Genomic DNA, 60,948 nt, shown 5'->3' on the forward strand with positions numbered 1-60,948 from the left:
CGAGGCCTTTCTGTCGCCCTGGGTCCATTTGGCGCCACTCTGTTCGGATTTATTATAAAGGAAGGATTGGTTCCCCGGAACTGGGGGTCTAGTTTGTCAGATGCTTCACCTCTGTAATCCTAAAATCTCACTGAAATGGGTCTCTGGCCCAGCCAGTGTGGCTCAGTGGTTGAGCATTGACCTATGAACCAGGAGGTCACAATTTGGTTCCCAGTCAGGGCACGTGCCTGTGTTGCGGGTGTGCAGGAGGCAGCTGATCAATGATTCTCATCATGTTTCTGTCTTTCCCTTCCTCTCTGAAATCAATAAAAATATATTTGAAAAAGACAGAATGGGTCTCTGTTTGGATGTGGACATTGGGACTCTCAGTCCCACAGCTAGTGCCTCGGAAGTCGGTGCTCCCCTGGCTCCCGGGGCATCTGGGGTGCGGGAGATGGCAGTGGGGCAGCTGCAGGGCTGACATTCAGATCTGGAGAAATCTGTCACCCTTCCTCCCCCTGGACCTGCCAGCGCTGTCACAGCAGCTGTGGCCAGAGCAGCTCTCACCTGACTGGCTGGCTTCCAGGAATGTCTGCCAAGAGGCCACGGTGATGCTTCAGTGCCTCCACGACTCAGCTCTGCGCAGGCACACGCGCACAAACACATGCACCTTCCTGCCGCTGTACCTTTTCTCGCTGCTGCACTGCATTCATCTTGGGTGGACAGGCCGAGTTTCCAGCTGCTGGTCCAGTTCCTGGATCGGGACCAGCCACCTCCGCCCCTGGCATCATGTGCCCAGGATGGGGGAGCATTATAGCCGACCTCCTGCTACACTTCAGTGGATGAAATGAACTTCACAGGCCCTTCTGCCCCCTAATTCCTTCACTTCTTTCTCTCTGAAATTCATTTACATTGGAAAGATGGGATCATATATGTTTGGATTTTGCCAAGTGAAATGGCCCTCAGTTGTGCCCTGGGTTTTCCGTTAGCGCATGCCCACCCTGACCTCATCCCCAGCAGACTCATTTGCCCACAAGCACCTGCTCTAAGCCAGCGGGGGCCTTTTAACATCTAAGCTTTCTCCACGTTCCCGCAGTCACTGTGACGAGCAGTATGGCTCCTGTGCTGTGGCCATGAAGGAACTTCGAGAATTAAACCTCTGCTGGGGAGGTGGGGACAGATTTGGGCGGATTTCCTTCCTTCCCAGCTCCCATGAGCCTGCCTGCCCCTGGGGAAGTGGCAGAGACCCGAGAATAAGTGATGGTGCTGCTGGGCCCAACAGAAGGAATGGGTGAGGGGGGCCGGGCAGGGCAGTCCAGGGGCAGCACGGTGAGGCGTCGGGACGCGTGGTGGCTGGGCAGCAGCACGGGCGGGGAGGGGCAGAGGCCCACTCACAGTGGCCTCAGGTGATCCCCCATTAAAATGTCAACTTCAGTCCCGAGCCTGGAAGGTTCTAGGCAGGCGTCTGGCGTAATCAGAGCTGAAGTTACTAATTCTCACCCGTTAATTAAACTTCTATGTGCCGGACACTGGTTGCTGGTGAGGACCGGCAGGCGTAGGCAAGACTTGGGGCAGGGAGGCCGGGCAGAAGGGCTGGTGCCTCCCTTAAGGAAGAGCAGGGCGGGGTATCAAGGAGGGAAAGAATTATTGTGGGGCAACAAGGACGGGACAGGGTGCTGCTGAGGGCGTGGGGTCAGAGGAGGCACTGCAGGGAGGTGGTCATGCCATCCCCAGCGCCCAGGGCCACATGAGGAGGTGGGAAGAGTCATCTTGAGACCTATTGGCTGGAAATGTGGACTAGAGGACTTAGAAGCTAAAACTGATCAATGGATGGGCTGTGGTGGTTCAGAGGTCAGGAGAGGGTGGACCCTGCGCAGGGAGGGCCAGGCATCCTTCATTCACCGGTGCGCACAGCCCCTGCTGTGTGCGGGCGCCGGTCTGAGCGCCCTCCTGACCTTCCTTGGGGACGGGAGGGCAGGAGAAGGGCTGGTGCAGCGGTTCTCAACCTGTGGGTCGCGACCCCTTTGGCGGTCAAATGACCCTTTCACAGGGGTCGCCTAAGACCATCCTGCATATCAGATATTTACATTACGATTCATAACAGTAGCAACATGACAGGAAGTAGAACGAAAATGATTTTATGGTTGGGTCCAACATGAGGAACTGTATTTAAAGGGCCAGAGGGCTGAGAACCACTGGGCGGGTGGGCACTGCCTCAGTCCCTTCACAGCCCTGGGCAGGAGCGGGTGGGGGGGCCCCAGCAGCACAGACACGGGCAGGGAAAGGTCACTTATTAGACATTTATTTCGTGGAGGTTCACAGGCGTTGGTAGCGGAAGAGTTCCCGCCGGCACACGGGACACGTGTGACTCACGTCCATTAAACTGTCCACGCAGAAGGGGAAGAGACAGCAGCCCAGGACACACCTGCAGCCTCGGGAGCAGTGGGCCGTGGGCCAGGGCCAGGCTGGGTGCGCCCGGCCAGGCCTGCACTCCCCCCCCCCCCCCCCCATGCTTGGCCCTGCCCTGCCGCCTCTGCCCGGCCAGCCCTCCCCAGCCAGCAGACCCTCGCCCACCGCTGGCCGGGGTGCCTACTCACCCAAACATGAAGAGGCCTGTACACAGCAACCAGGTGAGGATCCCCGGGATCGGGGTGGTCACCGTGACGATGTAGTTCCCGCAGTACGGACACAGGTAGCTTACGGGCATGGGAGTCGTCAGCATAGGCCCACCGCGGAACACAGCTTGGGGGCGGGAAGGGGGAGGGTCAGGCCTCACACCCCTCTCCTCAGCGTCCACCGCTGGGTGGACCCTCGCATGGCCTGTGCCCTTTGCAGGTTCTCGTGCTCCCCGAGCAGCCCAGATCGTCCACATGGGCCCCAAGCCCCCAGCAGTCCCTTCCCTCCAACCACCAGCCTCAGGGCTCAGGGGCCTCCTCAGTCCAGACACCCTGCTTCTCTGACCGGGGGACCCAGGGAGCTGGGAGCCTTTCTGGGTTTAAACTCGATTCAACATCAATCCAGTGTGTTCCCAGGACATCCCGCCCACACAGTGCCTCTCGGGCTTTGGTTTAACTCGGCCAGAGCTGCTTGCTCACCCTGCCGACAGAAAGCTCCCACCGACACGGGAAAGCAGTTGCATTGCAAACACACACACACCCAACACAACAGGAAACCCAAAAGCTTTCTTCTTGTCTCTTCCTCTTGCATTTGTACACAGGGACCAAAAAGTGTGCGCAGCCCTTGTAAACCCTGCAGCCCGGTGGGCAGCGAAGGCCGCGGTGCCGGCTGCGTCTCCTGTCAGGAGCCTGGCCCCAGGGCTTCTGGTGTCTGACCCAGGGCGCAGGGCCTGGTCTGGTGGACAGTTCAGAGCCATGAGGACTTGGGTTTTTCTGGGGCCCAGGGATCAGGGGTGCTGGGTTTGGACCCCTGAAGCCTGATGTAGCTGCCCCGTTTGGCAGAGAACTCGGGAAAGAACTGGCTGGAAGGGGTGACCCACAGGCTCTATGGTCTTGACGACAGTGAGGATGCCGCCTTCGCTCTGGCCCCCAGGAATTCACAACCGAATCCAGCAGCTCTCAGCCTTCCCAGTGTTCCCAAATTCCCTGGCAAGTGTTTAACAATCCCCAAGCCCAGGCCCCACCTGGGGGTCTGCACCCCCTTACCTGTGGTTGGGGTAGCGCCTTGGCAGAGTAGGTAACAGGATTCTACTTCACACGCATTTCCTGAGCACCTACTGTGTGCCAAACCTTCCCCTCTCCCCGCACTGGGGATTTCACATTGGAGGGAAATGTGCATGGCTTTGGGCAAAGTGGCCACTGGTGGCTGAGCGGGCAGGGAAGGAGGGCTTCCCAGAGGAGGCGCTGGGGGGCAGAGTCTTGGGGAATGGCCAGGGCAAGGAGAGGAGGCCGGAACACTCACCTGTGTGAATGACTCGGGGGCCTTGGAAGTACGATTGAGGAGGCGTATGAGGTGGAGGAGGTGATCTAGGAGGTGGTGGGTAAGGAGGAGGGGGAGGAGGAGGAGGAGGAGGAGGAGGAGGAGGAGGAGGAGGAGGAGGAGGAGGAGGCAGCGGTGATGGCTCTTTGGGAGAGAGGAAGGAAAACACACTTAGATATGAAGGCCCACTATGTGCCAGTCACTGAGCTAAAAACTTGGTCAGCCTGAGGGAGATACCCATTTTACAGGACAGAAAGCTGAGGAATGAATCAAGTTGGTTGTATCACTAATAGATGGAGGAGCTGAAAGGTGAACCCAGGCATTTCTGACTCCAGTGTGCCCTCACTGTCCCAGGATGTAAGACCTCCCTAGAGGCGGCGCCCGGGAGCTGAGGATGGGGAACTGCACAGGGCCCTGTAATTCCTTTCTTTTTAATCCTCACCTGAGGATATTTTTCCATTGATGTTTAGAGAGAGTAGAAGGGAGGGAGAGAGACAGAAGCATGGGTATGAAAGAGACACATCGATTGGCTGCCTTCTACATGCGCCCCGATGGGGGCCGGCCATCGAGCCTGCAACCAAGGTATGTGCCCTTGACCAGAATCAAACCCGCCACCCTTCAGTCAGTGGGTTGGTGCTCTAACCACTGAGCAACTGGCTAGGGCACCTTTTTTTTTTTTTAATCTTATCTGAAGCATTTGTTATGTGTCCATCTCTGTACTAAACACTTTACACCCCTCACTCCACTTATTCTTGCCAAAACACCAGGGAGGTAGCTGTGTGGTGTGCCAATTTTGCAGATGTGGAGACTGGGCTCAGAGAGGTTAACATGCCCCCGGTAAATAAGTACCAGAGTCAAGGACGGAACTTAAGCAGCCTCCAGAGCACATGCTACTCCGGGCCGCGCCCTGGCCTCTGGTCAGGACGGCTCCAGAAGCGGCGACATTGCCCCTGCTCCTTCTGGGAGGGGCTTTTTGGGTCTCCTCCATTCTTCCCATCTTGGGTCCCTCCTGCCCTGAAAGGGGCCTCTCGGAGTGCGGACACCCAGCTCTGTCCCTCGGCACCCCTAGCAGTCAGCTCTTGGCCAGCCCTGGGGACCAGCACACAGGTGGAGGGCTGTTTGGACAAGAAATTCTGGGACCCTGGGTCCCCAGAGTGTCTGGAGAGGGGGTGCAATGGGAGCCCCATAATTTTAATGACAATGTGCGTGATGGTTGGGGATCCCCTGTATTTCATTGGGAGCCACATAAGGGCTTTGCATGGGAACCTGACCCTCCCAGGAAAAGAGCTTCATGATTTGGGGGGAAGGGAGTCCCTGGGTTTCCCCTCCAATGCCTTTACCCAGAGTAGGAGCAAGAAAACAGTTCCCCCGCACTTCCTGCCACACAGTCTAGACTCTTGGGGACAGGAAGAGGTTTCATACCCATCCGCTGACTCCAGCAGTTCCACTTCATTTTTGTACCCATTTTACAGATGACAAAACTGAAGGTCAGAAATTCAGTACCTGGCCCAGGGCTGCCAACTAGAGACTCCCAATCTCCACTGAGTTAGCACCTGCCCAGCCCTACCTCATCTCTTAATCCTCCCAGCCAGCTCTGATGTGAGATTCAAAGGGATTCTGTGACTTACCCACACTCACATCGGCATGGCCAGAACCCTAACTGTAACTGTAACCCTAACCTACCCCACCCCATCTGTCCTGGCGTCTGGGCACACACTGGGGGCTGGGAGAGAAGGGCAGGCCATACCTGACTTTGGGGAGGCCTTGGCTTTGTTCTGCGGCTTCCTGGTGGTACTTTAGGGGAGGGCACAGGGTGTGAAGGCCCACTGTGTCCCCCTGGGAAACACAGTCCCAGGTGGGGGAGAGCAGGACTTGGGGGGTGAGGACTGGAGTGAGCGACCAGCTCAGCAAGGGGACGCATAATCTCCGCTCCCCGAGCCCCGCCCTCCGCCCGTTCCTGGCCTCCCCCAGACACTGAAGGGCACTCTCACCCATGGGAGGGTTCCATCTTGGGACCCCGGAGGCCCTTTGTTCTAGCAATGGAATCCGAGCAGGATCGGGTTCCGAGTTCTGAGCAGCCGAGCGCTTGTCCCCAGGAGCCCTCATGGCGGCTGGCGGCCCGCGGACAGGAGTGCAGGCCTCCGGGGCCCCTTGCTGGGCCTGGCTCCGGTGGAACAGCCATTGTGATGTGTGTCCTCACAATGACCGAGAGCAGCTTCAGCTCGGCCCTGCCGGAAGGCAGCCTGCCAGGCGCCAGCTGGGGACCCTCTGAAGATGGCCCTTTGCCGTGTCCGCTGCCCACTGTGGACAGAGTGCGCGCCGGCCCCTGATCACAGGCAGGGTGGGCGCCCCGATCCCGGGCCTCGCAGACGTGAATCTGCTGGGAGCTGGCGACGCTGCTCTGAGGGATTGATCCTGCGCTCAGAGATCTAGCTGTGAGGACGCTCATGTCTCTTGGAAGTAGGTGTATGTACATGCACATGTGTATGTAGGTATACGCATACAGTAAATATGCATGCACACGGGTCTGTCTAGGTATAGATGTGTGAACACAGATCTATGTGTCCACACATGTATATACATGTACACATATGTACACCTGTACTACAGTGTATAATGTGTGTGTGTATCACAACCTCAACTGCCTCTCCTGCGGGTTTAGCTGTGAGCTTGTGCAAGACCCTCACTTTCTCTGACCTCCATCCCCTGGCTGACCATCTGTAAAATGGGGGTGATAACAGCTACCTTATAGGGTTCAGCCAGGTGCAGCGCACGAAGCCAGCGTGGTCACTGTGAAATGACCAGTGGCCTGAGAAGCCCAGAACATATGCTCCCACCGTGTGCGCGCTGGCTCGGTGCCTTAGCCGGGGTCGGCCAGGGAGAGCGCGGGCAGGATCTGTGCGCACAGGCATGCGCCTGGACAGTGTTTTCTGTGGCTGCTCAGGCGCCGCGCTGTCCTGGGGAGCATCCGGGGTAGCCTGCAGGGCTATCAAGCCGGCAGCAACCAAGAGCTAGGGCAGTGATGGTGAACCTCTTGAGCTCGGCGTGTCAGCATTTTGAAAAACCCTAACTTAACTCTGGTGCCGTGTCACATATAGAAATTTTTTGATATTTGCAACCATAGTAAAACAAAGATTTATATTTTTGATATTTATTTTATATATATATATATTATATATTTTATTGATTTTTTTACAGAGAGGAAGGGAGATAGAGAGTTAGAAACATCGATGAGCGAGAAACATCGATCAGCTGCCTCCTGCACATCTCCTACTGGGGATGTGCCCGCAACCAACGTACATGCCCTTGACCGGAATCGAACCTGGGACCTTTCAGTCCGCAGGCCGACGCTCTATCCACTGAGCCAAACCGGTTTCGGCTATTTTATATATTTAAATGCCATTTAACAAAGAAAAATCAACCAAAAAAATGAGTTTGCGTGTCACCTCTGACACGCGTGTCATAGGTTTGCCATCATTGAGCTAGGGCGAGTCTCTAGCAGAGTTGCAGGTGTGGGACCTGTTGACCTAGTAGTACTTTCTAGAAATCCATCCCCAAGGTAGACCAGCAAAAATGTCAAATGATGCAAACACAAGTTTCTTCAAGGCAGCAGCAAAAACTAGACAAAAACTAAAAATGTCTCTATGTATAGCAACTCTTCAGCTATGGAAAATACAGGGAGAGAGGGGAGTGAAGAAAGGAGAGAGAGATTGGAGGGAGGGGGTAGGGAGAGGAAAGAGGAAAAAAGAAAAAGGAAAATCCTCATTTATTACTATGACGTAGTTTCTCCAGGATAGAGTGCTAAGAACAACAAACAAGATATATGTGTGTGTGTGTGTATATATATATATATATATATATATATATATATATATATATAACCTCCATAGATAGATAGAGATAGAGAGAGAGATAGAGATAGAGATAGAGAGATAGAGATAGAGAGATAGGGATAGAGATAGAGAGATAGAGATAGAGATAGAGATAGAGATACAGTACTACTGTATGTGTAAGGAAACAGGGAGGGAGGCCTATAATTTCCAAGAAGAAATAAAGGAAAGATTAATAAAACTAAAGTGGTTAATGTTGAGGGAGACAGGAGTGAAAGCAGGCCCTCTCTAAATACACTTTGCTATATTGAGTTGACTTTGGAACCATCTCATATTTTTTCTAATTACTAAGAAAGTATGTAAAAAAGAGCAAAGCAACACTGAAAAACTGAAAGCAACCCAAAACAAACAAATGTGATTATCGGTATTTCTTATAGGGGCCCAGCCAGTGTGGCTCAGCGGTTGAGTGTTGACCTATGACCCACGAGGTCACAGTTGGATTCCCGGTCAGGGCACATGCCCAGGTTGCAGCTCGATTCCCAGTGTGGGGTGTGCAGGAGGCAGCCGATAGATGTTTCTCTTTCATCACTGATGTTTCTGTCTCTCCCTCCCACTCCCTTCCTCTCTGAAATCAATAAAAACAAATTAATAATAATAAAAAGATCTCTTACAGGGGACACAGAGCATAGGCCATAAAAGAAAAACCTGAAAAAATGACTTCATCAGAGCAGAGAGCCACCTCTTTAAGACACCACAGAGAAAACAGAAGGCAAGCCATGGCTGGAAGAAGATATTTTCAGTCCATATGTGTGACAAAAAGCACAGGTATCCAGAGTATAAAACATCTCCTTCCACCCAGAAATAGTTATTTAAAAAATGCAATATTAAAAGTGGGCAAAAGATCAGAACAGACTCTTCACAGAAGAAAACGTAGGAAGGGCAATATACAAAAAAGAAAGAAATCAAGAAAGCCATAGGGAGCAGTTCCACTCCCAGATTTTTACCAGGAGAAATAAAAACGTGTTCAAAAAGAGACCCACATGAGAAAATTCAGAATACCCCAAATTTAGAAACAACCCAAATATTTGTCAACAGGTGAGTGAATAAACAGATTGTGCATATTTCTACCAAGGATTACTGTGCAGCAATAAAGACAATGAATCATTGATGTACTCAGCAAGATGAGGATATCTCAGAAAATGATCTTGAGCAAAAGAAACCTGACCTGCCCAGCTGGTGTGGCTCAGTGGTTGAGGGCCAACTGACGAACCAGGAGGTTACAGTTTAATTCTCCATCAGGGCACATGCCTGGGATGTGGGCTGGATCCCCAGGGTGGGGCGTGCAGGAGGCAGCTGATCGGTGATTCTCTCTCATCATTGATGTTGCTGTCTCTCCTTCTCCCCTCCTCTCTGAAATCAATAAAATATTTAAGAAGAAGAAACCTGACCTAAAAGAGTCCGTCTCCTGTGATTCTATTTATGTGAAGGTCTAGCACAGGCTAAGCTGTGCAGTCTGATCAAGGTGAAGGTGCCACCTGGGAAGGGAGGGGTCAGGTGCAGGCAGGTGTGCCCGGCGCAGCCAGTGCCGCTTCTCTCCGGGCGCCGTAGATCTGTGCACCCTTACACCGTTTTTCAGCTGAAGAGGGGAAAGTGTCTTGAGGAAGCCCTTTCCTGATTCCCACAAAGGCGCCGTCTTCCTGGGAAAAGGAATGCCTGGCTCCAGCTGACCCTCTCCCAGCCGACCCCTGCCCTCCCCTCCAACTCCTTACCAATACCCACGGCGTCCACACCCCGGAATGTATTGGTGTCTGAGGTGTGGTGTACTGCTTCCCCCGGCACCGGCATGGAGGAGGTGCTCAATTAACACAGGTTCAATGTGTGAACGAATGAACTAGTGAATGAACGAACAAATGAATGAGCTGCATGATGCACTCATCACAGCCCAGCCCCATTTAGCTTCAAACGCCCTGGATATCACACCCCAGGACCCGCGGTCCTGGTATAGACTTGCAGTTACACATTCTGGGATGGGGTGGAGACTGCCTTCTTTGGGGATTTTGAGGGTGACAGTCCTCCTAACCCAGGATTGGGATCCTGGCTGCAGTGCCTGAATGGGACACTCTGAGGGTGAATGAATGGCTGATGGACGATGTTCTTGGGCGCCCCACCATCCCGATATGGCCACCAGGGGGCAGCACCAGGCTGCGGGAGTCAGCCTCACCTTATCCCTTTGGGGTCTGCAGGGCTGAGCGGTCCCCATATCGGCAGGGACCCAGGCAGCAGGGCCGCCCCTGCTACCTCCTTTGAAGGGTGTCCCCATCCTGTCCTGGGGCTGCGGACTCCTGTCCCACGCTGCCTCCTTCAGGCCAGGCTGGAAGGAATGAGGAGTCAAGAGAGGGCTTGAGGCCAGTACAAGGTCGCACCGCAGGGCGGCGGGGAGCCAGGTTAGAACCCAGTCTCTCTGCACCCAGACACAGGGTCGTGGGGGGAGCCATGAGACCTGGCTGGGCTCTTCCTGGGCCTCTTCTGTGAGGATCAGTTCTCTGCAGGGCTCAGGGCTCCTGGAGGACGTTGTTAATTGTTTGTTTTAAACCTTTGCATCCCCCACATAAGGCCTGGCATAGAGGAGAAAGAAGGTGGTCAGAGCATGGGCCGTCACTCCCAGCTGCGTGACCCCTTGCAGGCCTCAGGTTCCTCCTCAGCTAAATAGATCTGATGCTAACAATCCTCCCTGCTGAGTGTTATGAAAACACGGTGAGACAGGTTGACCTTGCTGGCTGATCCTTCACACATGCCTACTTTCTGTTTGCTCCATCCTGCCCCCGGGCATTTGCACTTGCTGTCCCTGTGCCAGGAGTGCTCTTTCCCAAGATATCACGTGGTTCACTTTCATCGTCAAACTCTTAGCTCTCTGGCCACTCCTCCTGGAGGGTGGCCAGAGACCCTTGGCAAGAGGAGCCACCCACAGTCTCCCATAACTACCAGGCTCAATTTTGACACATTACCTCTGGCTGGAATTAACTGGTTCATGTACTAGTTTACTTGAGTATCATCCATTACCCTTAAAATGTCAGCTCCAGGAGGAGAGGATCCTTGCCGACTTTGTTCACAGCTCTCTCCCCAGTACCTAGTGCAGTGCCTGGGACATAGTAGATGCTCACTAAAGATGAGTTGAGTGAGTGACGAATGAAAGGAATCCATAGGAAACACTGACCCCTGTGCCTGGCATGTAGAAAGCTTGCAATTAGTAATAGTAATAACCAGGACAATAATAGAGTAAGTAAGCAGAGTCATGACAGCCAGAGCAGGGGACAGGCCATCCTGGGAGGGGAAATGAGATGGGACATTTTTTCCTTCCTTTTCATCCTCTCTTCCCAGAGGGCCTAGCTCCCAGGGAGGCGATGTGATGAGGAAGGAATCCAGAGGAATGAGTTGTAACTGTAATTACTGGACAAGTGTGTGGGGAGGAGGAATGGGTGGCTGAGGGGCCTGGGCTTTACCTGGATCCCATCCTCCCTTCTCCTCCTGCCCATCAGTGAGTTTCCACCTGTTCTAGGTGCGTGGGGAGCCGGGAGCCCTGGGTGGGGAACTGCTGGGTCCCCTAACCTCTCTGGGTGGAATTTCCAGCTCTGCCAACCACTCTGTCTGCTTTCTCTTCCTCCCAGCTGGTGAGCTGGGGGAGGTGTGTGAGCCTCAGGCTTACTCAGGGGAAGGGTGTGAAGGGAGGAGCCCTCCTTGCCTGGGCACCAATGGCGGCCCTCTCCCTGGAGAGCAGGCACCCAGTGGAGGAGGGTGACAGAGTTACCTCTTCCTGTGGCCATCCATCCCTGCCCCCAGAACTGACACCCCCACCCCGACGCCTGCCTGTTTCTCGACTGAGAAAGCTCTTGGGGTCTGGTCTGACCCAGGAGCTGTGTGATGGAGGGTGTAGGTGTGCATGTGGTGTTTGCATGGGGGTGGGCAGGTGTGGGGGGAGATGTGTGTGCCCATGAATAGCTGTGTGGGCTGTTCATTTGGACGCAGGTATGTATGTGGAGGCGTGTGTGTGTGTGTGTGTGTGTGTGTCTGTGTCCATGTAGGATGTGTGGGAGGGGTGTGTGGGTATGGGGAGTGCTCATACGGGGGGCTCCTGGGTCCATCTTCCCCCCCCTCCCGCCAGCCACCCCTGGATCTCACCCCGAGCAGGTTCCAGCTGCCCACATGGGGTCAGCCCGGGCGGACCAGGCAGAGGCAGGACCCCCTCCCTCCCAGGGTGAAGTTTTCAGCTCCTCTGCCCTGGAGGCTCTCCCAGCACAGTGTTACAAGGGAAACCTGAGTCTTATGCCGGGTTCCCCATCAGCGCTGACTCTTGTTTCTTTAACACGACCACCTGCTATGTGTCAGCCTAGGAAGCCAAGCCAGGCCGACGAGGTGCCTGGCCTGGGAGCTCATATTTCAGTGGGGGAAGCAGATGCCAGACACAACCATGTGAGGAGAAGAGTGAAACGATGGCGAAGACGGGGATGGATGGGACGGGCTGATCGGAGTGGCACTGCCCTTGGCTTCGGGTGAGCAGAGGACCCCCTAATTGGGTGTAACGACCAGAAAGAGGCATCCTCGGAAGAGTGCCCCCAGATCTGGATGTCGGCAGAGTCTAGTCACTCGCCACCCGTCCCCAGCGCCTGCACGCCCAGCTCAACACAGCTGGATGGGGCCCTGCTCCCCCTTCACCAGAATGTGTTCCAGAAACATACAGTGGCTTCTCCACACATGGGAGAGCGAGGAGGAAACAGGAAGTGACACAGAATATTTGTCCGACCTGCGCAGCAGGAACTGGGCAGAGCAGGCGGCCTGCCTGTGGGCGCCCGGACCATGGGTAGGTTCCTCCGTGGAAACACGTGCCAGGCTGTGGGGATGTTGGTTGTGAGGGAGCCTGTGCTTGCGTGGGGCTGGGGGACAGTTCTAGAACAGTGATGGCGAACCTATGACACGCGTGTCAGAGGTGACACGCGAACTCATTTTTTTGGTTGATTTTTCTTTGTTAAATGGCATTTAAATATATAAAATAAATACCAGAAATATATCTTTGTTTTACGATGGTTGCAAATATCAAAAAATTTCTATATGTGACACGGCACCAGAGTTAAGTTAGGGTTTTTCAAAATGCTGTCACGCCGAGCTCAAAAGGTTCGCCATCACTGCTCTAGGAGGTGAGCTGGGGGAGGTGTGTGAGCCCCAGGCTTACTCAGGGGGAGGGCATGAAGGGAGGAGCCCTCCTTGCCTGGGCACCAGTGAGGCCCTCTCCCTGGAGGGCAGGCATGGGTGGGGGTGGCGGGAGCTGGAAGTTGTTTCTCTGTGGGTGATTCTTCCCTGAGACCGCACTGCTTCACCTCCGCAACCACGGCCCTGCTCTCCATGCCAGGAGTGCCCGTGTCATGTGGATGATTGTGGAGGCCCTACCACATGCCCAGAGCACCCCCTGGGCGGTGGCAGCACCTCCTGAGCTGGGAGGGGAGGGGAGGGGAGGGGGCCTTCAGTTATGCTGATCCTCTGCCTACAATGCTCTTGCCACCTGTCGAGACTCCATTTGGCGTCTCCTACAGGAAGCTCTCCGGGGAGCCTTGGACGATTCACTCCAGTTCCCGGGTCAGCATTTCTGTGTTTGGGGAGGATGAGGGGCGCTGCGGGACATGGCTTCATGCACGCATTCATTGCACCCACTCGCGCATTCCGTCACGATTCAGCCTGCTCACAGGGACCTGTGCAGGGCTGGGCAGAGGAGGCCTGCTGAGCCCAACAGGTGATGTTCTGTGTTCCCAGAGCTGTGGCCACTGGGAGACAGAAACGAACTGGTAGGCAAAGGAATGAGAGGTTTAGAGGAGACCTCTCAGGGGAGCCCAGAGAGTGGTGGGGCTCGTCTAGACAAGGGTGTTGAGACGAAGACGCTCCTTTGCCTCCCCCCACCCTCTCCCGTGCTGCTGTGTGGCGGCTGGAGCTCAGGCAGCTGCTCTGGCCCCGAGACAACCAGAGGCCCATGTTAAAGGATGACGGAGCGAGAACGCAGGAGACAGCCAAGTCTGAGGGCCGCAGACTGCGGTATCGCCGAGGCTCAGCAGCTCCAGGCTCCTTTCACACGGCACCGCACCGATAGCAGCCTCCAGCTCGCAGAGCTTCTTACTGGAGCTGTCTTACATTCAGCGAAGTCAGATCTGAAGTGTTACAGCAGGAGAGCTGGGATTTATGTACAGAGCAATACGGAGTCACGGAAGGGTTTTGAGCACAGGAGGGACATGGAGACTATCGATACACATATAAATCTCTCTCTCTTTTGTTAATCCTTACCTGATAATACCCCCCCTTTTTTTAGAGAGAGTGGAAGGGAGGGTGGGGGGAGGGAGAGAGAGAGAGAGAGAGAGAGAGAGAGAGAGAGGAGAGAGAGAGAGAAACTTTGATGTGAGAGAAACGCATTGATTGGTTGCATCCTGCACACACTCTGACCAGAGCTGGGGATGGAGCCTGCAACCCAGGTATGGTGCCCTTGACCGGGAATTGAACCTGAGATGCTTCAGTGCGGGTGGGGGGGGGGGGCCGGGGGGAGGGAGAGGGGCTGTCACTCTAACCATTGTGCTAACCAGCCAGGGCTAAAGAGTCTCTTCTTGACCAAACTTTAGGCAGGCTCCTTTGAGCCCTCTGCTTGGCCTTGGGCTCCTGTCTTTGTCCGTGTAGAGTCCAGTTTTAGCAAGATTCCTATCAAGTTGGTTTGGCCAGAATCCCTCACCCTCAATACCTGATCACCCTTGATATTTGACCAAGTTCCTCATCTGCCACCAACCTCCAGGTGACATCTGAGCACCCTGGCCTGCCTTCTGCAAGAACCCTGTTAGGCCCATTTAGCCAGATGTTTCCCCTCAGTAACCCCCTCTCCCCTGCTCCTTGGGGATAAACTCCCACTTTTCCTTATTGTATTTGGAGTTGAGGGCAATCTCTCTCCCTTACTGCAAAACCCCATGCAGTGCTCCCCATACCTATCGTGATAGTCCCGAAAAAAGTCTGCCTTACCGAGTAGCATGATTATTCTTTTCTTTTAAAATGGTTGGACTTTGAAAGATGGTTCTGGCTGCTGCACAGAAAATTGGAGTGTGGGCATGAAATTGGGGGGAGGCAGAAGGGATGGGTGGAGGCCACTGGTCCTGGTGAGAGAGTACAGGCCCAAGTCACAGTGAGAAGGAGTGGGGGCAGGAGGTTGATGGGACTTGCACTTTGGAGGGAGGAGTCTCCATTTCTTCCCTGCAGTAAGCCCTTACCTGGCTGCCATCACTCTTATAGATGAAGCTCCCTGAGACCTATTTGGCCCATTCTGGCAACCGCCATCTCATCCCACATGTCCTGTCACTTCAGGGCCTTTGCACATGCTCTGGTAGCCTCTCTTGGGGAATGTCCTTTTCTTTGTTCAATTCCTGATCTTCTGGAAGATCTCAGGTCAATTAGCACTTTCCAGAGAAGCCTCTCCGGCTCCCCCAGCATGGTGACTGTCCCTGCTGTGGGTACAGTGGGCTTTTTTTTTTTTTTTTATATATATATTTTATTGATTTTTAACAGAGAGGAAGGGAGAGAGATAGAGTTAGAAACATCGATGAGAGAGAAACATCGATCAGCCGCCTCCTGCACATCTCCTACTGGGGATGTGCCCGCAACCCAGGTACATGCCCTTGACCGGAATCGAACCTGGGACCTTTCAGTCCGCAGGCTGACGCTCTATCCACTGAGCCAAACCGGTTTCGGCGGGTACAGTGGGCTTTTATACCAGAGTGTGGTTACCGGTTAACGTCTGCCTCCCCTAAGAGTATAATGTGAGTTTTTCAGTGCAGGGCTTGGAACAGAGTGCATATTCAATAAATATTTGTCAGATGGCTGGCTGATTGGTGGGTTGGTCCTTATTGGGCAGATATAGGCCAGATCTCTTCATTAGCTATTGGCTCAAAGTCTCGCACGAGGCCAGTAGTATGAGCCAGGGCCAGCATGTGGACTGAGGCCACTGGCTGCAGGAGGCTTACACCATGGCAACTTGGGAGAGAACTCCTCCCTCAGAGCAAGTCTGGTCTGATGGGCCTGAGGGTGGGACACTCGCTGGGCTTTCAGGCTTATCCAGGCTACCACACGACATCCTGGCGATGGTTAGCGGTTATCGACCTGTCTGCCACCTCACCAGGCTGCAGCTCCTCTGGGGTGGGGACTGGGTGGGCACTTTTTAATTCTGGGTGCGCAGTGCCCGACCCAGAGCCTGGCATGGACAACACTCCGTGAGTGACTGCACACTGGAACTGCACCAAACTAGGCTGTGAAGGCCAGAGAGGCTTCAGTTGACCGAGAAGTTGAGAAGGGATCTGGGCAGAGAAGGAAGAAAAGGGGACAGCCTTAGTCCCTTCTGGCCGCCATAACGAAAGACCACGGACTGGGAAGCTTAAACAACAGAAGTGTATTTCTCACAGCTCTCGGGGCTGAGAAGTCCAAGATCAAGGTGCCCGCCAACCTGGCTCCTGGTGGAGGCCCGCTTCCTGGCTGCAGATAGCTGTCTTCTCACTTTGTCTTCAATGGTCTGCGTGCTCCTGACGGGGAAGGAGAGAGATGAGTGGCAGGCGGAGCTGGTGGGCTCCTGCAGAGACCCCAGTGCCACCTCACTCCTGGGCCCTGTGGCCCCAGGACAGTTGCAGGCTACCCCCCCCCCCCCACACACACACTTCCCTGCCCTTCATCTACCAACCCCCCCCCCCCCCCCCCACACACACACACACACTTCCCTGCCCTTCATCTACCAACCCCAGTCAGAGCTCAGGGGCTGTTTCAAACTTGCTGTGACTTGGGGTAGGTCACTCCCCTCTCTCTGCTTCAGTTTCCTCTCTGGTAAAATGAGAATAACACCTTTTACCGACAGAGTCAAGGAGGGAGGGAAATTAAGAAAAAATGAGCTCCAGCTGGTTTGGCTCAGTGGCTAGAGCATCGGCCTGCAGACTGAAGGGTCCTGGGTTCAGTTCCAGCCAAGGGCACATGCCCAGGTTGCGGCTCAATCTCCGGTGTGGGCGTGCAGGAGGCAGCGGATCAATGATTCATGTTCCTATCTCTCCCTCTTCCTTCCTCTGGGGGGGGGGGGGGGGAGAATACAATGAATCAAAAACAAAACAAAACAAAACAAAACAAAACAAAATCAACAGCTTTCCCTCGTTTTCTTTCTTTGCATTTTCTGTGTTCCTTTCTCCCCTCTGTCTCTCCACTCCGGTCATTCCTCCATCTCTTTCCTAGAGCGCTCCAGGCCCATCCGGATTCCGGAGCGAAGGTCAGATGGAGGCCGGGCCGGACCCGCTGGGTTAGGAGACGGACCTGCACGGCGCGAAGATCGGATTCTCCCACTTTTTAGGGGAGCTTTCTGACCGTGGGGCCAGCACAGGCAGGCACTGCCCTCCGCCCCCGCGCGGGGGTAGGGGCGGTGGAGTCCTCCGCGTGCGTCCCGCGCTGCCGCCAGTCCGGCGCGGGGACACAAAGGTCCGTCGGAGCTGTCCCCGCCCGTCCCGCCCCCGCCGGCCCCGGCTCCGGCGCCGCTCCATTGGCTGGCAGCTCCTGGGGGCGGGGCCTCGGCGGGCCCGCCCTCCGGACCACGCCCCCTCCCAGCCCAGCTCTTGCAGACGGAGCCCAGCCGCTGGCGGAGAGGAGCGGGTCGCCAGGTAGGGACCTTCTCCGGGGACCCCAGGAGGGTGTGGCGGTGCCCCCGCCCGGAGGCCCGGAAGCTGCCGGGATGGGACCTCGGCTCCTTGGCGCCAATGCTCCCTTCTCCCCCCGCCGGTGCAGGGTCTCCGAGCTCGCCGGCAGGGGGCTCCGGGCTGGGACTCCGGGCTCCTAGGAAACCTCGGGTCGCCGAGGCCTGTTTTGGGCGAGCGAGTTACTCCTCCCGGGGGAAGGGTGGGTGTGGCAGCGGCTGGAGGGACGGGGAGCCGACGGCGGGCAGCACTTCCCGCCTGGCCACCTGTTTTCTGCGATTAGGGAGCCTCCCGTCGCTTGCGAGCGCGCGCTGGAGCGCGGATGAGCTGCGGGGTGGGGCGGTGGGGCGAGGCGCGGGGGGCGCCACTCCGGGAGGTGGGGCGGGCCGCGCCAGTTGCGGGTTCGGCGGCGGGACCGCGGCCAGGCCCGGCGGGGGAGCGGCCTGGCGCCGCGCGATTGGCTGCCTCTCGGGGGAGGAATCGCCGGGCTGTCGCCGAGTGTGTTTGCGCCCGGATGGGGGGCCCCTAGGCGGAGCCGAAAACTTCACCCGCGTCCGCAGCTTCCCTCCCCGCTGGCCTCGCTGGCAGCCGGTTTGCAGGCCGGAAATGAACTGTTCTTTTTTGATTTTAAGAAAGGAAACCCCTGCTCCCCCCCGCCCCCGCCCCCAGCCTTTCTGGTGTTGAACTGTGTGTGTTTATGGGGGGGCGGTGGGGGGAGCGCAGATCAGCCCGCTCCAGGCAGGGCCTCCGTTCTCATAGACGGGGGTGTCTCATTGCAAACTGGGGCCTCGGGGAGCCTCAGTTTCCCCTTCCATAGACTGGGGATGTAATTTTTTCTACCTTAAGGCAATGTGTGGGAATAAAAGGAGATGCTAACCCAGTGCCCGGAGAAAGGTTAGCGACTGTTACGGTTTTTATTTGCTATGTTGATATTTCTTAGTCTCTTAGCCCCCATTCTTGCCCCTCCAATCCGTTTACCAGGAGAAACTTGTGAGAATAATTGGTTTAAATCAACCCCAGGCTTAAAATGGTCCCCTGCTGTGCCCACTGGCACCTGGTGCCCAACTTCTCAGCAGAGCTGCCTGCTGTCTTCCACCTGGAGCCTCCCCACGTCCCTCCTGCCCGCACCCCTCCCTGTGGGCCTTTGCCCCTGCAGATCCCTGTGCCGGGACTGACTGCCCCACTCCTGCAGTGATCCTGCCGCTCCTCCAGGCCAGGGCCTCCCCACCCCTGCTGCTCCCCTCTCCCCCGAGCCCCTGGTGACTTCCGGTTCTCAGTGCTGGCCTGTCTGCACCCCCTCCCCCGCCCCCAGCAAATCCTGAGGGGACCCTGGGGTCTGGGGGTGGTGTTGAAGGAGGGTTCCCTTGGGAGGGGACAGGTTTTCTTTGTCCCACCGATGGCAAAGTCAGAGCACTTGGTTTGTGTCGGGCCAGCAGGGACCGGAATGGGAGGGATCCTTCCAGATGGCCCCGAGCCTGACAGTTCCACCAGGAGCAGCTGGGCTCTGGTTGGCCCAGCCCATTGTAGTTGTCCTGCCCCAGGTCCTAGGCCTGGGCGGCTCCACTGTTACTGTCCCATTCGACAGATGATGAAGCTGAGGCGTGGAGCCGTGAGGTCACTTGCAGGGTCACAGGGCATGAGAGCAGAGCGGGCGAAGCAGGTCTGCTGCCAGGGCCCAGCGGCAAGGATGGGGCTCCCCAGTGCGTGCAGCGGGTGTGGGGTGCGGAGGGGCTTCAGTTACCAGCAAGGGCTTGGGCTCTCCCAGAAGGGCTGTCGGGGTTGAGCTGGGCTGGGCCGGGTCCTAGGTGCTCAGGGCTCTGGGTGACCATCTCTGGGAAGGGTGGGGTGGGAGCGCTACGGGGGTCAGGCGGCAGTGCTGGAGGGCCGGCCTGCCTCTGGTTCCCAGCACACTGGTCCCGGGATGTGAGACCTCTTCCCAGCACTCGGGCCCCAGGGGGCAGGCGCAGGCCAGCTGGGCTCAGCCTGGGATGGGGCTCAGCTGTTCTCATCCAGCCCCTGACACTGGGGCTGGGGCTACACCCTCCTCCACTGTTTGTATTTTCCTCTAGTTGCCACATCCTCTTGACTCTCCCTTCATTCCCCCCCCCCCCCCTCGCCGTCCCCTGTCCCCCTGCTCCCCCATCCTTCAGCTTGAGACTTTCCCTCTACCATTCACTCCCTACCCACTGCTCCCTTTTCCTCCCCTCACCTCCTCCCCCTCCCCTTGCCCTTCCCCCATCCCTCCCCCAGAACCAGGCTGTCTTTGGAACAATGAAGGGGAATAGGGCTCATTGTGGGCCCTCTGGCTTCCTGGGCCCCTCTGTCCTGCCTCAGCTGACCCACCCTGCTAGGCCTGCAGGCCCTCAGTTCTGCCAGGCTGGGGCTCAGCTGGGGTGGAGGTGGGGAGGAGAGGGGAGAGAAGGGAGGGTGTCTTTGCCTCAGTTTACCAGGATCCCCCGGTACACTGAGCCTCAACAGCCCCCACCCACCACCCTGTTTCCCTTAACCACCAGCTCTGTGGGCTCCGTCTTCCGTGGTCCAGCAGCAGCTGCCTCCCTGGGTGCACCTTAGAAATGCAGACTCTCAGGCCTCAGCCCCCAGCCTTCAGAATCAGAATGAGCACTTTCACACCATCCCTGCGACTCATGAGTTGACTCAAGTGTGAGGAGAGCTGGCTTAAACCTCTCTGTGCCTTAGTTTCCTTATCTGTAAAATGGGGATGATAAAAGCACCTGCCCTGTGGGGCTGATGTGGGGGTGAATCTAGTTAATGTATATAAATGCTGGCACAGAGCCTGACATAGAAGTCAGTGAACAGTGGACATCACACCTTCACTGCCTCCATGCCCCATGCCTCATGCCTGGTTCTCCAGTGCCCTATCCCTTGCCCTTTGTGTGGGCTAGTACTCATCCTCACCTGCCAGCAGTGGCTTGGCCCTGGGGCTGGGCTGAGCCACTGCTTGATGTGGTTGGTGGCTTTTAGGCTGAGAGTGCAGGAGGGGGTGGGGGGTTAAGAGGAGACCTGCAGGGTTGGATCTCCAGCCTCCAGATCTGTGGGCTGAGGAGGAGCCTGGTGCCCAGTGGGATTCTCAGAACCTTCCAGGAGGACTTGCATGGCCTATGGAAAATTCCCAAGCTATTTTGGGATGAGGCCCCCTTCTCCGCCCTTTCCCAGGGTAAAGGCCTGGTGACACACCTTTCCCTGGGGACCCACAGGGTGGGAGTGGCTTCCTGGTTTCGCTACCTTTAGGTCCTGGGTTCCCTCTCCTGGCTGGACACTCTTCACAACCCAGGGGTGCTGTCTGGGGAAGGGGGAGTATGGCCAGCTGCTCACCTGGGACCACCGGCTTTAAAAATACAGCCCCTCACCCACACTCCGCCTCTGCTTGCTTTTTCTTCATAGCTTTTCCACTGTTGGGTGTACTGTGTGTTTCACCAGTTTATTTATTAGATGTGGAGCTTGGGCAAGGCAGTTGATACTTTGGCCTCAGTTTTGCCTTCCGTGAAATGGGGATGAAATGAGCTGAGATGTGCGAAGTGCTGAGAGCCCTGCTGGCCCCAGTTCTCTGTTCTTGTTTCCTGGTGGTTGTCGAGGGCAGGAATTTTGCTGTCTTGAGCTTCATTCCTGTACATGGCGGGTGCCCAGTAACTTAGCTGACTAGGAGGCAACATTCGTCAAGGTCCTCTGGTGCCAGTGTAGCACCCGGTGTGTGGGGGGCAGGCTGAGGCCCACCTGGCCCACTGGTGTGCACACACTGGCAGTGACAAGCCTGGGCCATAAGCCAGAGCAGGCACACGTGTATGCCTGTGTTCAGAGGCACAGATGGCTCCAGAGTCATGTGTGAGCACACATACCTGTGCACACACGTATACACACACGTCAGATACAGACACATGTGTGCACAGAGCAGCAACTGTGACATGCCTTGGGTATATTTGGCCTGAGTTTGCTGCAGGCCGGAGGCCCACCCCAGGTGTGGCCTAGAGCCTCTTGCCAGCCTGAGCATCTGTTTGCAAACTCCTCCCAGCTGCAGGGAGCTGGGGGAGGGCGCTAGTCACACCGAGTGGGGCTGCCTCCTTCAGGGATGCTCCAAGGCCACCCCTGGGACCACAGTTGCCCAGCGGGAAGCCTGGACTATGCTAGTTGGGGGGCTGGGGTTGCTGCATGCACACGCGAGCACGTGTGTGTGTGTGTGTGTGTGTGTGTGTGTGTGTTGGGGGAGGGGGGCAGCAACAGGGCCCCAGAGCTGGCTCTTGGGTGACTGGCAACTCCCTCCCACAGCTGTTTTCCTTACAGCTGGACTTTGACCTAAACTGAGGCTTCCCCCACACAGAGGCCATTCTCTCCTCCTCCTCCTCCCTACCAGGCCCTTGGCCAGGCCTGCTCCAGCTGCCCAGCTGCTCTCCAGCGCAGATGGGCCATGCGAGGCCGGCAGGGTGGTGGTGATTAAGGCTCCTGGGTCTCCCAGGCCGGCACTTCCCTTCCCCCTCCCCGGTCACTCCTGCTTTCAGTGCCTGAGTTTCTTCCTCTGCCAGGTGAGCATGAACGTGGCCACCTTCTGCGGGCTGTGCACGGGGCTGAGCACACCGAGGGCACAGTCAGCGCCAGCCAGGGCTTCGGGTCTGGTGCTGGGTAAGGAGTCCTTGGGCCATTCCCTGGACTGTCTCCAAACCCTGATCTGTGGCAGCCCCGGTGCTGGGCCCCAGAGACCTAGAGGGGCCCGTGCTGCCCTCAGGTTGCTTACCCACCAGGTCATGGGCTTCTGATGGCCCCTCTGAGGGACTGAGTGTACTGGGGGAGCTGAGGAGGTGGGGGTGGAGTGAAAAGGGGGCCCAATGTGGCCTGCTTCATTAACCCAGGTGGAGATGGGCTTGGCAAGGGGAATGGAGACAGACAGTCAGACAAATAGGTGTGAAGAAAGGAAGACACATGTGGTGATGCTGATGGTGCCCAACGCTTCCTGCGCTGGCCCTGCCCTCCCTCCCACCCCACCTCCTGCCTCTTACCTTCTCCATCCCCAGCAGCCACCTCATAGCCTCTTTGCTGGCTGGCCTCAGTCATACCTGGGCCCCTGTCAACCTCAGGACCTTTGCACAGGCATCTCCCTCCGCCCCCTGCCTCCTCCTGCTTTTCAGATGGCTGACTCGTATTGTTCAGGATTCAGCTTGTAAGCTCGTTAGGGAAGCACCCCCACCCTGTTCTTTTTATCTCTGTGTATTTTTTACCAGCCCTTTTGGAAATCTGTAATGATCTTGTTCATATATTGATTTACCTGTTTATTCTCTGGCTCCAAATTTAGCCCTGTGTCTCCAGTGCCATGAATAGGGCCTGGCACGGGGCACACATTTGTTGAATAATCTTATGATGACAATTATACAACAATTATAGCTGACACTTATTGCTCACTTGTTGGGGGCAGACGGTGTGCCAAGCGCTCAGCGTGTGTTATTTCATTTCATCTTCATGATCCTGTTGGGAAGTCAGGACTGTTATCATCTCCATCTCCCGGGCTTGGAAACGGGAGGTCCAGAGAGGTTCAGTAGCTTGCCCAAGATCGCACAGCTGGCAGGTGGCGGGGTCTGGAGTGAGATGTGCCTGACCCAGAGGGAAGGAGGGGGATTAGAGGTGGAAGTGGGGAGGGCATTCTGCACCGCACTCTGGTGTCACTGAGCTACTGTGGTCCCACCTGCTGCCCTGGGCGGCCTGCGTGTGGGCGGGGTGGGGCCCTCCCTTCTCTGGGCTGGCCCCTTCCCAGAACCCCGTGCGATGGAACATTCCAGGACTCTATGACCTGTGCTGGTGGGTCACGCTGGAGCCCTGACCCCCAGCCTCGCAGCCGGGGCCTTTTTGAGGTGGGGGCTCCCCGGACTCCCGGTCCTCCCTGGCCGTGGCTGCAGCTGAGAGAAGGGTCAGGAGGTAGCTATGCCAGGCCCTCCAGAGGCCAGCTGGCCCCCCTTCTCAGCCAGCTAGAGCCCGGAGCTGCCGGGGGAGGGGTGGTGGGCGGTGGTGGGGTACCGGGCCGGCTGGGGTGGTGGTAGGGAGTGTGGGGGCAGAGATTTTGTTTTTTGGGGAGAGGAATCAGGCCGGGTGCTTGGCGGTTTGGTTGGGGACAGAGGGGCCATTGCTGGGTGACTTTGAAACCTTGGTGCCCTGGGGCCACATAGTTACGAGAAATAAGGGAAGCAGATTGTCAGCGCTGCTGGTTTTTCTCACGAGTGGCTGGAAACCTGGAATTTGAGGCAAACTCCTGGATGTTTAAAAGATAGCTCACGCCGTAACCGGTTTGGCTCAGTGGATAGAGCGTCGGCCTATCCACTGAGGGGTCCCGGGTTCGATTCTGGTCAAGGGCATGTGCCTGGGTTGCGGGCACATCTCCAGTGGGGGGTGTGCAGGAGGCAGCTGATCGATGTTTCTCTCTCATCGATGTTTCTGACTCTCTATCTCTCTCCCTTCCTCTCTGTAGAAAATCAATGAAATATATTTAAAAATAAAAAAAAAATAAAATAAAAGCTCACGTTTTAAATTTGAAAACCCCGTGTGAGGCCCTTATGCCCGTTGGGCCGCTCCTGTCCGCCCTCTGCGTGAACTTGGGCGAGTCTGGGCTCAGGCTCCTGGCCTCCCTCGTGGCCTTCCCGAAGTCGAAGCCGGAGCAGGCGCTCCCCCCGCAGATGGGAAATTCATCCCCGAGCGGGGAAGGGACTCACCCAGGCCCCCTGGCTCCTGGCCTGGGCTCTTTGTTCTTGACCTTGAGCCAAGGCCGCGATAGAGAGGGCGCCTCTGTAGTCACCGTGTGGTGTTCCTTGGGTGCAGCGGGCCACCTCCGGATCTTGGCAAAAGGTCCCGAGCAAGGCAGCCCTGTGGAGTGCACGCCCCCAGCCCTCCGGCGCTGGTCCCACCCCTGATGCATGTTGGGAGATCACCGAGGTAATCAGTGATCCCAGCAGCCTGGCGATCCAGACGGGGCGGGAATTCACTTGGAGCGGCTGGGTCTTCGTAAGGGGCTGGTGGACGTGCTGCCTTCGAGATGGCCCTCGATGCCGGCTTGCCATAGCCCCGGGGATCCAGACTTGGTGTCTGAGCCTGTCTTTGGTTTGTGTCCCAGAGTTTCCTGGATGAACACTGTGCGATTTCTTTTGCCTCCTCCTCCCCTCCCCCTCCCCCCTCTCAGAGCCCTTTTCTCCCCTTGGCGCTTAGCAGGGTCCAGAAAATGTTTCTCAGCCTGGAGTCCTGATCTAGGGGTTGGCATAAAGCAAGGCCTGCCTGCCTGTCTCCAAACCCCGCTCCCCCCCTGGCTCCTCCCCTCCCTTCCTGTCACAGTATTTACTAACTTCCCCAGGTCTGTGCTGGGCACTGAGGACACACAGGGGACCAACGCCGTCCTCGTCATGGGTACCAGCTGGCCTTTCTGAGCAGCGCTGTGATGGAGGGAGGCCAGGCTGCTGCAGACCCTGGGGGGCGCCTGACCCGCTGGGCCCGCCAGCGCCAGCGTGTTTGTGGACACTGTTTGTGAGACCTGGCTGTGAGCTGCATGCTCAGGGAGCTGGCACCTGCATTCCACAGCGAGAGGAATGGGTCTCCGATGGCAGACTCCCCAAGGTGGGGGTGGGGATGCATCTGGGGCCTCCCTGTGGGGGGTGAGCCCCTGAGAGCCCCCCTCTCTCTCCAGGTCAGCCATGTCATCTGAACCTCCTGCGCCACCACAGCCCCCCACCCACCAGGCTTCGGCCGGGCTGCTCGACACCCAGCGGGCCCGCAACCGCTCACCATCCCCGCTCCGCAGCAATGCGGTCCCCAGCCCACTGCCCACTCGCCGGACCAGGACCTTCTCCGCGTGAGTCTCGGGCTGGCTGGGGGAGGCTTCCAGAGACGGGTGGCCATCTCTGTGCCTCAGTGACCCTGTTTGTCACCGGGGGAGACGTGGGGTTGGGGTCAGGGCGAGAACTGGAGAGTGCCTTGCGAACTCTGGAGGGCGCGGCCCCAGGCCCACTGGAGCCTGTGGCGAGCTGGGGCGAGACCGCTGGGGTCTTAAATCGCTGGCCTTTAACCACACAGAGCCTCTTCCCTTGTCAGACCTCAACTTCCTCAGCTGCAAAATGGGGACAGGAGCAGGGTTGCCACGGTGCTGCCGAGGATGCACACGGTGCCTGGCAGATGCAGACCTCAGGCCCAGTGAGTGGAGGCTGCTGCTCGGATTGATTACTGATTTGCTGTCAGCTTTTAGAATAATACCCTCTTTTCAATGGGGGACTGAGTCCTGAGAACAGTTGCCAGGGTCATCAGGGAGTCACCCGTACTGGGTTCTGTGTGAATGGCCCCCAGAGTTGTGCCAGGACCTCCGGGGGCACAGCTGTGGGCAGGGCTGGGATGAGCTGGGTGGGCCCCAGGAGAGTGGGTGTCTGAAGGGCTGGTGGGGCCCCTCACACTCCCCCCCCCCCCCCCCGTCAGGACGGTGAGGGCCTCGCAGGGCCCCATCTACAAAGGAGTGTGCAAATGCTTCTGTCGCTCCAAGGGCCACGGCTTCATCACCCCGGCTGACGGCGGCCCCGACATCTTCCTGCACATCTCCGAGTGAGTCCGCGGGGCTGGGCGGGCTGGGCGGGCCCTCCTGTCTTGGTTCCTCAGTGGCAGGGAGAGTATGTGACCATGATGGGTGCAGGGGTGAGGGCTGAGGCCAGGCATGTGGGACCCGGGTGACTGTTCAGGGGTGGGGTTGTGAGACGGCACGTGGTGCTGGTGTACGTGATGCTGCAGGTGACAGTCTGTGTGCGTGCGCGTGCAGACGCATTGGGCTGGGATGGGGCCGAGTGCCCAGTGTATCTGGTGGATGGGGAGGGGCGCCCCTGTATTTGGATGGGGAGGGGCGCCCCTGTGTTTGGCCTCAGGGTGGTTTCCTGCCCGGCCCCTCTGATCCGGGAAGTTGGAGCTGGATCCTTTCTCTAGTCACTTGCTCACTGGCGACATCCTTCCTTCCTGAGTGTCTGGAAGGCCTTGGCGGGCCCAGGGCGGGGCCCACGCATGCAGGCCCCGGCGGCCTGCGGCCTGCGTTCCACTTCCGGCCTTCAGCTATGTGGGGACCTCACCTGGCACCCTTACCCCACCCCACCCTGTGGCCTCAGCATCCCCTGATGTTTCATTTCAGTTTGTGGGAAAGTTGTGTTCTGCACAGGCTGGGGCCAAAGTAGGTTTACAGTGGTGAGTGCGCAAAGCACAGTTTACTCTTGTATGATTATTTATTAATTATTGTGTCATTTTCCACATGAAGAGTTATAAACCTACTTTTGCCTCACCCTGTATATAGAAACCATGTTTTTGAAAATAGGAACCGATTGCAGATGTCGGCCGTGGTGGGAGAATTACCCTTTCTTTATCCTCTCCCACTACTCATGCGTCAGGTCTTACTAGTAAGTAGGGCCCCTGTACAGCGTAGACCTAGGACGCTAAAGCATCGCATCACGTATGTGAGTGCACACGTGGGTGTGCATTGCCTCTTTCCAGAAAGGACTTGCGCTGGTTTACAAGGATATGCTCAGGGCATCAGGAAAGATAAGTTAGTAGGGAACACGGGGTGGGGGCAGGTGAGAGAGCAGAGGGCCCGCGGTGCCTGGTGCTGCTGCGACAAGTGCTGCCCCTGTATCCTGAGCTCCCTGGTCGCCAGGTCCAAGAGGGAAGCTCCATTTGCTCTGTGATTCTTTAATCGAGGCAGACCAGTTCTGGGGGAGCTGGCCCTGGCGCTTAGGACCTCGAGGGGATTTGTGGGGTCTCATCAAGGGGGCAGCAAGATGGGCACATCACCCCCATGGGCGGGATGGTGACTCACGTCCCGTAGAAAGTGAAGGAATCTTCAGGGAATGGCCCCAGGGGAGAGAACCCTCCTCGAACTGGCTTTAAGCACAAAGGATCTTTCTGGAAGGCTCACCATTTCTGGGGAGTGGAAGAGCAGGTGCAGCCTGGGTTCTGGGACTCCTGGACCAGTGGACGTGAGGCCGGTGGCTGGGAATCACTCCACCAGGCATCACTCATCTCCTGTAGGGCCACCTCGTTCCTCTCTCTGGTTCAGACTGGCTCCCCTGCTCTTCTGTCCAAGAGGCCCCGGGTCGCCCACGCTTACCGTAAAGTGTGAGCACCTCCAGGCTGAGCTCCTCTGTCTCAGCGTCAGAGGTCCCAGGCAGCAGCTGATTGGGTGCGGGCTCTGCAGCAGCACAGAGGGAGAGGGGAGAGGCTGGGGCAGTGGGGGGCTGGGGCTGCGTGGCACCACTGAGGCATGGTGGCTCCCTCTGACGGCAGGGCGCAGGGCGGGAGGGGCAGTTCCCCTAGAAGCCCAGGGTGGCCTTCTGACTGGCAGGGGCTGTGTCCTGGGCGTGGCATCCCACGGCTTGGCTCAGCTCAGCTCGGCTCGGCTCAGCTCGGCTGAGTATGGGCGCTGAGTGCTTCTCCCCACCCCGCAGCGTGGAAGGGGAGTATGTGCCGGTGGAAGGCGACGAGGTCACCTACAAGATGTGTTCCATCCCGCCCAAGCACGAGAAGCTGCAGGCCGTGGAGGTGGTCATCACCCACCTGGCGCCGGGCACCAAGCACGAGACCTGGTCCGGCCACGTCGTCAGCTCCTAGGAGAGGCCAGGAGCACCCCTTCTCCTGGGCTTGTGGGAGTCCGCGGGGAGGAGGAGGCAGGACCGGACTGGAGATGACATTCCCCTGCCCGAGATGCGGCTTCAGAGCGGGGAGCATGGTCCCTTTCAAGTATCTCCTGGTGGAAGGGGGTCGGGGGCAGGCACGGGGTGCCTGGGCCACCAGCATAGCCTCTGACCATCACAACAACTGCACCATCTGAAAAGTATTAAAAGCATTGAACAAGGAGAGGCCCTGGCTGGTGGCTGAGTAGAGGGTGCGGCCCTCGCCCAGGGGGTGGGTCAGGTGGTATTTCTCCAGCCCACGGAGTCCCTCATCCCTATCCCCCTGGGGTGGGAGGCTCAGAACTCCGTGGGTGGTGACATACTTGGATCCCGTGTGTTTCCCCAGCATGAATTCCCACCCTAGCGCCCCCTTCTTGTGTCTCCCTGGCCCTGGGCAGAGCAGGCTTTTTGATTCTAGGCTTGGTTGGTTCCAGGGGAGCTGGCTTCAGGGGGCAGGGGTGGGAGGGTCTTAGGTGCCTTTGCAGCAGGAGGTGTCACAGCTGGGGGTCGGGAAAAGTTTTCCCAGGAGCCCTTAGCCCTCCACCTGGGAAAGCCGTGCTGAGAGCTGAATCCTCACCCTTGGAAGCCTGGTCTTCTCCAGCTGCCTTCAAGCTGAGTGATTAGGTCCCAGCAGCCATTGCACATCCCCTCCCTGTTGTTTAGGTGGCGGATGGGGAGGGAGGAGGGAGCGTAGAGGGGAGGGTGTTTGTTTTAAAACAGGCCTTTCTCCCGATCCTTCCAGAAAAGAGTAAGTAGCTTGCTTTCTGACAGCCTGGGAAAGTCAGACGCTGGAGAAATACACGTTGAGCGAAGGGGTTGTCTTGAAAACAGGCCTGAAGAAGTGTGAGTTTTTCTTTTTAAGTAACTGCCGCTCTCACCGGAGCCAGCTCTGTTTGCGCTTTCTGCCGACATGGCGAGCCTTTGTAGCTAGTTCCAGTAAACAGATCTTCTCTAGGATTGTATTTGCTGTGCTTTGGTTTGGCTGTCGTTGGGATTTTTAAGTAGAACTAGCTGGGTAATGCGTTTGAAATATGTGGCTGATGTGGAGTCAGGAATCCATTTGTCAGCGTGGAAAGTGAACCGTTTAAAGCTGGCTTTGGGCAGACAGGGTGTTCCAGACCGAAGACCGAAGACGGGGCTTTGGGGGCGGGAAGCAGTCCTGGCCCCCAGCTGTCTGTGTTCTGGGACGGCCTCATCGGAGGGGTGGGAGGCTGGAACTGCTTGGCCGCTGGCTGGTGCAGTTGTTTTAACACGAAGTGTGTGTGGTGACGTGTGTGCAGTGAAACACCGCGCTTAGTGACTCCATCTGCCTTTTCCTGACCCATCGTGCCCCTCGCACGGCTCTCTGCCTCCTGCCTTCGCTTTCTGCTGGGTCCAAGGTGGCCTTTTACCCCCGTGAGCCTTGGGTGTGCCCAGGTGGCCCCTGGAGGCTGCCTGTTGGGTACAGACCACACTTTTGGAGCCACTTCTGCCAGGAGCCCCGTCTTTTGTGTGACCCCACAGACTCCCGCCTGCCAGTGGTTGGGATCGGATCTGCTGTTCGGAGGTGACCTGTGTGTGGAATCCTTTGCAAATTGCTCCTGCAGTCCTTCCTGTGTGAACAGCTCTTCAGTGGGTCTTCCAGAGCCACACGATGCCCCCAGAGCTGGAAGGGACGCTCTCCCACTCAGTCCCAACATATAGAACCTGCTCTGGGCTCTGGAGGACTGGGGTGTTGGTGACTGAGATGGGAGCTGCACCCGGGATTCTTAAATCCGAATCTTTCCTCCCACCTTCCTGTCAATAAAGGTTGTTTTGTGCACGGCTGTGTGTTGTTTGTTAACGAGGAGCTGGCTGTGAGGAAGCTCGTCCTGTCCTCCGAGCCAGAGGGTAAGGGCGGCTCCCCACGCCAGGCTGAGTCATTGTGCTTCGCAGCTGGTTGTTTTGGGGTTGAGTCAGAAAATGGGATCATACCTTTTCCCTGAACTGTCAGGCTCAATGTAGGAAGCTTAGCAGTAGAACGTGACTTTGTGACAACAGAAAATGCTACTTGGTCACTTGTGGATAGATTCCCTGTGGATGCCTTTATAGTTCGGTTGTGTGAGGCTGAGTTTTTGGCTTCCAGGAGGGCGGGAGGAGGTGAGGGGCTGGGCTGGACGACAGGCAGGGCCGCTCCGGGAGGGTCTATCACATGTGTCGGGCTGGGAAGGTCGCCCTGGGACAGTCTTTCTCAGGAGAGGTGGATAACGATCTTGGTTGGTGCAGAGGTGAACATTTTTATTTTAAGGCTACATTTTTTTTTCAGAGTGTATTAGGAAAGGCCCTGGCCGCGTGGCTCAGTTGGTGAGAGCGTCATCCCGATACACCAAGGTTTTGGGTTCAATCTTGGGTCAGGCACATATACACAACCAATGAATGCATCAGTAAGTGGAACAACAAATTGATGTTTCTCTCTCGCTAAAAACAAAGTGTATTAGGAAAAATTAGGACCAGCCCATTGAACCTGTTTAGGGAGAGGCCAAAGTAGGCATTTAGCTCAAAACCATGAGATTGTAGGCACTAAGAGGATGTTACCCAGGTGGCAAGAGGGAGGCCTTGGCACAAAGCTGCAGGTGATACTGGGAACCAGCTGCAAGTGGGGGGTGGAGTGAGCTCCAGAACCTGAGTGGCTGCTGCAGAGGGCAGACAGGTGGAGGGGCCTGGAGGCCCAGCCCTGGTGCCTGCAGGGCTGAGATCAAGGAGCACTTCTTGGGGGAAGAGGAAGAGGAAGCAGTTCTTGGAAAGGAAGTGATTCAAAGCCACCTACGCCCTGCCCTTCCTGAATCCACATCTGCTCCCCACCAAGCTGTCGCAGATCGGCAGATCGCTGCCTCCAGTTCCTCCCGCAGGGTCAGGCTGAGGCTCCTCAGGAGGCTCAGAAGGCCTTCCTGGAGGCCTGACTCCCGCAGCCACCTGCTGGGCCCTGCACCCCCGCCCTGCACATAGGCCTTTCCCTGAGCGACCTGAGTGCAGGGCTGAATACCGGCCTCGGCTGCGGTGCTGGCACGGGACCTGCTTTCTGACCAGCCACAGGCTGCTCAGGGTGCAACCTCAGTGCTTCCCTCTTGCTCAACACTTCGCACACGTTTAGGGTTCTGGTGATGGTCTTTATCCTGCGAACTCTGCGAGGCTGAGGGATGGTTTCACTCATCCTCATCTATACAGTCGGGCTAAGTCCTGCTTACCGGGTTGCCTGAGTTAGTGATAGCTCACACCCACCATTCAATGGGCTTTACTGAAATTAAGTTACCTATGTGGTAGGGACTGTATCCCATCTGACTGAAGAGCAAACAGGTTGACATAAAAAATAATCAGAGAAATAGGAAACAATACAATCACTTTAATTTGCTATTCGTCACCTTGAAAGGTCATTACAGTACATTTGCAAAACACTTCGACAAGATGCCACCGATGGCATGTCCTGGGAACCGCTAAAAACGTCAGCTGTGTGGTGGGGGGGCAGACTGTCCAGAGCTGAGAAGCCTGGGGACAGCTCTGGGGGGAAGCCAGGCCCTTCTGTGATGAAAGCACCTGGTGGGGGTGGGAAGGTGGGGGGTGCAAAGCGCATGGATTCAGGTTGGTGGGGCCCCAGCAGAGGTCACGCTGTGGACTGAAGCCGGCTTAGGGCCCTTGTACCAATCTGTGGAGGGCTGTGGGTCCCTACGTTTCCAGAGGCTGGGAATCGATGTTAACCGTTGCCTGGGCAAGCCGTCTCCACCCTGTTTTGGACCAGGGCCTGGAGGGGCCTTCCAGTTCCATGAGGAACCTGCAGAACCTGGGAGGGAGGGGGTGAGGGCCCAGGCCCAACCAAGGCTGTCCCAGCCCCGAGGCTGGAATCAGGGTGAGGGCCAGGGTTCCCGTGCTTATTTATTCAAAGGTTTGCAGAGAAACAGGGCAGCTTCTGCCCTGTTAATTATCGTGGCTTTCACCTGATGCCTGAGAAACCAGGCAAATCAGGCCCCTGGGAGGCGAGGCAGAAGGTTCTTTGGTGAAGGGTGACACCCGTTAGTCTCTCTGAACCTGGGCTCAGAGCTGGCCCCTGGGGAAGGGCTGCTGGGACAACTGTCTCCCAAGTCGATGGTTAGAGAACCCAGCCCCTCACTATAGGGGATCTGAGCTAACCTGTGAACCAGGCCAGCGGAGTGCAAACTCCGTCGGGTCAGCTGTCACTTGCCCGGCCAGTCGTCCACAGGCCACGCTGAGGTCTGTGGCCCTCAACCAGGAAGTGAGGTGGGAACACAAGAGTTCAGAGGTCACTTAGCTTAGTACCGCTGATGACCACAGTGCCCTGGTCTCAAGGCTCCTACCAAGCCGGCACTAGCAGGTGCTTCATTTCAGGAAGTGTTTTTACGTGTCTGTCCTGGGCTGGACGGTTGTAAATGTCCGTGGGCATGGGAGGGAGGGACCTGGGGTTGGCCATAGGGAGATCCTCTCGGGCTTGTAGCTGGGCCTTCCTGCCCTCCCACGGGGCGTTAGGAGAAGAGCTCTTCACAGATCCTGCGCGTGTCCTCGGGGGCCACCACGGTGTAGCCCACAGTCCTCTGGTCCGTGAAGATCTCATGGTCGTTCCCACCCTGCGGAGACAGAAGCGGACACAGCCATTGCCTGGGGCCAGGGCTAGCAGAGGAAGGAGGAACCTGCCATTGGACGGGCAGGGAGGGTTTCCTCGGTTACCTCGTTCCTCTGGAAACAGAGACAGTCACGCTGAGAAAGGGTGTCACCTTCTCCTGAACTGTGACTCAGCGGGAACGGTAATTATGCCGGTGAGCTCGTGGTGTTCTTGTGAAGACCGAAGGCTTATTCTATAAACAAGCAGGCTCGGCAGGTGACAGGATGCTCAGTGCCATCGACCTGTTCCCCCCGCACCTGGGCCTAACGAGCCACAGAAGCGGGGCAGCCACAGCCAGAGCCCCTGCTCTCAGGTTTCTTGTGATGGACACGCCTGTCTCCGAGCTGACGGAAGCCATGTGCCACACGTGACTATGGAGCACTCGCCATATGGCTAGCGGACAGAGGAACAGAATTTGATTCATTTAACTGGAAACAGCCCCATGTGGCTGTCTGAGCCACATGGCCTGGATTAGATCCTGGTTCTACCACTGATGAGGGGGGTTCTTTGGGCAACTCCCCACCTGGAAAGTGGGGAGTGGTGGCATCTCCCGCAGCGCTGGGGGGTAGCTGATGAGACCATGGGATCTGGGTAAGGCGCCGGAAAGCAATCTCTGTGGCAGAACCAGCAGCAGCCCCTGTCCGGCTGTCTGGGTGTTCACAGTGTTTTATCTGGGGCACTACACTCCAGAGTTGAGGGCCCGGACCTGGGAGGACCTGACACGCTGCTGCGGGGGAGGAGGGCGGGGCGCTGTGACTGTGGGTCCCAGTCCCGCTGTCTCAGGTGAATGAATCGGGCATCCTGCCCAGCGCTGTGGGGGGACAGCTCTCCTCATAAAACTGGATAAGCAATCTAACTCCAAATCTTGAGAAAAATCAATTAGTTTTCATACAACGAAAATAGCGGCTGAGAACATGGGTTTTTCTCATAAAGAGTCTGTCGGAAAACCTGACATTGAAAGGGCTGACTGACCCATGAAATCACTCCTGCTCTCTCACCTGAAGATTAACCAGCCCCAAGCAGACACTTTCCCAGGGGAAGTGAGTTCACGATTTCTGGAGGGGCCGCGGCCGGGCCCAAGGTGTGCTGGGTGGAGGGGCCATGTCAGGAGGCCCTGACCTTGTGCCATGAATGCCCTTTCCCAGTGCAACCGGGAGCCTGCGGGCGTCTGGTCACCCAGAGGCCCTTTATCCGCTGCCTAAACAAGTAGCTGTGGAACCACTTCTGGTAATTCCTCTGACTTTAGAAAAGCCAGATTTCTCTCAGAAGTGGCCTGGCAGGTACACACCACCACAGAGGACTACGTTCAAAGGGGAAACAAACTCCCGCAGCGTCCGGAAGAAGCCAGTGCCACAGACTCAGGAGGGGGCAGTCAGTAGTCACCTCTCACCCAGCTGCTCCCTGCCTGGATGTTTTCAGCAACTGGAGATACAGGGTGACAACAAACCCACAAAACGACACAAGGGCTGCCTCCCAGCTCCTGGACATGGGAAGGAGCTGCAAAGAACAGAGGAGAAGGGAACCTGGAGTGACCAGGGAGGGGCCGTTGAGTAGAGGCCTGGAGGGAGGGAAGGGACAAGCGCGTGACCGGCTCCCTACGGGGAAGGCAGCTCATCTCTCAGAACCTGCCAGGCAGGGCCAGGCCCCGGAGGGTCTGAAGACCATGGTCAGGACCTGAGACCTGGGAAGCCACCAGAAAGCGGCACTCCAGGCCACAATGAGGCTCGCCTACAGCAAGATCTTTCTGGGAATGGGGTAAGGACGGAAGCAGAGTGGAGCCAGGAGCTCCCAGCCGCCAGCCAGGGTGACCGCTGAAGGAAGGAGGGCTCACCGCTGTGCCTGCCCCTCCCTGGAGAGGATGTCACATTTGGGGACAGATGTGTGCCTGGCAGATGCCTAATTTGCATGAGTCTCCCCTGGTCCTGCCGGGATGGGGCTGGGAGCTACTGTGTAATTCACCCACGGAAGCCGGGTCTCGAGAATCAAAACCTCCCTCAGCTGGGCCGGGCTGCTGGATCCCTTTTAGCTCCGCTTGCTTTCAGAGGGCAGCGAAGCATCTGCACCACAAACCCCACCAACCTCTACCATCCTCCCTCCAGCCAGGGGCCGGCCTCCTCTGCGCGGTGGCTACACAGAGCTTGCAAACCAGAGTCGAGGGAGGCAGCAGCAGAGCCAAAGCACTGAGCTGCGAGGGCCCCTCTGGAGCAGTGAGGCCTCAGACAGAGTGGCTCGGGCTGTGGAAGCTCAGCTTCCAGGATCCAAACAAAACCGGTTCCTGAGAGAAGATAAAGGGAGTGAAGGGGCAAAGGGATGAATAACGGCAGCGATCACCTTGTTAGAGTGAATGACGGGCCCCAAGGAGAGGCCTTCGCTCAGAGAAACCGTCCATGAATATTTAAATCCCCACCTGGCCGGGCCAGGCGGTGAAGCCTAAGGCGGTGTCTGCAGGGTTCAGACAGCGGGGGGAGGGGCTGAGCAGGCTCAGTCCCCATCGCACCCCAGTTCTGCACACACTGTTGCAGAAGTGAACCCCGATTATCCTGACACTGGAGGCCAAGAGGAAACCGTGTTAAGAGGAAGCGACACTCCTGCGGGCGGACAGACTCCGTCGCCTGCAGGTCACACTCCTGCTGCCCGTGGACGCCGACCTCAGGTCAGTTTAACTAGCATCTGTCAAACGTCTAGTTGTCGTGGGCACAGAGCGGAGCGCTGAGGGGGCAGTCACTGCAGGGGCTGTACAAGCACCTCAATAAGGAATAAAAGCTACGGGCTCTCGAGGCCCAGGATGTCCTAAGAGCTGAGCTGCCAGTAAGTGCTGGAAGGTGCCCGGTGTCCTGGGACCACTGCTGGGCGGCCCACCAGGGCACGCGGAGGAAAGGGGAATTCGAGGGCGTGCTGCCTGCCGGCAGCATGTGGCTGCTTCGCAGTGTGTGCCGGTGAGCTGCAGCCCTGGAACGCCAGGCAGAGCAGTTCGGGGCGCATCTTTCGTGCCTGGCCATCTCCTTCCTGAGGCAAACCAGGTCTCCCCCGGCCGAAAGCGGAACTCAGAGCTGGGTTTTCAGATCCTGGTCTGTGACTGGTGGGAAGGGTGAGGGGTTTCATAGCTGACAGGTACTCAGAAAAGCAAGGCCCAGGCCTCCTCCTTTACTCTGCTCTCTGGAGGTGCTGAAAGCAGCGGCACGCTTGGTGCAGCACCGGTCCGTCAGAGGCTGTCTCGGGAGAGGACTCGCAGGCAGGTCTGAGCCTGGGGTGCTCGGCAGGGAAATGGCTTCTTAGCTCAGGTGCCACTTCCCTGGAAGCTGCAAAAACATCTGCCTTGATACACAGAGAGAAAACAGCTTTCAAAGTGTCTATCCCCGAATGTGAACAGCATTTAAAGCTAGTATTTGACAGCTCTGTGCCCAAAGTCTTAAGAATCGACATGTTGTTAAAAGGCTGAGATGCTGGACTGTTCACTCCCATTTCCAGGAAACCACTGACAAGAGGAACAGAGCTGACGGCAAAGAATGATGTGGGAGCACTGACCAGTGTTGGTTACAACAGCAAGAAGCCGCCTCTCCTAGGGAAACGGGTGAATGAACTACGCTCATGACAGAATGTTATATGGCCACTAACATCTTGTTTGCAGAGCTGACTCACTAACGTGGGGGGAATAAAATATGGTTTGAGAACAAAAGCAGGAAGTAAACAATGAACATGCAGGAGTCCCACATGTGCGATCATGTCTGTGCAGAGAGGAAAGCCCGGGAGGCACATCAGCTGTGACGACAGGTGACTTATTCTTTCTTCTCCATACTTTCCTCATTTTCTACAATGAATGCATATGACTTAAGAAGGAGGGTGGGGGGCCCTCTATGGAATAATATCCATTTTTACCCTGGCCTGTGTGGCTCAGTGGTTGAGCATCAACCCATGAACCAGGAGGTCACCATTCGATTCCTGGTCAGGGCACACGCCCGGGTTTGCGGGCTTGATCCCCTGTAGGGGGCATGCAGGAGGCAGCTGATGATGATTCTCTCTTATCATTGATGTTTCTATCTTTCCCTCTCCCTTCCTCTCTCTGAAATCAATAAAAACATTAAAAATAGTATCATTTCTTAAAAGCAGGCAAGATTTAGAAAAACAGAATTGATGTGTGACAATGTAGTGGTTAAAAAGACTAGGAAACGAATTCACAAATGAAGAATTCCCAAGGGAAGTCACTTTCTGACTTGCTCAAGAACCAGGCTGCATTGTGCAAAGTCCCAGCTGAGGAACCTGGAGCGCACAGAACCCCTCCTCACAGAAAGGTGTTCTCTCCTGTCCGATAGCTGCCCTCAGCCGGCAGCAGACGGCGCCCGTGGGAGGACTGAAGAAGCTCCTAGCCGTTCCGAGGCCTCGGGGTCACTGCATCAGCTACCTTCTCCCAAAGCGGTCCTGAAAGCACCGCTGCGTCCGGAGTGCTGGGTGCGGGATGTGACTAGAAACTGGTTCTGTCAGTAGGGAAAGGCTGGCTGATACGCCTCCTGAAAAGAAGGGCGTTCCTTTGGGAACTAGAACCTTTCTCACTCGCTGGAGAGGGTTTGCTGACGGGAAAGCACGCTCTTGAAAGAGCAGGGAGTTTGTTCTGGTGCTCCCAGCTCGGGCAAGTTACTTACCCTTTCTGAATCTCCATTTCATAATTCAGAAAGGACACGAAACTCTGTATCCAGAAGTGCCTTTCATGTTGAAAGGCAGGGCCACCTGGGATAGATCTTAGCTGAATGAAGCAAGAATTCTGGAGGGGACCAGAGAGTGAAGGGCTAAAAAACTCCCTATGCAGCATTTATGATGCACCTGCTGAGTGCAGTACGGCCCAGGACGCCCGATGGCAAGGTAACCACGGAAGGGCACAAAGGGCAGGAGGAATTTAAAGGGAGACGCTGAGCCTGAGACTGGGCAGGAACCCCTGGCGCTGAGCCTCCCTCGGGCCTCACGGTGACAATGTCCTGGCACCCGCCTGTCCTGAGGAGAGCCTTGCTCGGCTGCCAGAGGGCTCCAGGGAAATGCCCGCCAGGGACTCCTCCTCCTGGCGCTGCCCTTCAACACCGGGCTCTGCTCCCAGTTCCAGCTTAGAGTCAGTCCACCCCTGGGGGGTGGGGGCTCCTGTACCCTGTGTGTGATGCTCAGGACTGCACCCCCCCCCCCAAATTCCAGACTCAAGAGACTCCTTGTCTCCTATCATTTGGAACTAAATGAATGCCTCTGGGAAACAAAAAGCGGAGGAAAAAGAATGACAAGGGCTCTGCAATGCAAAGAGGATTTGACAGCAGCCCTGGGTCAGGTGTTCTGGGAGGCACTGGAGGGCAATATTTAATTCAAAAGCCAAACCGTAGGCTCACTGGCTTCTTACCTCCACTGAGGTGTCAGGTGTACGAGCAGGGAGGGGAGGGGGCCTTAACCACCCTAATCACACCCTTCTGGAGGACAGAAGCTTCCCTCAGCTTGAGCTGGGCCGGTGGGGAATGTGTGGGTGAAGGGAAAAAGCCCATTTGTCCATTTCTTCCCTTCAAGCCCAAACCAAACAATGAAACCGCAAAAACACTTCCATACTCACTGGCATGGTTTTGTCTCCAAAGAAATAAATGGTCTTATAGCCGTCCTTTTCCACGTGTCCCAGGCAGTACCTCTTGTCCCATCCATGAGGAAAGACATCGATGCTGATCTGGCCTCCTGCCAAGTGGGGAGGGGACACACAAGCTGAGGGTGAAAGGGAGGCTAACGACGTGTCACTGGAAGGAGTGTGCAATGGACTGGATCCTCGAGCCTGCTGCTTACACTCCTTTAGAGCTAGGTTCTAGAGGTTCATTCCACCTTATGTGTTTTTCCCACATTATCCCACCTAAAACCTGAAAGTGGGACCCAGAGGACCCCTCAGAGCGAGGGGGCACTGCATTTAGCTGCTCTGTCAGCGAGTGAAGCATGCTGGGGGAGATCTGGTAAGAGCCCCATTCAGTGGTGCTGACCTCCAGCTCCCACTCGCTCAGCTCCTCAGCTCCTCGTGGAGAATGCCTGGACGCGGCTGCATCCTGCTCGTCTTGCAGGACAATGAAAATCACAGGGGAGGGGATTTACAGGCAGCTTTCACCGCAACAAAAACCCTTTCAAAGCTGTATCAGAACAGTGTTCATCTCACAGTTCGGCAATGCTTAAAAGCCCACGCACTCATCTATTACGCATACTCCCCCTGCAGTCCGTCTCCCCACAACCCGCACATTCATTAGCGCTAGTAAATGAGAGGGCTTTGAGTAATGACTCATCGGCACTGACAGGAGAGATCGGCACTGACGGGGGAGATCGGCTTGCCTGAAGCATTTGACAGGCTTATTCTACCAAAAAAACAAGCCTGAGACATGAGCGTGGGAAGGAGTGCATCAGCCACCAGAAACGGCCGTGTGCTTGGTCCATCGTCGTGAATAAAGCCTTTCCTTTCTGGGCCTCAGTTTCTTCATTTACAGAACCAACCGAGCTGACGTCTAATTCAGTCTAATGTACCGAAGAGGCTCCCATCCCTTCTCTGCTGTGGAGCTCACTAACGTGCCTGGCTGCCCGAAGGTGTGAGGGCAAGTTCTTTCTCTTCATTAATATGCAAGATGCTCTTATCTCTGACCAGGAGGAGAAATGCAGGGAGGAGGGCGCCTGCTGGGTAAGAACTTAGAGCCCAGCCCAGCAGCTGGAGGCCATTACCTAGCAGGGCAAGTCTCTGCCCGGCCCATCACACAGGGGGTGGGTTTCTCCTACAGATGGACTGCTCCTGAAGTCCTGCCCCCCTGCAGACGGCACAGTCCAACTTCAGGCACGCACCTGCCCACCACACACTCCCGGCAAAGCCTGAACATACAATACCTATGGAAAACGTGAGGCCTTTTCCTGCAAACTCTTTCTGCAGATCTGCTACAAATTTCTGTCGTATGTTTTCTTTCTGGGAAAAACAAAAAGACACCGGCTGTCTACTATGTTGCACACTGTAAGTGTGGCCAGAACGTGGCACCTCTTACCTTCCCAGACCCAGGACGCTCCAGAAACACTCACTTTATCAAGCTCGTAGAATTCAATGCGTTCCTCTTGGCTGCAGTTTCGTCCAATAGGAGACACATTTAACATCCCGTTCCGGAATTCGATGAAAGTGCCCCTGGAGAGGAAGGGGACAGAGATACATTACCCATTCGGGCAACATTCTAGATCAGGGGTGGGCAAACTTTTTGACCCGAGGGCCACAATGGGTTCTTAAACTGGACTGGAGGGCCGGAACAAAAGCATGGATGGAGTGTTTGTGTGAACTAATATAAATTCAAAGTAAACATCATTACATAAAAGGGTACGGTCCTTTTTTTTTTTAGTTTTATTCATTTCAAACGGGCCGGATGCGGCCCGCGGGCCGTAGTTTGCCCACGGCTGTTCTAGATGGACAGACGGGCTGAAAAGCTGGGCGATTCCAAAAGGCAGAGGCTGGTGTGATCCAACTCCGCTGGGCGGGGCCTCCTGGCAGCCACAAGCCACGTGCGGCTATCAGCCTGGAAATTCCGCTCATCTGAACTGAGATTCGATTTCAAAGTTTTAGTAAGAAAAGGAGTGTAATCATCAATAATAATGATTTATGTTCTCTAGTTAAAATAAGTGTAGTTTGAATATATGGGACTAAATGAAACACAAATTAATTTCACCTGTTCCTTTGTTTTTTCTATTTTGATGTGGCTACAGAAATCCTAAACTCCCATTTTCTTCTGTTCAGTAGGGCTGGCATTGGGCAGAGAGTCTAAAAGTCAATACAAATGATGACCAGCTCTCCAAGTTCCCTGAGGAGTTTGAAAATGTATGTTCCAGACAACTCGGCCAGGGACCTCCTGAAGTCACTGCTTTACCAAGCAACGTGGCCCAGGAAAAGGCTCTGAGGGTCACCCACGAGCTCCCAGGAACTGAGGAAACTCGTCACCCACTGGTGGGCTGTTTCTGACAGGTTGACCTGACAGAAAATGAGAACAGCCTGACCCTTTTTAAGTTACCTCAAATGAAGGGGTTTCTTAGAAAAGCACTTTTCCCCACCATGTTTCCAGTTTGAATTTCAAAAAGAGTTTCTTAAAAACTCAAGTAACCTGTAAGCTATTTATTCTGACAAATGAGACCGAAGTGTTTTGTTTACAGACGGTGTTCTCTGAAGTGTTTTCCGGTTCTAGCAGGGACGCCTGTGAGGCCGACTCCTTCTCCCTGGACCTTCTGCTATCCCCGCCCCACAGCCCCGATGTCCAGCCAGCACCACCTGTAAATGCTGAGGACACAGGCCGCATGCAGAGCGAGGACCCTGTGCAAGGCCAAGGCCCCTCTTACTGGGCTGGGCGACTCTGGGCCCTCTCTAGCCTCAGAAAGGGGCTACTGGCACCCACTCTGGTTACCTCTGAAGGGTCTTGTGAAAACCACATGTTCCTGTTTATGCAGAAGTCATCTGCATACTGGGAAGCAGTGAGTACTCACAGTACACTGCGACCCCAGCTCCTTTCCCCGGCTGTGCCTACCTTGCAGTGCACCTGGGATACTTTAACCCTCCCCCCATGCCCTCCCCCGGGGGTCCCGGAGTTGGTGCAGACCAGCCGTGTCCCCTACACCTTCCACATGTACACCGGGGGGTGGGGGCCTGGGGACCATTCCCAGGGCGACCCTAGGGCTGCGGGTACTAAACTGTCAGAAAAAGAGCTCAATTAATTTTCCCCAACTCAGGGACAGTATTGCTCTCATTCCCATGGCACGAAGGGAAGCCGATACATCTTAGAAAGCCTTCTGTCCTAAATATCAGGATTTAGGCGGTTTGCCTAGCATTCAACTCCGCACCGAAGTCTTACTGCGACAGCTAGTACTGCTGAGAAATGTGGGCAAAGGCCGATCAAGCTGGGTCTCAGTTCTGCCTCTTGAACTCAGCAACCATGTCACGCTAATTCAGAACTGCTGCTCCGCACACGGACCTCCCTCCTGAGGTGACACCTGTCAGGACAGGATTCTGCTTGCCTTTTTTATCCTTCCTTAATGCTTAACGGAAAGACTGAGCTGGCCTGTGATGTAAGATGCAGTTTTACTTTTTACTATGGAGAATTTCTAATATACACAAAAGTAGACAGAGCAGGATAATGGATGCCCATGTGCCCTTACCCAGCTGCAAGCTGGGTCCAGCCTGTCTCATCCTATGAGACTCTTGTGGAAAGGGAAGCCCCTTCTCTCTCAGTGGAGGTGCTGAGCAGGGGCACCTGTCCCATCAATTCTGCTAGTCTTCAAAGTGCAGCATTGCTGCCCGAGCCAGTTTGGCTCAGTGGATAGAGAAATGGCCTGCAGACTGAAGGGTCTCGGATTCAATTCCGGTCAAGGGCACGTACCTTGGTTGCAGGCTTCAGCCCCAGCCCAGGTGGAGGTCTGTGCGGGAGGCAGGCAATCAATGTGTCTCTCTCCTATTGATGTTTCTCTCCCTCTGTCTCACCCCTCCCTTCCACTCTCTTTAAAAATCAATGGAAAAAATATCCTCAGGTGAGGAGAAACCAAACTGCAGTATTGCTCTGAAGTTTAAATGCCATTTAAAAATGTTTCTCCCTCTGATCATTAAGGTGTCACATATAAAGTGCTGAACACGGAAAAGAAAATGAAAAGTCTTTCAAAGAAATCACCGGTACCTTCACCACCACGATACAGCCACTGTGAACAAGTGTCCATTTCCTGTCAATCTTTTAACTGTAGGCATGTATGTACATGATTGTTATTTGCCCAGCTGGTGTGGCTCAGTGGTTGAGCGTCGACCTATGAACCAGAAGGTCACAATTCAATTCCCAGTCAGGGCACATGCCTTGGTTGCCGGCTCGATCTCCAGTGTGGGGAGTGTGATCCCCAGTGTGGGGTGCTCAGAGGCAGCTGATCAATGATTCTCTCTCATCATTGATGTTTCCATCTCTCTCCCCCTCTCCCTTCCTCTCTGAAAACAATAAATATTTAAAAGTTAAAATAAATAAAAATGGGAATTGAGATAACAGAATCCAAGAGGTAGGTCCCTAAACCCAATGCCTGCAGAAGTCAGAAAGATGGGAGAAGTGGCCTGTGAAAGACTGGCGGCGGGGGCAGGGGAGTGCTGCTATGTGGGCATCCAGTTGTCGGGTCTCCAGGTGCAGCAAAAGCCTGAAATCCAGACATTCCAACATGTGAAATCAGAGTTTTAGATGCTCGCAGCTAATTCAGGTATGGTTGAACCGTGGGCCAAGCAAACTTGGCTGTGTGGGCTTTGCTCTGCGGGCCTCCAGTTTGAGACTTCCCGGCCTGGGGTTTATGTTGCTTTTCCACATTGCTGACTCACAGGCATTTCCCCTACCCGGTCACCTCTGAAAGCATGTTCTTTCAATTTCCATCAAGTGGACGTGCCATTATTTGCATACTCATTCTTCTACCCCTGGCTTTACAGAAGCGTTTCAGGGATTCTTAAAAGAGCACCAACCCACCCAATGCCGTCCCTCCACATTCCTGGCAGCCTCTGCGAAAAGCAAACTCACCTCTTCTTCGGGAGCTGAATTTTTGCAATGTAGCTGAGACAGTAGTTGATTAAGTCTTGGATTAGGGCCTCACCCAAGTGACCTTGAATACTCTACGATAAAGAAGACACTGGAGTTACTTGACCAGTGGGAGGCACTTTTAAAATGATCGTCAGCCACTGTCAGTCAGGGTCACCCGGGCAGCGAGGATGACGCCTCCACCACCTTTCCCCTTCTTTCCCTTTGTTCTCTGGTTGAGACCCTAGGGCAGTGATGGCGAACCTATGACACCCGTGTCAGAGGTGACACGCGAACTCATTTTTTTGGTTGATTTTTCTTTGTTAAATGGCATTTAAATATATAAAATAAATATCAAAAATATAAATCTTTGTTTTACTATGGTTGCAAATATCAAAAAATTTCTATATGTGACACGGCACCAGAGTTAAGTTAGGGTTTTTCAAAATGCTGACACACCGAGCTCAAAAGGTTCGCCATCACTGCCTTCAGGCAAACCGGAAAGGGCTCAGTCAAAAGCATGTTTTGCTTCCTTAGTCAAGATTTCTGTATTCATTATCTTTCAAATGCTTCATGGAAGGCTCATAGAGTTTATTGGTGCTGCTTTTATTCAATCAAAATACACAAAATATATTTGTTCCACTGTGGCTTTCTCAGATATTGTATTTGAACAGAATGATCTTAATACTGACAAGAATATTAAGTACATAGTACTTCTTAATACGCTTGTAGTGACGCCATTTGACCCAGCCTCTGCTATCACAACAGAAATATTAGATTAAGTGTCCTTAAAAAACAATTCTAAAAATATAGATAACAATTTAGAATATGTAACAGTTCCATGATTCAACATTCCAAATGTAAAAATATACAGGGCGAAGATTCATTCCCACCCTGTTCCTCATCCCCAGAGGTGGCATGTCAAATACCTTTTTGGAAAACATTTCACTAGTAGTAGACAGCGGTTCAGTAGTTGGATACTCAAGAACCCACCTGTTTACACAAGAATTTCCCATCTTTGTACGCCACCAAGCCATTTTCTGGAAACACATAATCATACTTTTCAACCACTGCAACCAAAACAAAAGAAAACTCAGAATGCAATGAATGGGAACTTGTGTTTCTATGTCTTGACTAACACGTATCACCAATAAAACTGCTGAACTCCAGTGTGGGCTCTGAAAGAACACCTCATCTCCACAGACTGGGAGAGTGAGAAAAAGCTCCATTAAGTTTATTTTTTTAAGGCTCTTCATTACATATTTAAAATATGATCACTAGGCTGGAGATGGGAGACTCGGTGATGGGCCATGTCATGCCTCTGCCGTCAGCCTGTCTGTAAAGGAAGATGGGAGCCAACGGCGGCTCCCAAACCTCCTGGGAATTAGCATCACCAACACGATGCAACTGTGCAGACTTCTAGGCTCTGCTTTCTGAGTCAGACTCTGCCGGGGCCAGGCTAAAAATCGGATTAAAAAAGAAAGCTCTTTAGGTGGTTCTTATATGTAGTCAGATTTGGAGACTCTACACACCCAAATCGAAATGAATTCTCAAACGTTAAGTGCTGTTAAAATGCGGATTCCTAGGCCCAGGGCTGGGGTATTTTAATGAACTCCCCAGGTGATTCTGACACAGGTGGGCCCTAACTTCCTTTTGGCTTGTGAATGTTTTGATTCTGTTGTTTTGACTCACTGAAAAGTACGGACGCTGTCCTACACTGACACAACACCCCTGAGCCTGTGGGTAAATATATGACTAGAGGCAGAAAGGGCAATCGGGACCAGGTAGCACAGTTTCCAGGCTTAATGTGCTTACTATGTTGTTTAGTGTTTCTAAGCAGAGCACCTAGGAGGAAAATTAAGGTACAGGGAACAGAGAGTTTAAAAGGAATACAGAGATTGCTCTCTATTGGTCCAGGAAACACAGCCTGCTCAGGTTTGGACGGTAGGTATTACATCTAGAACAGTGGTTCTCAGCTGGAGGTGACTTTGTCTCTAGGGGACATTTGGGAATGTCTGGGGACATTTAGATTGTTACACTGGGGGTGAGGGTGCTACCGGCATCAAGTGGGCAGAGCCAGGGATTCTGCTAAACATCTGCAGTGCACAGGACAGCCCCACGACAGAGAATTGTCTGGGCCAAATCATAGCAGATTAGATATATTAGAATGTAGCTTTAGTTAGTTATGAAATCAGCTCTTCTTAAGAGTCATAGCTGCACTGGAATGTATTCATGTCCTAGGGCCTGTAGCCTGCCTGTAAAGCAAGTTGCAAAATGTATATATGTCTGCTTAAGATAACAGAGAAGGGCCCTGGCTGGGAGGCTCAGTTAGTTGGAATGTCATCCCGTAAACCGAAAGATTGCGGGTTCAATTCCTGGTCAGGACACATGCCTAGGTTTTGAGTCTGATCCCAGTCAGGGCATGTACGGGAGGCAACCAATCGATGTTTCTCACATCCCTGTTTCTCTCTCTCTCTTTCTCCGTTCATCGCTCTAAAATCAATTAAATAAAAGATAACAGAAGAATATAACCTGTTAAGCATGAAATGTACAGCTCTGTTCTTTTCTTTCTGCTCTTAAGATCATGTCACTGACTCACAACCCCAAGATGTCTTACAGACCTCCCCTGTTCAAGACCCAGACAGGATGCCACCAGGAGCTTAATAAGTCAGAGTGCTGAAGCTTGCGTAAGAACTGACCATCGACACAGCCAACCACCCTGGACTCTTTACTCACGATTACTCATGATTTCTGCTCTATAAAACCTCTTGTCTGTAAACCATCGGGAATTCAGATTTTCCAGCACAAGCTGCCTGGTCCCCCTGTGTAGTGCTATACAATAAACACCAATTTCTTTCCCTGCACCCGTGTCAGAGCAATTGGGTATATCTGCAGCGATGAGTGGATGGAACTCCGCTTGGTTATAAAAACGTCAACAGTGATGAAAAGAATGATCAATTCATCTACCTTTCCACCCACTCTTTCTTATAGGCCAGGCACCGGGAGGCCTTGGGGCTACGAGATGAATAATCCACAGCCCTAGTCTTCAAGACAAATTTATAACCAGACAGTTTCCAATAATCAGGGAGTGCTACAGCAGCAGGCTGGGCATTAGAAGCTCTTGGGTAGCTGCTAAAATACTTCTCCCCAGACTGCAGACCTACTGAGTCACTGGAAGTGAAAGCCCATAAGAATCGCCAGCTTCCTGGGGTCCTGTGCTGGGGATTGTGGTTCAGTAGGTGGGGGAGGAGTCTGGCTGACTCATGACTAAGGGAACTCTGGGGAACCCTGAGTTAGGGCAACAGAGAGGAAGCCCCTAGACCCAGAGGGCACCTCACAGCTGGGTGAGGACAGTCAGGAGACAGGGCCTGAGCTGAGGCTACAGGGCAGTGGATGGGACAAGAAGTATGACAGGCAAAGACTCAGATGAATCTACCCATGAATTTGCATACCAAGTGCTCCATCAGCAACTCCAGAAATTTATTTACAGGATGAAAAACGGGAAAACAAAGACAGAGAGCATGTTCCCCCAACAAGGAATCAGGGATGAGGGTTCAGGGTTCGTTATGATACTCCATGGCTACGGGTTTCAATATTGTCATAAGAAGTTACTCTTTTATCAAAAATGTAATTAGCAATGTATAACTCACCATCATTTCCCAGCTGCTCCTGCACTTTCTCAAAGTCTGAGCCGCCTACCACTCCGATTTTGACCTTCTGCCTCAATTTTTGTAGAAAGTCATCCATTTCTTTGGTAATTTTCTGCATTTCACAAAGGAAAATACAATTTATGAGCCATAAAGTAATCAAGAGACTAAAATTGAAAGGATAATAGAACCTTTACTTGCATACATGCCAATTTCATTTCTAGGTCCGTAGACAAGTCCAAATATTTCATCTATAATTTGGAGACATCAACTTTTTACCAGAAAAAAACTTGTTAAATTTTACTCATTTTTACCTCATTTAAAACACACAATATATTAACAGCTGTGTGTACTGTTCAGTTATTTTCTACGCATTTATATACTTGGCTACATGCATATACATATATAAGTAGGTCTCATTTTTTGAAACACAAGTGGACTCAATCTAAGGCTTTTGCAGTGACGTGTTTTCATGTGGTGCTCATTCCATGCCACACACAGATCCAGTACTTCCTTTCAAATGCTATATTTATGGATTTAAGTTGTTGACTTTAAAACAAAATAACATAATCAGATTACAGAGGAAGTTTGGATTTGGTTTATTATAATTATACAAAAAAAAAACACCCCTAAAAGATAACTAGATTTTTTTAGTCTTTCCTACAAGAAATGCTCATATCTATAAACAGTGGTTTCAATGGTAATAGTTTATACTTGTTAAATCCCAAACTGTGCTAGTTCAAGAGAAATTATAAACTACGATGAAAAGATATCCCTGTATGAACACAAATCATAATGAATTTTTAAAAGTCTGATATCACCTGGCCAGTGTGGCTAAGTGGTTGAGTGTCGACCTATGAACCAGGAAATCACAGTTCAATATTCGGTTAGGGTATGTGCACGGAGTGCAGGCTCAATCTCCAGGAAGGGGTGTGCAGGAGGCAGCCTATTAATGATTCTCTCTCATCCCTGCTGTTTCTCTCTCTCTCCCTCTCTGAAATCAATAAAAACACATTTTTTTAAAAGTCTTACATCATTACTTTTAGTAATCTTAATGGTACATGTATGAGGCAGGATAGTAAGAAGCTAGGGAAATTCCTTGCCAGGTGGAATAAGGGGAACTGAGACAAAATAATTAAACAAGGCCAACTGATTTGAGCAATGAATCACAGGGTTTTATCTTCTCTAACCAAGGATACTTAAGAACAAATGGTTTACACATTCCAGACTGTCCTGGGGGGCAGACTGGTCTCAGTCCTGGCCCCTCTTCTATGACATTTTTAAAAAATGAACATAACCTGGAAATAACCTTGACCCCTTTATACCACATTTTGATGAATCAACATATTGAAGGACACACCTGGGAAACTAATGAATATTCTGTTAAGACCCTCCCCTAAAGATTCCAGCAAAAGAAAGATAAAAAGTCTCAAGACAAGGGACCCACGCCTTTCTCCCTTAGGCATGTATCTCTGCTCTCTTTCTTCTAAACTCTAAGGGTGCCCACAAGACTGCAACTAGGGGAGCAGTGGGCAGCAGCAGCTCATCCAGGCTTACCCCCTGAACCTGTGTCCAAGGCCCCATTTTCTCTGACTTCCCAGTGAGCTAGCAGCCCCACCTTGACTCCCTTCTGTTGCTGTGACTTTTACTTCTTAGTGAGTTCCTGCAGCCCAGCGTGGCCCACTTCTTTCCTAGAACATTTCTAAAAGCCAAAGCAGCACTCTCTTCTGTTGCCTCTTCTATCCTAAGCCCTTCCTGTTTCACTGTCCCAGCTTTAATAAACATACTCTCAAAATCACTTGGATGTGTTTGCTAAATCTTTCCTGCATGAAGTCAAGAAACCACACACTACTGGCCACCCCAGGCAGACCCACTCCAGGCCCAGTCCCGTCCAGTAACACTTACATGGAATATCTTTCAAACATAGTTATAAGAAATTAAAAACAAACCACTTAAGTCAACTTCAGTATATAAACATTTAGAGCTAAATCCTCTTTTTCTTAAAACAATTTTTTTATAATACATACATATGATTAATCAAACAGAATTGTACAGAAGGGCTTAAATGAATTGCAATCTTTTTTCCATCTTCCAGTGGAATCTTGACCTAGCAGACAAAAATCTAGAACTGCAATAGCAGCATCAATGAGTCAATGACCATGAAAGGAGTCCCTGAGGCCCTCAAGTGGATTGCTCAGTTTTGACGTCAGAATGGGAGGAAGTGGGGAAGACTTTGATTGCAAAATATTAAACATGCAATATTAATAATGACAGCAGCATCAATACTTCCATCTTCAAACAGAAGCCTTGTACACATTGATGAGCTAAATGGTATTGTGGTCAGCCATAAGACCTGTTCTGCAATGTGAATGGGTTGTAAAAGGTGCCTTTTCACTTCCAAGTGGCAGCCAATATTTTTTACCAGGAAATAAGATAAAGCTGCTTGTGACCACAACAGAGCATCTAAACCACATCCCGCTGCAGGACAGATCTTTAAAAAACTGTGTGTGTATATATATCTCTTATCTAATAAAGAGGAAATATGCTAATTGACCCTTGCACCATTGCAAAGATGGTGGCACCCACAGCCAATAAAAAGGAAATATGCTAATTGACTGCCCCACCCTAAAAAATGGCAGCACCTACAGCCAATAAGGTGGGAATATGCTAATTGACTGCCCTGCCCTCAAAGATGGCAGTGCCCACAGCCAATAAGGAGGGATATGCACGCCCTCAAATATGGCGGCACCCAGTCCCCTCAGCCCTGCTGGAGCAGCAGGTGTGGCAAGGCCCCACCCACCCCCAGGCGGACCCGGCCACTCCATGCGCCTGCCTCTGGAGTCCCCCAGTCCCCTCAGCCCCCCAGCCACCCGGGGCCGGCCCAAGGCACAGGCAAGCCTCGGATGTTGGCTGCCCAGGCACCCAGGGCCGTCGCCTCCCACCCGTAAGGGCTCCTGGACTGTGAGAGGGGGCAGGCTGGGCTGAGGGACCCCCTCCACTCATTTTCATGCACTGGGCCTCTAGTCTTATATAATAAAAGGCTAATATGCAAACTGACTGAATGGCGGAACGACCAGTTGCTATGATGCACACTGAGCACCAGGGGGCAGACACTCAACGCAGGAGCTGCACCCTGGTGGTCAGTGCGCTCCCACAGGGGGAGCACCACTCAGCCAGAAGCAGGGCTCACGGCTGGTGAGCGCAGTGGTGGTGGTGGGAGCCTCTCCCGCCTCTGCAGCAGCACTAAGAGCCCCTCGGGGGATGTCCGACTGCCAGCTTAGTCCCGCTTCCTGTGAGGAGCGGGCCTACGCTGGCAGTTGGCCATCCCTTGAGGGGTCCTGAACTGTGAGAGGGTGCAGGCCGGGCTGAGGGATGCCCTACTCCCAGTGCATGAATGTTGTGCACCTGGGCCTCTAGAGTGTGTGTGTGTGTGTGTGTGTGTGTGTGTGTATTTAAATATATTTTTATTGATTTCAGAGAGGAAAGAAATATCAATGATGAGAGAGGGTCATTGATTGGCTGCCTCCTGCACACCACTGGGGATCGAGCCCGCAACCAGGCATGTGCCCCTTACTGGAATTGAACCCAGGACCCTTCAGTCCTCAGGCCAACACTCTATCCACTGAGCCAAACCATGTAGGGCAGGACAGATCTTTAGAGCAAAATTATTGTGATGTTACCAAATAATGCTGTGTTGCTAATTACGAGGAACTCTTTATCCATCACCCTAGACAAAATAAAACATAGAACAAGATCCAAAAGCTTGAAATTAAGGTGGAAAAATGTTAAAAACTCACCTTCTGGGGAAAAAAGACTCTTTTGGGACAATTAAGGAAAAGTGAATGGAACGGAAGTGTTGACAAAATGGGAACCATGGGCCACAATGAGCCATTGCCTGTTTTTCTGGAAGGTCTGACTGGAACAGCTATGTCAGCGTCTACCCATTTATGTAGTGTCTGTGGCAACAACAAGAGTTGAGTAGTTGTGACAGAGACCACATGGCCTGCACAAAGCCTCAACTATTTATGTATGTATGTATGTATGTATGTATGTATTAAGCCGCAACTATTTACTACCTGGCCTTTTACAAAAAAAGTTTGCCAACCCTTGGACTAGGGCAGGGGTGGGGAACGTCTGGCCCTCGAACCATATAAGGCCCTTGAAATCATTTGGTCTGGCCCTGCCAAGGCATTAGGGGTGAGTTAATCAAATGTTTGATCAAATATAGCAGGCTAATTTTTAAGTTGATAATTTTGTATGGTCCGCAAATGATGTTATAAATATCCAAATGGCCCTTAGCAGACAAAAGGTTCCCCACCCCTGGACTAAGCACTACTAGGGAATTGGTGAGTTTTCTTAGGTGTGATTTCTTACTGTGGTTACGATAGATGTTCTGTCCTCTAGAGATGCAAGCTCAAATTTTAGGGGTGAAGTACTATGATTACTGCAGCCTAGGAAATGGTGCAGCAAAAATTAAAAAATAAAAGAAAATGAAGGTAATGTCAATTACTGTTGAAATTAAGTGGTGGGGATTTGGCTGTTCTATGTACTACTTTTCCAGTGGTTCAGTATATTTTAAATTTCTCATGACAGAAAGTTGGAAAACAATTCACCCAAATTTAAGCCCCCCTTCTTTTGCAGGCTTTTGTTCTAAGTCTCAACTGTTTTTATTTTTTAATTAAACATATTTTTATTGATTTCAGAGAGGAAGGGAGAGGGAGATAAAAACATCAATGATGAAAGAATCATTGATCAGTTGCTTCCTGCATGCCCTATACTGGGAATCCAGCCTGTAATCCAGGAATATGCCCTGACCAGGAATCAAACCTTGACTTCCTGGTTCATAGGTTGATGCTCAACCCTGGCCGGGCAAATCTCAACTGTTTTTAGATGAAATGGCATTTCTTAGGAAAGTACTCAGAACAACAAAATTCTACTAAAACAGTGAAATGTGCAAAGCTCTGGACTCCATTCTAACTAGAGTTTACCTGTTTAAATCATATCCTGTTTCAGCAGCTCCAAGAAAAGATAACCCATTCTTCTACTTCCTTGTGCTTATCAACGTGTGAATGCATTTATTGAGGAAGGAAAAAGTTGGATAATGAATAGATCTGTTACTAAAATTTTCTTATTTTTTACCTAGAGTACCCAGCACATAGAAACAATTATTTTTTAAATTACAATTTTTTTGAGTATTAAACTGATTTATGGTCACTGCAAGGAATATCATGCTTCCAATGTGGGTTGCCTGGTTGCCATTTCATACTTTATGCTTATATAACCTGATTCCTTCTGAGATAATCAAAAGCACTTTCCTGAATGGCACGTCGGTTCTACCTTAGAAAAATGGCGGAAAATGGTAAATTTAGCAAATACAAAGCTCTGAAGCTCAGAGACTGGTACCAGATCTGCTGTGTGAAATCAAGACAATCTCTTTTTTTGTATTAAAATTTTTATTTTTCAATTACAATTCACATTCAATATTGTATATATATTAGTTCCAGGTGCCCAGCACAGTGCTTAGTCATTTATATAATTTATGAGGTGATTCCTCCAACAAGTTTCATTCAATCATATGGTACCAGTCATAGTTATTACAATATTATTAACTATTATTCCTGAAGCTGTACTTTACATTTCTGTGACTACCCTGTAACTATAATCACTTCACCGTTTTCACCATCAAGATGATCTTGAGTCTCGGTTTCCTTATATTTAAAAGGACAGTAGCCCTGGCCAGTGTGGCTCCATTGGCTGAGTGTTGTCTCGTGTACTGAAAGGATGCTGTTCGAGTCCCAGTCGGGGCACATGCCCAGGTTGTGGGCTTGATCCAATGTCGGGGGTTTATGTAGAAGGCAGCTGATTGATGTTTCTCTCTCTCCCCTCATCCCTTCCTCTCTCTCTCAAAAAAAAAAATGTTTTTATTAAAAAAAGCATAGTAACAACTATTCTATTTAGGATAAAGGTTGAGAGCATGCAAACATAGTGTGTAAAAAGGCTTAGGATGTAAATCCTAGACCCGTGATCGGCAAACCGAGGTTCGCGAGCCACGTGTGGCTCTTTGGCCCCTTGAGTGTGGCTCTTCCACAAAATATCAGGTGCGGGCTGCATGTACAGTGCAATTGAAACTTCGTGGCCCATGTGCAGAAGTCGATATTTTGTGGAAGAGCCACACTCAAGGGTCCAAAGAGCCGCATGTGGCTCGCGATCCGCGGTTTGCCGAGCCGCAGTTTGCCGACCACTGCAGACAATTACAGCCAATGGACCCCACTGAGCAGCTGTGTGATTTTGTAATAAAGTTTTACTGGAACACGAGCCACGCTGTGTCTACATATGGTCTAGGCTGCTTCTGCATTAAAGTTGGGCAGTTACTACAAACCATATGGTCAGCGAAGACAAGAGTATTTGCTCTCAGACTCTTGACAAACAATGAGTGGCTAGCCTCGGCTCCAGACCACTAGGGGCTTTTAACAACCCACAAGTGCGGGCCAATCTCTGATCTCAGAGTCCAAAGGGGCCTCTGGAGAACCTGCAGCTGGGTGTCTTCACTAGGCACAGGGAGCATGGGGCTCGGAAAGGTAGAACGACATGTGTGAGGCCACACACACTTGATGTGGAATTCTGAAGCCACCACTGCTACCACCTGGCCAAAATCAGCGACAGGACTTGGAGACAGGGAAGCCATCTGGGCCTCAAGTGGATCGGCTGGTGCTGGGTGATCCGTTTGCAGGAGGAGGAGGAGGAGAAGGAGGAGGTCAGAGGGAGCTGCATCACAAACGTGGATCCTGTCTGTGCCCATAGTAGCAAAATCTGCAAGCGGGAGGCAAGTTTCCACAGTCCAGGGAGGTTCGCAACAGGCAGCCTGTAACAATCTAGGTCTCTCCCTCTTTTTTAAAAAATATTTTTATTGATTTCAGAGAGGAAGGGAAAGGGAGAGAGCAAAACATCAAGGATGAAAGAGAATCACTGATCGGCTGCCTCCTTCACAACCCCACCCACCCACCCACAACCCGGGATAGAGCCTGAAATCCAGGCGTGGGCCCTGACCGGAAATCCAACTGTAACCTCCTGGTTCATAGGCCGACGCGCAACCACTGAGCCACACCGGCTGGGCCCATCTAGGGCTCTTTGATCACCCAAGACCCACTGCAGGGGCTGGAGAAGGGGGTGATGGTGCTGGCCGACACGGACTATTACTCAACAGAGCTAACTGTAAGCAAAGGTACTTTCATGAACTTACTTGATTTCATTCGACCCTCACAACCCCCCTAAGGCACAGGTAAGTCCCCATTAAACACAGATGCTGAGGCTCCGAGCTTAAAGGCACAGGCGTCAGGAGAAGCGGAGACTCTGCTCGGCCGGTTTGGCCGAGGAACCTGTTTTCCACATCAGGGTGCGGGGCACGTCCCACAGGTGACAGGATGAGGAGGCACATCGCCGTCGGGGGGCAGCACGCTGGTCCAAACCGAGGGCTTACGGCGCGTCCAGGGCTGCATTTCCCACCCGGAGACAAGTTTCTCCCTCTCATCCCCTCTCCAAGCGCCCTGAGGCTTCCGCCTCATCCCTGCAGCAGGTGGGCGGTCCTCCGCCGCCCCTCGGTGCCCACCCTGGGTGGTCGCTGGCCCCGTCCGGGGACCGCGGGAGACCCTGCACCCGCCGCCTCCAGCCCGCAGGGCGCCGCCTACCTGCCGCGGGGCCGTCAGGGTCCCGTCCACATCGAAGAGGCAGAGCGCGGGGCCCGGCGCAGCCATGTCTCCGGATCCTAGACGGCAGCTGACGTGGAGCGTCAGCACCTGGAGCTCTGCCCCGGGCTTCCGGGCCCAGCCTCCGTGCTGCAGGGCACGCCGGGAGGAGGAGAATCCACTCCCACCAGGCCCGGGGCTGGCGTCTGCGGTTCCATCCGGACTACAGATCCCAGAATGCAATGTTCCGCACGTAGGCCACTTCCGGCCGAGCATGCGCTTTTTGGGATCCGGCTGCAGGTGCGGTTTGGAGGCTCTGGCGGGCCATGGTAAGGACGCGGAAGGTGGGGACTGAGGGAGGTGATGTGCTTTTGGGGTCCGGGTCAGGCCTGCGATTCGCAGGGTGCGCGGGAGAGACATTAGCGTGGGTTACACAGCGTGGGTTACACTTTGTTATTCCCCGGCTTCCTCTGCGCCCAGGTCACGTGCGTCACCAGCGACACTAAAACTCACTGAGCACTCGCCCTGCATCAAGTCCAGCCAGTGCTCTGGAGGGCTTTAAAACCACGTCTCAGTCAGTATATTCTGAATCCCCATTTGGAAGGTGAGGAAACTGAGGCCCAGGGAGGTGGAGCAGCTTGCCCCAGGATCCACAGCTGGCGGCTTTAGGAGTCAGGATTGGAACCCAGATCTGGTTGCAGAACCGAGCGCATCTTTCAATGCACTGCCCAAGGGGTGGAACGGTGCGCCTGATAGGATCCCTGTGCTTCTGCTCGGCGCCTTCATCCCTTCTCCTCCTCCACTCTCCCCCTCCCCCTAACTAGGCGAAGAAAACACGCCCCCTTTAGCACCCAAATGATGCTTAACCTGATAGAGACTCTGAAAGTTATTGTGCTAAATACCTAACGTATTTGTTCTCCACTGGGAGAGTGATTGTTTAGTTTCCTGCTTGGGGAGATGTTCAGCCAGCCTTAGGGATCCAGTGCCCAGCCCACAGCTGGCTCTCCCTGGGTCCTTGTTAACTGAATGAAGACTGCGCCTCCTTCCTGTAACTTGACCTGCCTGGAGGAAAGAGAGTCAGACGCTGCCCTGCTCACTGGCTGTGTGTCTTTGGGTGAATTTCTTACCTTCTCTGGGTTTAGTTTCCTCAGTGGTAAAGAGGTTCCTATTTCACACAGCTTTTGTGTGATCACACGAGGTAAAGCACCTGGCGTTCCCTTCCCCTCCATGGTGATAATGGCAACCTCACAAGATTGGCGGGAGCCTCCATGTAAATGCTTTGCAGGTGTTCACTGTGTGATGCACATGTGGCTGAGTTCTTTGAGAGAAATGGTCTCTTGTCTCCCTTCCAGGCTGCCCTCCTCCGAGCTGTGCCGCGGTTGCCAGGGCCGGCTGTGTGGAGAAGGCCTCTCTACGGGCTGCAGTGCTGCGATGGGCAGGATTTTAGGAGGTGGGTGGGGAGCAGCTCACCCACATCGAAGGAGAAACCACCAGGCACAGAGACAGAGAAATTCCAGATGATCTACCGGTTCGATGCCATCAGAGCCTTTGGGTACGTGTCTAAGCTGAAGGTGGCACAGACAGCCCTGACGGTGCTGGCCCTGCCGCCTGGCTTTTATTGGTACTCCCAGGGCCTCCTGACTTTCGACAACCTGTGTCTCATGGGTGGGATCGCTGGCTTCGCCCTGGCCATGCTGTACTGGATGAGCTATTTCTTCCGGAGGCTGGTGGGCATCCTGTATGTGAACGAGTCAGGCACCATGCTGCGGGTGGCCCACCTGACCTTCTGGGGCTGGCGGCAGGACTCCTACTGCCCGGTGGCCGAAGTGATACCTATGACAGAAACCCAGGACCGGCCCCAGGAGATTTTCGTGAGGATCCAGCAGTACAGTGGGAAGCAGATCTTCTACCTCACCCTGCGCTATGGACGCATCCTGGACAGAGAGCGTTTCACACAGGTGTTTGGGATGCTGGACACGCTCAAGTGAACGATTGGGGGCTGGGCTTCTGGGTTGCCCTGATCCACCTGGATCTCCGACCGAAGGCTGAGCATGTGGGTGAGGCTAAAGAAGGGGATCTGACAGCTGGAGACTTTGCCAGGCCCCCTGGGAAACTTGACTGTTGGGATGAAGAAATTCATGAGGCGGATGCTAATAACAGCTTAGGAAAGAGGCCTTAGTGCAAATTCTTACCACACTTGTGCATGGCGTTCAGTTGGATAATGGCCAGAAGTGTCTGTTAAGAGCCAGTTCTTGGAAGAAGGTCTGCCCAGTTCACTCTGTGAATTGAGGAGATGGTGCGGCAGGGGGAACACTGGATTTGGGGTCAGAAGACTTAACTCCCAGTCCTGGGCCAGGTAACAGTCTCTCTGGGCCTTGTTTTTCACATTTGTAACATGGAAAATCCTGCCTGTCTCATTGGGTGGGTGTGAGAATAAACAATAAATGTCAGCGACGTTGCAAACTCAACAGGCAAGAGCAAACATTGTTAGTTCAAAGGTGATGGCATGGTGGTCCCAGCAGCAGATGGGACTGGGGTGAAGCCTAGATGTGGGTCATTTTGTCCTGCCGGATGGTAACTGCACACCTGGGGCGGGAGTGTCATCCAAGCAAGCACAGCACGCCTGCCAGGACTCTTCCCTACCCAGAGGGCTAGGGCTCTCACCGCAGATGCCTCTGTGGACTTCGTGTTCCTGGGCCAATTTTTTGCCTGAAAAATAGGTTCTCAAAACCCGGCTCCCTGTGCAGGATCACATGGGGAGATTTTTAAATATGCTGTTACCCAGGCCCATGACCAGGTCTCTCAGGTGGTTCTCATGCAGCCTGGGTTGACAGTTGCTGCCTGGGGTCCCACCACACTGAGAGGTGAGAGCCTGGATTCTCACCAGCCTGGGCATGAAAGAACTTCCACTTCGGTGCCTGGTCCGCTCACACAGTGCCAGCAGAGGGCACACAGAGCAAAAGCATTACCCTTGCCTTTATTCCTGACCTAAAACCACAGATCACGTGACAGTGGGAATTAGGTTAGGACTTCTAAGACACCTGTAGGGCAGCACCTAGGAGCTGTCCAAGAAAACCCCAAATCACCATCAACTAAGACAGCAAAACTCACCTGTGCTCAACCCTTGTAGGTTCTGGTAGAAGCTGGATACCTGCATTTTTATGCTTCCCAGGTAATTCCAAGGCACCCCAAGTTCTGAAAATTATTGTATGGGGTTTACCCTTCTCCAAAACTGTGCAGCAGCCCTAACCGGTTTGGCTCAGTGGATAGAGCACCAGCCTGCGGATTGAATGGTCCCAGGTTTGATTCCGGTCAAGGGTATGTACTTTGGTTGTGGGCACATCCCCAGTAGGGAGTGTGCAGGAGGCAGCTGATCGATGTTTCTCACTCTCTATCCCTCTCCTTCTCCCTTCCTCTCTAAAAATAAATAAATAAATAAATAAATCAATAAAATATATTTTAAAAACAACAGCAACAAAAAACCTGTGCAGCAGCTTCTCAGAAAATGGAAGTGGGCTTTAGATTCAGGTGGTGGCTATACTGGTGATTACCCTCTTTGACAGTAATTCCAAAATAGTAATCTAATAGGAATACCCAAGCATATGTATGAGGATGTTCACTGAACGTTTCTAATAGCAAAACAGACAAAACCATAGCACCAGCAAACACTGGAAGTAAGCTAAATTTCCATTAGTAGGCAACAAGGTTAAATAAATGTTGGTAAACTGCAATTGAAAAATAAAATTAAAATAAAAAGTTGGTAGATCTATACTATGGGATGTTACATGGCCCTTCAAAGGAGTGAGGTGGAGCCCTGGTCTGCTGTGGCCTGGTTGGAGTGTCACCTGTACACCAAAAGGTGGGTTTGATTCCCAGTCAGGGCACATACCCAGGTTGGGGGTTCAGTCCCCTGTTGGGGCATGTGTGGGAGGCAACTAATTGATGTTTCTCTCTGCCTTCCTCTAAAATCAATTAAAAAAAAGTGAGGTTGAACTAGTAGTAGTATATCTGCTGATGTGGAAAGGTAACCATGGGGTAGCATTACATGGAAAAAATAAGTCACAGAACAATGTAGTTTTATGTGGCCATATTTGTGTTAAAAAATGCAAACATTCCACGTTGTTGACAGTGATTACCTCTGGGGAGAGGATCGGGAGTGGGGGGAAGGGGTGAAACGAAGGGAAGACTTCCGCTTTCAGCTGTATAACCTAGTATTTAAATGTTCCTAATGAGCACGCCATCTGTCTTAATAGAGAACAAATGCTGTGATAAACACAGTCTTTTCTTCCATCCCTTCCTCCTCACGTCAGCTTTCTAGGTAGGAAAGTTTCCCAACCATGAATTCCCACCCTGGACTTGAGGGCTGAGCGGATTGTAGGAAACAGTCACTCATTGGCAGTGTCAGTGGGCTGTGCCTGTGTTTGTCCCTCGTAGCCTGGCTTTCCTTCCTGTCAGCTGAGAACTGTGTGGACTTTGTGCCCCTCCATCCGACCCCTGGGCTGGACTAGTATATAATTTAGATGCAGGGAATGGGTGGTCTGTAGCATGTCCATTTGCTTATGGTAGTTGCTATGGACTGAGTTGTCCCTAAAATTCATGTGTTGAAACCATAACCCCCAGTGTGATGGTGTTCGGAGCGGGGGCCTTTGGGAGGTGACTAGGGCTAGATGAGGTCTTGAGGGGGGGGCCCTCGTGATGAGGTTAATGTCCTGATAAGAAGAGGACTAGACTGCACTAAGGAAGGCCATGTAAGGACATAACCAGGAAGAATGCCTTCAGCAAGAATCTGACCATGGCCCTGGCCGGTTTGGCTCAGTGGATAGGCCTGCGGACCGAAGGGTCCCAGGTTTGATTTCGGTCAAGGGCACATGCCTGGGTTGCAGGCTCCATCCCCAGTAGGGGGCATGCAGGAGGCAGCCAATCAATGATTCTCTCTCATTGATGTTTCTCCCTTTTCCTTCCTCTCTGAAATCAATAAAAATATATTTAAAAAAAGAATCATACAAAAAAAAGAATCTAAACATGGACCTCCAGCCCCCAGAATGTGAGAAGACAGTGTTTGCTGTTTAGGCCGTCCAGGTATAGCAGCCGAGCTGACTAAGACAGGGTCCTCCAGACCTGGGTGGGGTCGGCTTTAGCAGGGATGTTCACATTGTGCACAGCTGGGAGCTGTAGTCCAAAAATGAGACCTTGTGGTAGGGCCGGGGGCCCTCCCTGGCCCCTCGTTAAATGACCATGTTTAATACGCCCCCAGAACAGACCAGGCGTGCTTACTGCTCGCGGGCCAGCCTGCGGTGAATTGCCCAAATAACTAAGTTTGGAATTTTTTTTTTTTTTTTTTGCTGCTTTATGACTTCAGGACTTGAGTCCCCAAATGGAAAGCAAAGTCCCCTTTGACCCCCAGGCAGAGTCCAACTTTTATGGCCTTGTTTGGATCCTGCAGCATTCAACTGTAAAATCTTGCCTGATGAGAGTTAATCAAGCAGGGCCGATACCATCTGGCCTTGTTTGTACCAACTCCAGTGACAAAACATCCGTTTTACTTATTAACAGTTGGGAATGTATTCCAGGATTTGGTTGAGTTTACCTGTGTTGGGAAGTAGATTTAATATTTACAAATAAGGAACTTAACTCGGACAGGAATACGTTGTTTGGAGCCCTGTGCACGACACTATTTACAGAGACGAAATGGCGAAAGGAAGTACCATGTATTAAGCACCTACTATATGCCAGGCGATTATCACACGATTTTATTTAATCCTCCCAGCAACTGCTCAAGTTGGAGAGCCAGAGAGGCAGTAGATTTAGGGTGAAGCTTCTGGCTTTGAAGCAAGACGTCTTGTCTGCTTGAATCCCAGTCCAGGCGCTTTCTAGCTGTGACTGGGGCCAGTTATACAGTCTGTTTGTGCCTTGGTTTCTTTACTATGAAGCAAGGCTAATAAAAGCACTCACTTACCGTAGGGTGGTTGAAGAGACTGGCTTATTACATGAAAAGCACTTAAAATAGCTGTTGGTCCAAAGAAGTGGTCGGTAAGTGTTAGCTGGCATTACGGTTACCAACCTCTACTTGCAGATGAGGCTCTGAGAGGTGAAATGACTTGGTCAAGGTCACCCCTGCTAGAGAGCAGCAGGCTTGGGTCATTCTACTGCCTGTCCTGCCTCCCCAGTGGGGAAGGAGTATAGAAAATAGAAAACAGATAGTATTTGACCTTGAGGTCCTGCCACCTTCCACCCACCTGCCTTAGGGACTGAATTAGGTTTAGGATCTCACACCAGGCTGATCAGTTCAAGTTCATGCTCCAAGGCCGGTGGTCAGAGCA

The 60,948-nt window shown here is 53.3% G+C and overlaps 3 protein-coding genes across 22 annotated transcripts; 2 read left to right on the forward strand and 1 right to left on the reverse strand.

Annotated features, from left to right (window-relative positions):
• Positions 1-17,403: 17,403 nt before the first annotated feature.
• CARHSP1 (calcium regulated heat stable protein 1) lies at positions 17,404-29,944 on the forward strand. 20 transcript variants are annotated; one of them, XR_013995877.1, is made up of 7 exons: positions 24,819-25,069; positions 25,140-25,304; positions 25,544-25,642; positions 25,919-26,041; positions 27,919-28,086; positions 28,886-28,986; positions 29,647-29,943. XR_013995877.1 is itself a non-coding variant. In XM_081089069.1 (6 exons), the coding sequence occupies exons 2-6, from the start codon at positions 24,894-24,896 to the stop codon at positions 28,079-28,081; spliced, it is 636 nt and encodes a 211-aa protein (XP_080945195.1). In that variant the 5' UTR covers positions 17,427-17,440; positions 24,810-24,893; the 3' UTR covers positions 28,082-29,944. The 20 variants fall into 20 exon arrangements, 12 of the variants coding, with proteins under 12 accessions (XP_080945200.1, XP_080945195.1, XP_080945204.1 ...); XR_013995879.1 differs by having other exon boundaries at positions 24,819-24,862; positions 27,919-28,754; XR_013995881.1 differs by having other exon boundaries at positions 24,828-25,045.
• A 1,538-nt stretch (positions 29,945-31,482) lies between these two features.
• On the reverse strand, positions 31,483-54,704 carry PMM2 (phosphomannomutase 2). The gene is made up of 8 exons (XM_081089081.1): positions 54,632-54,704; positions 46,950-47,061; positions 44,293-44,369; positions 43,303-43,394; positions 39,821-39,920; positions 39,635-39,710; positions 38,346-38,461; positions 31,483-32,735 (listed from the first exon to the last, which is right to left on the reverse strand). The coding sequence occupies exons 1-8, from the start codon at positions 54,695-54,697 to the stop codon at positions 32,634-32,636; spliced, it is 741 nt and encodes a 246-aa protein (XP_080945207.1). The 5' UTR covers positions 54,698-54,704; the 3' UTR covers positions 31,483-32,633.
• Positions 54,705-54,910: 206 nt separating this feature from the next.
• TMEM186 (transmembrane protein 186) lies at positions 54,911-57,094 on the forward strand. Its single transcript, XM_081089082.1, has 2 exons — positions 54,911-54,957; positions 55,981-57,094. Exons 1-2 carry the CDS (start codon positions 54,955-54,957, stop codon positions 56,614-56,616), a joined length of 639 nt encoding a protein of 212 aa, XP_080945208.1. The 5' UTR covers positions 54,911-54,954; the 3' UTR covers positions 56,617-57,094.
• Positions 57,095-60,948: the final 3,854 nt, after the last annotated feature.

This window comes from Myotis nattereri (genome assembly GCF_964212035.1).
Source record: "Myotis nattereri genome assembly, chromosome: 4".
NCBI classification, from domain to species: Eukaryota; Metazoa; Chordata; class Mammalia; order Chiroptera; family Vespertilionidae; genus Myotis; species Myotis nattereri.

Coding starts and splice junctions, on each gene's coding strand:
- CARHSP1 (XM_081089069.1), top strand. CDS start 24,894: ATGGAGGGAGGCCAGGCTGCTGCAGACCCTGGGGGGCGCCTGACCCGC. Junction 25,305..25,543: donor CGGACCAGGACCTTCTCCGC/GTGAGTCTCGGG, acceptor TTCCCTTGTCAG/ACCTCAACTTCCTCAGCTGC. Junction 25,643..25,918: donor AGATGCAGACCTCAGGCCCA/GTGAGTGGAGGC, acceptor CCCCCCCGTCAG/GACGGTGAGGGCCTCGCAGG.
- PMM2 (XM_081089081.1), bottom strand. CDS start 54,697: ATGGCTGCGCCGGGCCCCGCGCTCTGCCTCTTCGATGTGGACGGGACC. Junction 43,395..44,292: donor GGAAATTCTTGTGTAAACAG/GTGGGTTCTTGA, acceptor TCTTTATCGTAG/AGTATTCAAGGTCACTTGGG. Junction 39,711..39,820: donor AATTCTACGAGCTTGATAAA/GTGAGTGTTTCT, acceptor TGTTTTTCCCAG/AAAGAAAACATACGACAGAA.